The 72,089-nt window shown below is 42.5% G+C and overlaps 3 protein-coding genes across 5 annotated transcripts in view; 1 reads left to right on the top strand and 2 right to left on the bottom strand.

Annotated features, from left to right (window-relative positions):
• Window positions 1–1,886, bottom strand: part of rab11fip2 (RAB11 family interacting protein 2 (class I)) — a 12,853-nt gene extending 10,967 nt beyond the window's left edge. Inside the window, exons 1-2 of the mRNA XM_084470892.1 lie at window positions 1,740–1,886; window positions 772–1,370 (exon numbers count right to left, since the gene is read on the bottom strand). Coding sequence (XP_084327018.1) covers window positions 772–1,124 — 353 coding nt within the window. The 5' untranslated portion in view covers window positions 1,125–1,370; window positions 1,740–1,886. The remainder of the gene's footprint in view (window positions 1–771; window positions 1,371–1,739) is intronic.
• A 19,568-nt stretch (window positions 1,887–21,454) lies between these two features.
• fam204a (family with sequence similarity 204 member A) lies at window positions 21,455–53,228 on the bottom strand. 2 transcript variants are annotated; one of them, XM_084470997.1, is made up of 8 exons: window positions 52,912–53,228; window positions 52,539–52,626; window positions 52,302–52,338; window positions 51,846–51,948; window positions 49,131–49,220; window positions 39,000–39,106; window positions 38,662–38,748; window positions 21,455–21,570 (listed from the first exon to the last, which is right to left on the bottom strand). In XM_084470997.1, the coding sequence occupies exons 1-7, from the start codon at window positions 53,158–53,160 to the stop codon at window positions 38,697–38,699; spliced, it is 726 nt and encodes a 241-aa protein (XP_084327123.1). In that variant the 5' UTR covers window positions 53,161–53,228; the 3' UTR covers window positions 21,455–21,570; window positions 38,662–38,696. The 2 variants fall into 2 exon arrangements, with proteins under 2 accessions (XP_084327123.1, XP_084327122.1); XM_084470996.1 differs by lacking the exon at window positions 21,455–21,570 and having other exon boundaries at window positions 37,547–38,748.
• A 17,436-nt stretch (window positions 53,229–70,664) lies between these two features.
• The window catches only part of pik3ap1 (phosphoinositide-3-kinase adaptor protein 1), a 9,572-nt gene continuing 8,147 nt past the window's right edge, over window positions 70,665–72,089 (top strand). For both annotated transcript variants that reach the window (XM_084470993.1, XM_084470992.1), the window contains exons 1-2: window positions 70,665–70,786; window positions 71,564–71,983. In XM_084470993.1, the coding sequence (XP_084327119.1) occupies window positions 70,771–70,786; window positions 71,564–71,983 (436 nt within the window). In that variant the 5' untranslated portion in view covers window positions 70,665–70,770. The remainder of the gene's footprint in view (window positions 70,787–71,563; window positions 71,984–72,089) is intronic.

Raw genomic sequence — 72,089 nt, 5'->3', positions numbered from 1 at the left:
GACAATAATTGCACATGGGTGTGCCAGGCTTAGTTGGCCAACACCCACATATTGTACTTAGTTCTGACACCACCCCGTGACATTATGTTTTTTTATGTTTTTCAAAACATTGTGCGGGGCCTGAGCAGCACTACTAACAACTAATCAGACATGTTTATCCAGCTCCACCACATTCAATTTAGCTGGCTGCTTCTCCAGAAATCATGACTGAAAACACTGAAATCCACGTCCAGATAATCTCACAACTATGTGGGGTATTTAATGGCTAAGCTTCTTGTGTGTACAGTATTAAAAAGGCAAAATCCCAACCGGAAGGAGCAAAGCTAGTGTTATTATTTTTACAGAGCAACAATGGATTCCCTAGGGAAGGGTCCCAGGCGAATACTCTGTACCACAATGGGAGATCACTGTACAACTTAAACCTCTGCTATGCTTTTCCACCAGGACCAATTTAAGTTAAAAGAGTTGTGCAGTCCATCTATCTGTTAGAGCCTAATAAACACAGGGTTAGGGGTTTGATTCCTACAGGGGCCATCCATGTTAAGTGAGAAAATAATCAACCATTCTAAAAAAATACTATTATAATGGTTTTAGTACACCCTTTTCCTTAGTCAACCTTCTGGATGTGGTGTAGTAGAAGCCAAACCTAAAACGGTATAATAGTACATAGTCTTGTATAGTTAGGAACCACAAGTGTAATATATTAAGAGAAAAAAAGCAATGGATTTTTGCAGCGCTGAATAGAAACACAGACGTTTTTCAGACACTTACTCTGTTTTCCGTCGTTGCTTGTTGTCGAAGATTTCATTGAGGTTGATGAACCTCTGGCCCAGGAACTTGTCCATCCCGACCAAGGACCGGTGCATCACGATGAAGCAGAGCTCATACACCTCCGGGTTGCCCTCTAACAGCAGACCCGGCAGTTCAAAGGAGGCTTCTTCCCTCCAGATGGGCTCAAGTGTTTTCTCTGCCACGGATGTGGAGTACTTTTCCTTTCCCAGCTGGATGATAGTGTAAGCATCATTGGTTCCATTCTTGCCTTTGGCTTGCAAACCGGTTGCTTGCAGAACAGTGGCTTGGACATGCGTTGGGAACCACTTCTGAGACTGTTCCAACAGTGACATGGTTAGCTCGTTTTTATTTGTAGTGGTGGGGCATTCAATTGGTAAGTTACATTCAATTAATCATAAATTATCTTTAGTTAGTGTTGAATGCATGAAGCATGATTTGTTATGGCTGTGGGTTGGTTGACATGATGCTGCATAGAATAGTGTTACTATGACTCGTCATCGAAAGGAAAAAAGCCAAAACAGGTCGTAAATCTGAGCCAGCCCCATTTTTACATTATGTCCAAGCCACTGACAGGTCACCTGCAAATACGAAGAAGAACGGAGAATAGAAATCATGAGCATGATCATGACGATGAGGATGATGAAGATTAGTATTGTGATTAACTGCAGTGACAGACAGTGACAGGCTTCAACTGTTACAACTGCATGTGCGATGAATCAGATATGTTCAATGATTCGTACTGTCATTACGTGAAAGGTAAGAAACCTAAGAAAGACCGATTCCTACTGGTCTGAACATTAACAGAGGGAACGCCATTGGTATTGTACAGTGCTGAGAGAGGAAGCTATACTGCTGTATTGGCTATAAGTATTGTTAGCCGTGTCCAGCTAGCAGCCAATAACTTACAATTCCTATACAGACAGGCCACTGATTATATAGTTACTTACCTAAATTTTCCCACCGTTTCCCACCGGTAAAATAAGCCGCTCATGCCTTCTGCATAAGATGGGCTGCCGGACACTAATATTTTATTATCCGATGTTTATTAGCCGAAAACAATCTTATAAATCTTACGGATTCTGGTCATTGGATCCACTCGGCCAGGGGATGGCTTTACTTCCTGATGTGACGTCATTTCCTCTCGCAGCGTGGAATGTCTGTCAAACACACCCGCGAACAAAGCGACACCTACAACACAGGTTTTGGCCAAACTAAAATATTACTAATAATAACCAACAATAGACAAAATAAAAACGACATAAAAGACAATGCTGTAAAAGGGAGCAATTTAGCTAATTATCTTATTTATTCAACACATTCATATATCAATACAGTGATACAGAATCCATAAGCCTTGTTGTAATAGTAGTATCTGAATCAGAATTCATTACACATAGCTTATGTATAATAAAATAACTATTCAACTATTGTATTATTCCGTCCTCTTTAAAATCATCACTGCATACGTGATTTTATGTGTGTGTGTGTGTGTGTGTGTGTGTGTGTGTGTGTGTGTGTGTGTGTGTGTGTGTGTGCGTGCGTGCGTGCGTGCGTGCGTGTGTGTGTTTGCGAGGCTGCGGTGTGAGGCAGGGTGTCTGAGAAGTGGGACGGAGGGGCACTTCACCCGACGGGGGTTAATCATACAAACACCATGGCGGTGACATGGAGGTGCTGATAAAGAGCCTACTTGAATGAATAGAGAACTGCACGTCACCCCACTTGACAAGTAGATGGTAACCAAACACACCTGCCCGTGTTGGTTTTATCCCTGTGCTACAAACACTGCAGTATGTACATACCACAAGCCTTAGGTTGATGGGAGGCCATCCATCAAAGGGAGTTTACCGTTCTTATCCAGAGAACATCTCTAAATGAAATGCTAAGGCTTTGTAAAATATTGGGCTTTTAAAAAACAGGGTATCCAGAAGGCGATCCAGATTTTGGCACGTACCATTGTGAATCACATGTCAGTAATAAACACGCTCTCATGACTATGTTGTAAGGCACAGCACCTGGTATAGGCTACTCCCAGCGCTGTAAGATTTATTTTTTGCCCTATCAGTATTCACATTCCTTTTGCATAAAAAATATTTGATTAGGCCTATCGCTTGTGGTTAGCAGTCATTACACAGATCTTTGTATTGGCAACGAGTCAAACGTGTCCATACAATGTTTCCAGCAAGCAGTGATGTATCAGGGAAATGAATGACTGCAATAAAAGGAGCAGATTTATTAATTGAACCCTAGTATTTCTTGTAAATAAAAGCCAATATATTTATATTTAAGCACAAGCAGGCACACACAGATGTATATATCTTATGTATATATCTCTCTTTTTTTATATATATATATATATATATATATATATATATATATAATTTTTACATTTTCCTCATAACCTTCTCCAACATTACATGGCAGCCAGGACCACATGTTTAGCCAATGGGAGGCCTTTCCCTTTAATGGCCGCCGTGTCCTCCAGGTCTCTGGCCACGGTGGGGCAGATGGCTCTGGTTTGGGCCTCTCTCTTCAACACTATACAGGTTGTATTACATTTATTAAACACTTTGGAAAAACCTCTGGCTGCAAGATTGTCCATCTGTCGGGGACAGCATATAATATATGAAGAAAGCATTGAGCACGAGGGGGGAGGGGGGGGGCAGAGGAGGTGCGGGGGGGAGAGACGGGGGGGGGGGGGGGGGGGTAACGGTTGTGACGTCACTGCTGCTCTTAATGTGGTGCAGGTCTCCGTTCGGGACGGATGACGGATTTAAAAGGCCTTGCTTTTAGCCCGAGCGAACATTTAGATCACAGGTGAAATTTAATAAAAAAAGAAGGAGAGAGGCTCACAAATCACCCCTGCTTTACTCGCAGGAATGTTTTTTTTGTGCGCAACGCTTTGATATATAGGTGCAGATGTGCGACTGGGCGCATGATGAGCGAGGTAAAAAGAGAGGGCCGCTAAGTCTAGCAAACTTGTCAGTCGCTGTGGCTCCTGAAAGGCAATACCTTAGCCAGAAATGCATGCATATAACTCAGAAACCAATGTAAAGATCACCATCTGTATAGGCAGCAGGATGTACACTACCTTGACCCGATTGTTGACTGGATTATTTTAAAACGCTGGGACCCCGAGAGCAGCGTCACTCTTGATCTTGTTTTTTTATGTGCTTGGCCCATGAACAGGAAAATGTCACGAGTCCAGGTTTGCATGATGAATGATGATTTTTAACATTTTAGAATTTAATTATATGCTTTTTCGGAAACAGACATAAATATTAACGACTTAATGGTCTTCAAAATTACAATGGAGCATAATGATACTCTCCTGGTTGCAATGCTTGGCTCTTGTCCTTCTGGGTTGTGCTACAGGCCAGCAGCATTGAAGCAAAGGCAATTGCCCTTGCAACACGGTAATGCTAATTGAATGCAAATAAACACCAGGTTGATGCTGCTGGAATTCCAATATATATTTTTTTTTTCTTCTGCATATGGTTTGTGAGCAGAAGTTAACCTAAGAGTCTCAGGGGTCATGCAAACAGGTGTGTCCCCCCCACACCCACACCCACACCCACCCACACACACACATACACACACACACACACACACACACACACACACACACACACACACACACACACACACACACACACACACACACACACACACACACAACAGATACCCAGGCCTAGAGGAAGCACCTACATGTGTGTGCCCTGTGGACTCCTTCAGGGCCTTACAGGATGAAATAATTCATCAAGAGCGGTTGTGATGTGGGCTTCACAGCCACACTAATGACAAGAGCATGTTGGGAGGAGGAAATGGTACAACTATTGACTGTTGGAAAAAAAAAACATGTGGAAATAGCGAAGGTTTGGGCAAATTACAGCTTTTCTAGTTCGGTTTTTGTGGCGATTGTAATGGTGATCATAACATCACATTTTAAGGATGCAGGCATTTGCATTATTCGCTTACTAAAGTTTGATATGTTTTTTCAACTAATGTCTCGCCATAATGCCAATTATTTAGCATAGTAAACTACTGCATTACACAAACATTTAGTTTGAAAATATAAAATAATCCATGTACTGATTAGAGTATTTCTTTAATGCCTATATTTTAATCTATAAAAAAAACACTTCTACACATGACATATTCCTGATTAACCTGCTGAAGAGATGCATAATGTGGGCTTACGTATGAAGCATAGCTTTGTGATGTAAACTTGTGATAAACCAGACGGTAGGCGGTATCGTCATTCATCCGTCAGCATGGGCACAGACAGCTCGTCAACAGCCCGACAGGGAACAGCCACCCACACAAACCTCTGTTTATTTCTACCAAGGCAGGATCTTCTGTCAGATTCATATATAGTGTGGTCATGTGGTTTTTCAAAGTGAATACATTTTTTGGCTTGAAAACAAAGCAGCTGCTGGACAGTACTGTGCATACCAAGATGAGGCAAAAAAGCAAACATGCATCCAAAATGGGAGTCTTATTCAACACCCACCAATACAATTGTATAACATTAACCAACATGTTGCTTGGCAGTGTCTGAGTCCACAAAATAAGACGATAATTACACTGCTTGTTTTATCCATTCTAATTCTTTAAAAGAGTATTGTGTGTGTGTGTGTGTGTGTGTGTGTGTGTGTGTGTGTGTGTTTGTGCATGTGTGTGTGCGTGTGTGTGTGTGTGTGTGTGTGTGTGTGTGTGTGTGTGTGTGTGTGTGTGTACGTGTGTGTGTGTGTGTGTGTGTGTGTGTGTGTGTGTGAGAGAGAAAGAGAGCGAGAGAGCGAGATGGAGAGAGAGTGAATGCACATAGTAGTCACAGTGCAACAGCAACAGTGATAACACATAAAGGAAACATGGTCCTCAAATGACGGTGTTGAGACACGGTGTCCACAAGGTCACGCACTTTAAGATAATACTCTTTCCTCCATGGGTAATGCAGGAGAGAGAGCCATGACCTTTTTAGGTGCGGTGCTAAAGGGCATGGAAATGTGCACGTCTTCGCCATGGAATGATATGTGTCACAGATAACACCATGCATGACATGATGGGTTGTCAGGACAGATAATAGACGCCGATTTCAGTGTCAGTGCCCCTAGGGAATTTGTTTTTTTTCTGGAGAAAACCTATGTTTTGTGGATTATAATAAAGTAAAATAGAACATAGCAATCACGAAACAAGCAGCTCATGATTCTAGCTAACAAAGGTAGCTAGCTCGTAACAATATAGTACTAGCAATAAATGTTTTTCTAGCATTTTGGGCATTTTATTTTATATACTAACAGTCAAAACTGTTTATCATGGATTATAATATTATTTGAATTATTATTATTTGTATTATTATCATCATTATTACTATTATTATTATTATTATTATGATTATTCTTAATACAATTCTTCATTTAATTCTATATTTTCTTACATTGATTATTTTATAAATTATTGTATACATTTTCATATTTATTCATACATGTCTATTATCATTCCAACAATGATGATATCTATTATTAGTATATCTATCATTTTTGTTGACAGAAACATAACACCAGTCAGAACAAAGCTGACCCCATTGTTGTGGTTCTACGTCCACACTAGTTCTCTGCACCAAGCCATTGGTCATTGGTCCCATGGGCGGTTCTTTGCACGGGTCACAGAACCTGCGTCCCACTTCTCTGTCATCATCACTCGCTCTCTCCCTCTCTGGGACACATCAATGTCCCTCGTCCTAATCTCCCCGCAGTATGTCTTTGCCAAGGAGTAATGTGTCTTCCAGATGTTGTGATCATGTCAACGTTTTAGCTTTTAATGCACTTCCTCTCAGACAGTGTCCTCCTCACCCACCACTCGCCGTTGGACCAGAACAAAACTTTATTTATACTCCCAGGGATCATTTCAAGTGACTTCAAAGCCAGTAATTGTGGGTCACGTTCGAAGCGATGACATATTGATATTTTGAGGGAATCATTTTCAATTTGTTGCTGTGGTGACAAAGGTCGAGGTCTATCAGGATTCACGCAATGATATAGAGTTGTTTGTAGAGGAGTTTTGGACCAATTTTTGAGTGACATTGAGCACAAAAGGTTGCTCAGATGACATTAAGCAAAGCTGACATCTCTGATTGGTAATAGAAGCTTATGACCTTTTGAGGGATCATTTTGCTACTATTCTCCCACTCCAACCTCTGCATGCATGCAATGATGTATGTGCATGTGTATGTGTTTGTATGTGTGTGTGTGTGTGTGTGTGTGTGTGTGTGTGTGTGTGTGTGTGTGTGTGTGTGTGTGTGTGTGTGAGAGACCCTGAAACCTTGGATTTCCCAGTGACACCAAACACATGTGGACACATCTCAGGTAAAGGCTTAAATTAAATTAGTCTGGGCAGGCGAGGTGCCATAGAGACTGATTGAGTCAATAAAAAAATACAATTCACAAGCTACACTACTGATTGTCAGAAGTGTAGCACATACACACACCCAAACACACACACAAACACACAAAATCATACATTCACAAGGGCAAAAATAAGTGTTCAGAAATCAACCAAACAAAGCAAAGGAAAAACTGGAAGTGGAAAACTGTTTCTTTGTAGACAGCCATGTTCCAAAAGAAAGTTAATCTTTTACGTGCTGGTAAGATTCTACTACTTCTACTATGAGTATTAATATGATTACAAAAATGCCTCAATATATTCTAATGGCATACCTGACAAGTAATACTTTCAATTGAAATTCACCATACTGCTACAGGAGTCATAGCTCTGCACGGTTTCCCATTTCCTTGTAAATAGTTCTCCATTTTCAATTACGGAGACATTTTAATATTATTCTAATGCTTTCAAAATCTTGCATGAAAACATGGCCTTTGCCAGGAAATCGTCTATTTTCCTTCAGAAAGGCCAATTTGATGCTCATCGTGTGCCCTGGTGTACCTAAGAGCTGTTTAAGGAACATCAATGAGAAATGGGATTAAATATTCCTGTATTTTGCTAATCATTTATGAAATGCATAATTATATCTCCCGCTTGTAGAATGGATTAGGAATCACACTCTCTTCTGCTCCCTCTACTTCTCTCTCTCTCGCTCTCTCTCTTTCGCTCACTCTCTCTCTCAACCCCATCCCTCTCTTCTACTCTCTCGCTCTCCCCCTCTCTCCCTCTCAGTCACCCCTCCATCACACCCATCTCTCTTTCACTCTCTCTTTCATTCTCTCTCTCTCTCTATCTCTTTCTCGCTCCCTCTCTTTTAATATATAAATATATACGATAGGTCCCACCACCCTGTAGAAGTAATATTATACATATGTATTTTGGAGTATTATACGTATGTGTGGAGTTAGCGCCAAGCTGCACTATGGCTCATATTCTCACGGTGCATGAATGTCTAATCCATGAAATGCGAGTGGTGGCATGATTAGCACTGAAACCACAGAAAATAGGTTGGCTTTGAACTCTGAATGTGATTCGAAGACGAAACTATGAATAATTGACAGAGAAAAGGGGCTTCGTACATTTAGAACTCTAAAACACTGTTTATGACTAATTTTGTTAAGTGAAAATAAACAAATTCAAATTTGTTGCTGGGATAATTTGTTTTTTAAATGTCTTTGAGGCTCTGCTGGGATTCTGTTGTGTTGTGGGGTCTCCTCCAGTTCTCTGTTGAGGTGCACGTGTTGATTAAACAGACTTCACAAACCACACTCAACACAAGAGACTACCTCTAAAAGACCTATACATTGTTTTATTTCTGTATGAAAAAAAAAGAGTAAATCGTGTAACATTTGGTTTCAGTTCAAACATTAAAGGTTGCGTATTTTTGCATTTGATGTCTAGTGTATGGTGAAATGTAGCTCTCCTCCCATGTTTCCAGCAACATCTTTGTACAGACTCACGCAATTCATGCATGACAATAATGTTATTTCTCAACACTGTAAAAACTGGACTCAAACCATGAGATTCCTATTTGTCAGAAGAGAAGAGGCTAATATAGGTTTGAATACACAGGGGACCACAGGAAGGTTTCTCTTCAGAAAGAGAATGATCATTCACATGGTGGGGGGGGGGGGGGGGGGGGGGGGGTGTGAGCACAGTCGTTTCATATAAAGGCCTTAAACAGCCTCTTTGCCATTAGTGAAAAATCTGATCTGTCAGCAATTAGACAGAGACGGCCTGAGCGGGTCTTGCCACCGGACAATAGGCGTAGGAGAAGAGAGAGGCTGGGCAATTATTAGAACTGATTGAGTACCGTTATTTATCTAAACAGCAGGTTAGTTGGCCAATCGCTCCCTTTGTCACTTGCTGGACATGTGAAAGGGGCACCACTTGGCCCAAACAGTGTTTGGTTCGCCGCGAGCAAGGAGTATTATACGCAGGGGTAAGAGCTGAAGTGGGGCCGCTTTTCAGCACAGGGGTCGAATAATCCCACAGTTTGATCTCATGCTCTGGCAATGCCTCCTCCTTCTGCGAGCTTAAAGAGCTGAGCCGGATCCTTTACATTTAGGAGTATTTATTAGATGTTTCTGTGTGTGTGTGTGTGTGTGTGTGTGTGTGTGTGTGTGTGTGTGTGTGTGTGTGTGTGTGTGTGTGTGTGTGTGTGTGTGGAGGGCACACTATTGTAAAACTTGTAGTACCTATCAAAGACGTTCTCTGCTAGAAAGGGGAGAAGGGCTTAGAGGAGTGTAAGGGAGAGGGAGTTGTGAGAAGGGCTGTGCTATAAGGCCTTGGTATCACATAGAGAATCTCAACAGGTCTGTGAAGTAAAATATTAAATTAAAAGTTTAAGAAGTGCCCTTGTTAAATAAAATAAATACTTTTTTTAGATTGATATTCTCTGAATGGATGAAATTATGACTTTGAAAATGATTGCCTAAAAGTGATTTATTATAATGACATTGTCTTATTCTGGGAAATGGCTATTTTAAATTAAATAGAAATCACAATTAAATGTATGGAGATTACCAATACAATTAATGAAATGTAGCCTATGGCAATGTTTATACGTTTTTTTTTTTTTTTTAAATGGTAATAGCCTTACAACGTTTTGTGCAGCAATAACAAAGAGATCCACTGTTCCAGGTTGTACTAGTGGTATGAGGTAATGCAAATACATTTGGTATCAAGTATACAACAAAGGAAAAAGATCTAATTTGCTTTTTGTGTTTTCCTTTAATGAAACACATACATATTGGAATTAATTGGACCAAACTATAAATGAGAGTATGTAATTGGCAGATGATGTGAGTCATCTTCTGCATTTTTTTTTCATTTTTAGTTATGACATACATACTATGCGTAGAGATACTATGTGTAGAGTATCTAAATTATGTTTCTGACAGAAAATAAGGGCAAAGAAATGTAAAGTAAAATAGCAGATAATTATTATGCTGACATAAGCAAATTTCTTCAAACTTGTGGCAAAATGCATGATGTACTCAGCCTGGTATTTCCGTTTCATCAGATCAATTAAAATTAAAAATTATACTTTTAATTGTGGCCCTTAGTTTAAGCCAATCAAAAAAAAAAGTTGGAGTTGTCATTTTCTATAAAGAAATATGAACCACGCTTTTAGATTGAAATACAAATGTGCATCAGATGTCTTGAATTTGTGTTGACTCTTTTAATAAGTAATAAGGGGCATGAATAAGGCTGATTATTCAGTGTCCATATCCATGGCTTTTTCAAAATGCCTGGTTCACTGGGACTGGGCCTTAGAGAGAAAATAAACTGTCTTCATGTATACCAACACCTTCCACAGTGAGTATGCAGAGAATTGTGAAGTAGTATCTAGAATATCTCCCTATTTATGGAGCGCAGGTGCGAAACTAAAGACTCTCTGAATCACTGAAGGTACAGCATACAGTGGAACGTAAGGATGGATATTTCTGAATTCATTGTGTTTCCATTTTCTTGTGGGTTATCAATCGCACAGAGTAGGAATATCCATTGGTTGTACTAAACTGGAGAGACACATCTTTCACACATACTAACGTGTAAAAAGACATTGACGTCCAACAGATTTGTATGTGTGTGTGCGTGGTCATGCGCGCAGGCTTGTGTGTATGTGTGTGTGTGTGCGCGTGTGTGTATGTGTGTGTGTACCTGCGTACATGCGTGTTTGTATGTGTGTGTGTGTGTGTGTGTGTGTGGGGGGGGGTGCGTGTGTGCATGTCTGTGTGCATGCACACACACATACATACATGTTTTAGTTTGCTACATCATTTAATCTTTCCACCTTGATTTTTTTTGCAAGAAAAAGAAAAAGATTGAATTGGAAGTCTGCAAACCAAATCAGTGTGTAAGCATAACACATGAGGAAAATTGTTTGGTTCTCCTCAATATGCTTTTACAGCTTAAACACATTTAATGAGACCCTTTGATTGACAGGAGTTCACTCTCCCACAATGTCTTCTTTTTGCTCTCGCATTCCTTGTCAGCAGCTGTGCGCCGTTTTCAATGAGACCAAGGTGGAAACCTGCACGGCCGACACACACACACACACACACACACACACACACACACACACACACACACACACACACACACAGGATCACAAACACACACACACACACACACACACACACACACACACACACACACACACACACTATCGCCTTCCAAACAAGTGAGACTTCTCTTCTGCTCCATGCTAGCTCAATGTGCCTCTCATGAGTTCTAACCAGGCGTCATTAGCCGGGCCCATTTAATTGTGTGTACAGTAAAACACGGTAATTAAGTCAACAACACCCTCACCCCGCGCCCAGCCGCAGTACACACCGTTCTATGTTTGTGAAGCATAAACCATAGGATCATGTTTTACAGAACGCATTCAGCTCATTCAATCCCATTCTATTGCTCTTCTAACCGGCGTTGTCGGCCCACACTGGACCGAGCCGTACATCAGTGAGGCATCAGGCGTATAAATATACTGCTTTAGAAAGCAGGGCTTGTGTTTCGTCCGCCCTCCCCACACGCATGTGCTACGTGACCGGCCTGAGAGAATCTGCAAAATCAGAGGCACAGTGGTGGTCTGTGCAGGTGGCACGGCTGTTGGGCCCCGCGGGGGTCTTTTCACTCCCCCCTCTCCCCTCCTCCCCCACCTCCCCCTCCCTCCCCTTCTCCACAGGTGCTTATTAGCACATAGGAGCAGCCACATGTTCTCGGGCGGCCATAGCCTGAGGGTGCAAAATCAGTCTTCGCCCGTAATTTTAACAACCTGACGGGGCCCACTCAGTCCGCGCTAACAGAGACACACACACATGGCGGAGCATTTACAAAGCCCAGCACACACACCGTTTGTTTCCCCCCCCCCCCCCCCCTCCCCCGGCACCCACCCTCCCCTCTGTTTATTTGTGTTGATAGTAAGTTTTTCGTCGTTACTTCTGGATTTGGACCTTTCTAGTGGAGCGTCTCATCTTTAAATTTGACCAGATGATGGAATTTAAGTTTTTATTTTATTTTTATATTTTTTTATTTATTTAAGGGTTTATTCAGCGGCTGGAGCGTCCACTCGCATCCACCAGCGATCAAACTGAGCTGGACGTGAGCGCTGGTTGAAATGTGTTGCACCTGGCCGGCCGGCGTGACAGGAACCCATTGTCATCTTAACAGACCCCCCCCCCCCCCTCACACCATGAGACATGTGAATGGTTCCGCTGTGTGTGTGTGTGTGCACACGTGTGTGCGTTTGTGTGTGTTTGAAGTGGGCATATGGCCACGTTGCATTTGCATTTAATGCCCTTCAGATTACTTGTTTTAAGTCGTGCTAAACACCTCACTCGGTTGGGGCTAATTTGATGAGGTCATGGTGTGACCCTGTGACCCCCCACCCCCCCCCCTCTCATCGTGTCCTCTAAGTGAGACCAGCTGAGTCACAGAACAGGGCGAGAGGGAAAGGGAGAAGCATAAGAGAGAGAGAGAGGGAGAGTGAGGGAGTGAGAGAGAGAGTGAGACAGCGAGGGCTGCTGTGCAGACATGGTGGACGGAGTCCCAGGGTGATCCGTGAGCTTGGCATACGCTGACCCGTGTGCGGCTGTTTGTTGTTTGCTGCTGTGCTCTCTCTCTCTCTCTCTCTCTCCCTCTCTCTCTCTCTCTCTCTCTCTCTCTCTCTCTCTCTCTGCCCCGTCACAGTGCTGAGGAGCCCTGGCTGCTGTGAGAGAGGCATCTCGTCAAAGCACACTCAACAGACCTGGAAAGAATAACAAATGGCCCCCGTTCCTTATCGCGCGCTTTCCACTTTAAAGATGTTTGCCGGAGAAAATTGGGCCAATATACATTCAACCCAAAGAAAAAGTGTGCATGTGTGTGTGCGTGTGAGTGTGTGTGTGTGTGTGTGTGTGTGTGTGTGTGTGTGTGTGTGTGTGTGTGTGTGTGTGTGTGTGTGTGTGTGTGTGTATGTGTGTGTGTGTGTGCGTGCGTGCGTGTGTGTGTGTGTGTGTGACTGTGACCCCCAGCACCTCTATTAAAGTGTTTATTTTTCTTTGTATAACTATACTTTCTTCTGTTTAAAAACTCTTCACAGGGGTTTTGTTGTCGTTGTTCCATTAAGCTGCTCTTTAAAATGATCGTCTGAATTGGTTGGACGGACGTACATTCCTCCGGTGAATTTAATCAATTCTAAATGCAGGGGATAATATTGTTACATTCAACGATAGTTGCTATTCTATGAAGACACAGAAAACACACAGACAGAAATATACATACAAACACGACACATGCACACAGAAATATACGAATACACACAAAACCCACAAATATAATTCAAATACAGAACACACACACAGAAATATGCATACACAAAACACCCACAAATAGAATGCAGTGTGCAGAATGCATAGTGTGCAGAATGCATAGTACATACACACATACACACACCCCCAATCACACGCATACTCACACACAATAACACGCACACACACACACACACCCCCAATCACACACATACTCACACACAATAACACACACACACACACACACATACACACACACACACACACACACACACACACACACACACACAGACACATACACACACACACACACACACACACACACACACACACACACACACACGCACATACACAGGCAACCCTTCTGTGGAGATGAAAGGCCACACAACGGCATAGTAAAAGGCCTCTTATGGAATGTTAGTGAGGGCTGTTGAAGTGCAGATCCACAGCCGCGACCGGGCCTCCATTCTCCCGCAGCAGACTCAAGTGCTGTCCGGGCCCAGGAGAATAGGGGTCCGTATGGTCTGAGGGGCTACATTTATACAGCCTGCAAGGCCACCGCCGAGAAGGCGCCTCAAGAGAGGCTCTTTCGTGTCAAAGGGGGAAAGCCATTGGACTTGAGAACGGCCCCGGCCTTTTGATCAGTTCACAAGTTACAGTTTTGGCCACACAAAAAAAAAAGCAAAACGGAACCCCCCCCCCCCCCCCCCCATGGCCCCACCTTTTCCTCATACAAAAAAAAAAGAAACAAAATCTTCAAACGCTTTGTGGAAACGCGCTTCCCTCTGATGCGTACCTAAAGCGCCAGCGCTGCTAGCATGGGAAGGTTCACAGTCGAGGACTTTGCTGGAAAGTGCTCTCAGGAGACTGAAAGACGGGGCTCCCAGGTGTAGATGTTGGTCTGTAAGGGTCTTTCTCTGCGCCCGCGAGCCACTGCCTTTGTGCGTTCGCTGGAGGCCACGTTGACTCCCAATTAACGGATTAGGATAAAGATTATCGGAAACATTTTCAAAACACATAACATGGAGCCGTTTTCCCACAGCGGTGCAGCCGGCCTTGGGTTTTTTGTTGTCTTTCGTTGGGGGGTGGAGAGTGTCTCAAACCTTTGTTGAGCCATTGTTACACAGAAGATGGTTTGAAGATTGTTTTTACCCCACGTGTTTGGTTTTTCACTTACGTCAGATCCGGATCCGGTCCTACTTTGTTAAAGCAGAACTTTTGAGGGGGGTGGGCGCGGTTCAGAGTGGGCCGGAAACCAAAGACAGAAGGGGCGGAGTTACGCCTTGTTTCCTGTTTCGTTATGGCGCTATTTTACAGGAGAGAATCTGATTTGTGTAAATGGACAAAGCTTTAAGAAGGGGATTCTATTTGTACAGTTGTCAGTCTACACGGTGTTGACTTGAAACCTTTACAGCCACTTTTTTACTGGTAAAGCCAATTATGCACTTACAGATAGACAATCCAGCAACACGATTGATCGAGACAAATACAAAGTGAAAGAAGTGAAACAGCTCTTAAACCTGGATTTGACCTTGTTCGCCATCAGGCTTTAGGTTAGGAATAGATAACTATTCTAATTTCAGACAGGATAAAATACGTTTGTGTGACTAGGTTTTGGCTAACACTATTAACACATCAAGTTTTAGCTGTGGGAATGTCACGCAGGACTCGGAATGGCGGTCCGTTGTGTGTGAGCGTGACCCTGTGTGCGTGTCAGACGCGCGTCTGTGTGTGTGTGTGTGTGCGCATACGCACGTGTCTGTGTGCAACGCTTGCGTGTGGGCGAGTGTGTCCGCCCACGCACACTCGTGATTTGGCACTCTTCAAACCTCCCATTTTGCTCCAATTAAAAGTTCATGTTGCTGAAATATTGGCAAGAATGTGAGCAGAAAACTCTGGTCAAGGTCACGTTTCAATGACGAAGGCCCACAATGGTGATGCTAATCCCTCCCCCTCCACCGCAACCTGACCCCAGTGCCGCCGCCGCCGCCGCCGCCTCGCGTAGGGCGGACTGGCGCGTGAGAGAGGGGGAGGGAGGGAGGGAGGGAGGGAGGGAGAGGACGCCAGGCCCAGCGAGGCGCTCCCCTATCCAGTCCTGCTCCTCACAGCCCTCAGCCCCCCCGGATTATCTGACAATTAGCGCCAATTGTGGTGGATGGTATTACTGTAATGTTCAGTAGTTGTTAATACCGTTTAATTTTCCTTCTCTTCTCGCCTTTTTTCCCGGGTTTTTTTATAAGGGGGAGAAAAAGGGGGGAAGGGGGTAGGGGTGTTATCAAGATTCAGCGGCTCTCCGTTGCCTCTTCTCGGTTAAAATAAAAGAGTTGAACCGGGGGGGGGGGGGGGAGCGTGGGGGGCGGGGGGTAATTTGGCTTCAGCCAGTGTGTGTGTGTGTGTGTGTGTGTGTGTGAAAGGGTGAGTAAGCGAGGAAGGGAGAGAAAGAAAGAGGAGAAAAGAAGGGGAGAAAATCATTTTATGGGGGGGGGGGGGGGGCACTGTGAAGGACTCGTTAGAACAGGCCACGAGCCTCGGCGTCCCGCCGCAGCACATTAGCGGAGGAGTCAGCTTTGTGCCGGGGGTTCGGCCCCGTCCCAGCATTGTGCCCCCCGACGGTAGAAGGGTTTGGTGAGTTCTGGATTAGGACAGCTCCATTACATTAGCCTAATAACGGCATAAAGCCGCCTCATCCACAGCAACTGATCCGCGGCATTAGCGCTCGTGGCTTGTTATTATGCGGCGTTCCGGCGTTCTGATCTGGAGACAGTGATTTGCTATAATAAGCAATTGATGGAAATGCACAGCTGCTCGTCTTGCTGCGGCTGCGGCTGCCGCTGCAGTGCGTGGTGGGGTGCCTGGTCTTTGTCTAGGCCCAGGACCTCACACCTTCTACGATTGCACGGTTGGCGGTGCCGAAGCGTGCCATTCGATGGAGTTCCAAGAAACATTACAGGTTGTTCTGTTCTTCTTCCCCCCCCGGCTTGGGTTGGCTCTGCAATAAACAAATGTAACGAGCCACCTCTCATTCAGAAGGTAATGATTATGTTTAGCCGGCTATGTGGGGAATTCCACGAGCGTTTATTTCTTTTAAAACCTCTTTTTTTTATTTTACTTTGAAATGTGTTTTCTAATTCAGAGATAATGATAATAATGACTATATGCTCCCCCATGAAACCGGCTTGCATGTTTTCTAAACCATCAGTTTCCACCATTTTTCTGTTTATCTCCTGCAGTTGTCAGTGCATGTCTAAAGGTAGAATTCTACCTCGATAGCGCGGTGAGGTTTTTGTAAATTGACTCATTTACAACATGTCTGCTGTATAAGTTGTTTTTTTGCCAGAAGAAGAGGAAGAATAAGTAGAGGAAGAAGAGGAAGAAGAGGAAGAAGAAGAAGAAGAAGAAGGAGAAACAGAAGAAGTAGAGACAGAAGGAGAAGAAGAAGGAGAAAGAGAAGAAGTAGAGACAGAAGGAGAAGAAGAAGGAGAAAGAGAAGGAGGAATGAAGGAGAGAGAGCAGAACAGAGTGGGCTTGAGAAAGGGGGAGAGAGAGAGGCAGCGTGAGAGATCAAACTATGTTAGGGCAATAAAGGAATTTTATTAAAATGCTAAGTTTTGTCATTTCAGATCAAAGTGAATTGATGGAGAATGGCCTCCATTAAAATGTTTGAACACATTTTTAACTCTGCATTAAAATGTGGCAGTGGCATGAACCGATTACATATAAAGCCCGGCTTCTTTGATGTTAACTGTCCCAAGCAATTAGGCCTGAGGACACCACTGCAACGCCATGGTTTTATGGATGAATTCAGGTTGCTGTTCCAGCAACAAACCAATATCTTCCCCTCCCCCCCATAGTAATAATATGTATAATAATTTTGATAATATATATAAGAAAATGTATAATAGTTATTATTATTAACTCATTCAGAACCAAAACAAAACAAAAATTACAAACATACTTACAAAGAAATTCATGAAAATAAATGTTACTTAATGCTCCCTAACCTATACTTATCGTGTCCACCTCGGCTCCTTAGACTCCTCACACACATCAAGGTAGACCTTGAGAGGGCAGCAAGTGGCCAGTTGTGTCCCCAGGTTGGCAGGTCTGCTGCATGGGAGGAAGGCAGAGGCCGGGCCAGAGGCCGGGCCAGAGGCCGGCGGTCATTAGCGCTACGGCTTCCCTTTATAGTGTTAATGCGGAGCAGCAATCCTTTGCCACAGCTGCCGCGTACAACGTCTCTGTGTTTTCACTAGCTTGGGAGTGAAAACAATCCCCTCGCTGTTCCCTCCGGTCCACCGGGCTGACCTTGCCCTTGGGCCACCGGCACCACCACTGCCTTGCACTTCCCCCAGCTGTTGTCGCTCTGGAGCTGGGGGAAAAAGCCGGCCCGCTCCCCTGGCTTTTCAGGGCCTTCTTTTTTCTCTCTTCTCAAAACGCTCTGGGCGCTTTCCTGCAGGTGTGGCAAAGTTTCTTCTAGAACACACTCCCACCCACACCGCCTCCCTACACCCACCGCCCTCGACGGTTGCTGGCCCTCCACCCGGGCCCGGCTCCACCACCACCACCCCCAGTGCTGGAGGTTTGATTCGGGGCCTCTGGATGCCTGTTAGATCCCTAATCCTGAACACTTAAGCCCTTCCTGCAGGGTTCAACTGCAGGTCCTGATAGTTTGACCGCTCCTAATAGGGAGAGCGCTGGGGGCGCCAGGTTGATCTGGCTCTTTGGTATTTTTCTTCCCAGCTTTTCCTTCACTTCGTTGTTTTACCCTCCATCCCTTGCTTGCACTTTCCTCGCTGCGTTGCACTGAGCCGTGCTGTTACGGGCATGTATGCCACATTTTGATGCGCAACATCTTTAATTTCTATAGGATTCCTAAGAGATAACACTCGAGAATAGATGGTCATTTTATCCTCAAAATATGGACGTTTTCTGAATGTTAGATTGTTGAAGTATTCATTCTTTTGTGCATTTGTGAATATGGCGGATTCGGATCGGGTTGTCCGTATTCAGAATACAGTCCCGACGTTTTTCCAGAACAAAGAAACGCCAGTGTACGTTTGTTCACACGCTATTGGTGTAACCAGCGGTGACCAGGGGCTCCACCTGTTTCGAGGTGCATGAGAAATGGACTTTTCCTGAAAAGTCTCTGACCTTTGACCCCTGCCGAGCAGGAAGGAGGCTGCCGGCAGGCATATGCCCTCCTGTGTGGCCGACTGCCTTTTAACCTCATAATTGTTACAAGGCAGCTTCTGGCTGTGCAGAACTTGGGTTCAGGAAATCACTCTTAAACAATCAAATAAACGCACATGCAGGGACTTTGTTTTTCCTCTTTTTCTCCCCTGAGTCGGGGGTAGCTTTGATGGAGACATCATCGCAGGTTAACCGGCTGTGTTTGGCACCTCTTATAACGGAAAACATAGAGAACGCACACTTGCTATGCAAAAATAAATACCAAATAATCGCTTATTTACACTGCACGACAAACACAAAACAAAGTGCCTAAAACTAACTTTGCTTCTCATGTAAAACAAAGAGCTTAACTTCATTCATAACGACGGCTCTTCGTTGAAATGAAACAGGACAACATCTTTCGGATTGTTCCTACAAAAAAAAGAAAAGCAATTAAATAAAAATATCAATCTTGGTACAGATTTCTCCGACGCCCCCCCACACCCCCGCCCCCGATGCGCTGCTGGATCCACGCGGGCCTCCCCCGACGTACAGGGAGATACAGGACCCTCTCTGACTTTATCACGCAGCCACAAGGCCCATCAGCTTTCTCTGTGCTTGGCTGCACTTTGGTTTATTTCTCCTTCCCTCCCATCCAGACACATTTACGCTTTTTTTCCATGAGTGTGTGCGTCTGTGTGTGTGTGTGTGTGTGTGTGTGTGTGTGTGTGTGTGTGTGTGTGTGTGTGTTGCCTGGCGCCCACCTCCAGAGTCAGGCTTAGAGTGTCTTCCCGGCAGCCCCGCGTTGATAGGGAGTCTGGCGGGTGATTGGCTCTCAGGATCAGAGCGGTGTGCAGACCAGCGTCCGGCCGGCCGCTCCCGGACACCCGCATCCAGTCGGAGCAGAGGTCAGCGGTGGAAGCCCCGGGATTATCATTGTGTGTTGTGTGTGTGTGTGTGTGTGTGTGCGTGTGTGTATTGTGTACGTGTGAATGTGTGTGTGTGAATGTGTGCGTGGGTGCGTGCATGTACTGTGAGTGTCTGTACGTATGTGTGTTCGTGTATATGTGCGTTTGTGTGTGTGTGTGTTCGTGTGTATGTGCGTTTGTGCGTGTGCAAGAGTGCGTTTGTGTGTCTGTATGTGTGCGTGTGTGTGTGTCTGGATGCGTGTGTTTGGGCATGCGTGTGTGTATTTTTTGTATACGTGGGAGCGTGGGTGCCTGCGTTTGCCGTGCATATGTGTCAGTGTGTGTGCCTGTGTGTGTTGAAGATATTCTTTGTTCTCCACCTCCGCTCATTTTGTTTTTGATTGCTCCATCTGCCCCACTCCCACACCCCAACCTGCCCCACATGCCCCACCACCTGCCCCACACGCACCCCCGACCTCAGGTGGTGGTGCTCCTCAAGGGGCGCCTCGGAGGAGGAGGAGCACGAGGAGGAGGAAGAGGAGGAGGAGGGGGAGAAACAGGAGGGGGAGGAGGAGGAGGAGAAGGAGGAGGAGGAGGTCTAGGAGGAGAAGGAGAAGGAGAAGAGGGAAGAGGAAGAAAAAGAGGAGGTTGAGCGTTTGTTAATGTAATGAAACAAACAGACCTCGCAACAATGCAACCTAGTCTTTGTGTGTGTGTGTGTGTGTGTGTGTGTGTGTGTGTGTGTGTGTAGGCATGTGTGTTTCTGCGTGTGTGTGTGTGTGTGTGTGTGTGTGTGTGTGTGTAGGCATGTGTGTTTCTGCGTGTGTGTGTGTGTGTGTGTGTGTGTGTGTTTGTATATGTGCTTTGGGTGAGTGTGTGTCTGCGTGTGTGTGCGTGTGTGTGCGTATGTATGTATGTGTGTGGGTGTGTGGGTGGGTGCATTAGAGGGAGTTCTAAAGAGACTACAAGGTCAGTGGATGTGGGAACTGCCGCTGTGTGTCCGGGGTCAGATGGAAACAGCGGGCCAATCAAAGAGCCCTCGTGAGTGACATGACCGCTGAGGTCACATCTATTTATTACAGTAAGTGTCGAGTAGCGTGTGTGTGTGTGTGTGTGTGTGTGTGTGTGTGTGTGTGTGTGTGTGTGTGTGTGTGTGTGTGTGCGTGCGTGTGTGCGTGTTTGCATGTGTGTGTGTGTGTGTGTGTCTGTGTGTGTGTCTGTGTGTGTGTGTGTGTGTGTGTGTGTGTGTGTGTGTGCATTTTGGATATCATCCTGAAGTCAGAATGGAGAGAGAGAGAGAGAGAGAGAGAGGGAGAGAGAGAGAGGGAGAGAATGCTGAGAAGAATGATGTGTGTGTGTGCGTTTGTACAATTTTTAAACATAATTTATGGAGAAAAAAACGTCTGAAGAGTATTGATTGTAGAGTATCTGTAACATAATATAATATAATACATTTATGCTAACACATGATCATTCTTTAATTCAACATTATTTACACTATTTATGCTGCTATTTCCGCTATTGTTGAAAATAAATGTAAAAATATGAATGTGCAGTTTCATAAAAACATTATTGTCCTTTCTTTCATATATATAGAACTGTGACTCAATATTTCTGAATATTTAACATTGTCCATTCAAGAGACATATTCTCTGCCATAAACGTAACATAACAATGACAACAATTTAAATAATCATATATTAAAATAACAATATTTAACATAAATAACAACTAACAACTAACTTGATTTCTATGGCGCTAGTTAGGATGTGACATGGATTCTGGTTGTATTATGAGGCCAACCCAGAAATACAACATGAAGGCAACACAACCAACAACCTTTGAACCAAAATGTGTCATTTTATGAATTTATTGTTGAAGATTAAGCAGAGGATCGCTGTCTTCTGGCAGGAGCAGAGAAGGATACAGGACATACATAGACCTGGCCAGAACACACCACACATGAACGCCTGAGAGAGAGAGAGGGAGTGAGAGAGAGAGGGAGAGAGAGAGAAAGATAAATAGAAAGAGAGAGAGAGAGAGAGAGAGAGAGAGAGAGAGAGAGAGAGAGAGAGAGAGAGAGGGGGAGAGAGAGAGAGGGAGAGAGAGAGACAGTGGTTGGAACCGCGCTCCTCTGCCTCCCAGACGATGCAGAAAAAGCAGGTTTGTGTGGGAGCAGGAGAGGAGCATTAAGTGGCGTGTTATTTACACATCATAAGCCAGTCTATTACATTGACACCCAGAGCAGCCAGTTCACCGGCACTCTGGGAGCAGCCAGGGTCCTGGCGACGGTGTTTGCTCTCCGCACCGGCATGCTGATGGAGCGACTTTCTGATGTGACATTCCAACAGGGGCCGTAAGACCGACTGAGATCTTTCCCTCTGAAATAGTCCGAAAGCATTCATTACTCGGGGAGAAATGAGACAAAAGGTCACGGCGGAGACAGGACAGGGGTTAGGCACAGCGGGGAAGCTGAGGAGGTGGGCTTTACAATCCAATCGGGGATTAAGTTATCCCTTATATCTCTTACTTACAATAAATCCACACGTCCCCATCAAAAAAGATCTTGTTTAAACTGGGACGAGCATGAAGCAAATGTTTGACTTTATTTAAAATTCATTGTTCAGTATCGCCTCGCAGACCGGGGTGAGATTGGAGATTGCAAAGGTCACCAGGCAGCTTTTTTCCCATTATTATTATTATTATTATTATTATTATTATTTGGATCTGGGAAATGTGCTGAAATGCCATCTACTTGTTTTCCTCTGAACAGTTTTGCCATTTAGAAATGGCATCAAAATATTTGACATCCCATAATGGAATCGCATCCTGAGTAATTCCTGTAACTACTGTTGACATAGGTGCCCCAAGTAAAATAAATGTATTTTGTCTATTGATGTGAATGAACTCTCCCTGAACCAAAGCGGCATTAATGTCCATGGTGGATAATACATTTGCTCATATTAGAGTTAATTATTAAAAAGAAGCAGAATCCATTCATTCGAATCTGAATGGACTTTTGTTCAATGTCTCACAATTTACTTAACCTAAGGACGTTTTCTGTTTAGGACGTCTGAGAGTAACATTATGAAGACTTTACAGAAACATTTTGATACTATAATGATAATAATTGTAAAAACGGTCTCATTAAAGGAAACATAAACAAAAAGGACGCATCTAGACAACTTTTGTGTTATTAAAAGGTATGAAATGTTCATTTGACTTTCTTTTTAAATAAGCAACACACATACAAATTGAAAAAAAAACAACCCACTGTAGACACACAGCCCTGTACACACAGACACACAGACACACACACACACACACACACACACACACACACACACACACACACACACACACACACACAAACACACACTCCTTTACACACACACACACACACACACACACACACACACACACACACAAACATACACAAACACACACATGCGCACTGTCACACACTCTCACACACACACACACACACACACACACACACACACACACACACACACACACACATACACCACTGCTTACAACTCATGCACACATTCACTAACTCACAAAGGACAGTAAAAGCATGCGTGAATAGAGAGATGCTACATAGATCAGTGCTCAGGGCATGAAAGGCCTATTTATATTTATCTGAAATGTCCAAGCTCTATTTTATTGACTTGAAATGCAGCTAATAAAGCTTATTTAAAACAATTGTACACATAATCCAAGATTGGTAAAATCTATAAAATAGAGACAACTTTTAATAGTATATATTTATGCTTGTTGTTCTACATCTATGTATTTTATACTACGTTGCAAATTAAAGATGTAGGCCTTCAATGGACATGACTACAATCTCATTGGGGGGGGGGGGGGTATTGGAGTAAAGGTTAGTTTTACGTTATACGGTGAGCACCTTAAGAAGTAGAAAACAGTTTGATAAAAAAAAGCGGGATATCGTTACTTTGGTTTTACACTTATTTTGAAAGTATGTGCTTTAAACTATATATTTTGCACATTTAGGTCAAGTTTTTTTAAACCTTCAAATCACTTACCACACTGCATGAGCAATTAAATGTAGCCTACAATGTTGTACTTTGTAGTGTTGCATAGCAAGATAATACAACAAACTGATACAAATAATACACACTAGAATATTCCTAAATTGTCTGTCAAAAAATTTTCACTGTCAATTAGCAAAATTATATTTCACAATTTAGTGTAAGTTATCATATGTAAGAAAAGTAAGCCACAGCATAACAATAATATGATTGTTGGTTAATTTAACATATATATGTATATTATATAATTAGGTAAAACGCCACTAATGTTTAAAACAAATATTACAAGATGTTTACGTAACTCTACAGTTATTTCTGTGCTAAAAAAACATGATTTGTCTTCAGTTACTTTCACTTAATGCCTTTCTACTCCATCTAAAAGTCAGGTAGGCTAAAGTAAGCACAATCTTTTATGGCTATGTTCAATGTTAAGAGAAAACATTTTCTGGATGTCAAAGTTGAACACTGGGAAATATGTGATTTAAGTAACTGTAACGGCTAAATGAGCAAGTGTTAGTGGTGGTATGTTCACCTTAATCTGTTAAGTAAAGTAAACTGTTGCATGCAGTTATGTCAACTTAAAGGCACATCTATTCATTAACAGCATGTGCAAGTCGAGTGGAGCCTGATCAGAAAAAGGGAACAACACTACAGTACAAATTGAGAAATGTTTTCGATAATCATTTTCTGAGAAAGATTATCAGGCCTATAAGGCTTACTTGAGTACAACTTTGCAATGTTCAGTTTAAGTTTATTCATGACCTATAGGCCTTAAGGATAAACTGTGAACGTGTTCTAATAATCAAATTGTTGCGACAGCAACTAAACATTTTACTCGATTAATTATTTTCTTTGCAACAGTATTAAATAAAATGTATCATTATATTTTCCCTTGGGTGAAATTCTTCAGTTAATTAGATGAACAGGATTGACACCTTAACATAGCAACAACATAATAAACAAAGTCATGTAAACAAACTCAACCAAATCAACACAAACAAGACTATGTTAAAACTATACCCATGCTTTAAGTGACAGCCATTCTGTAAATTAATTAAAGATTAAACAAAAAATAAAAGTGGCTTAATACAAAACATAAAGAAAACAGGTCTACATGATTTTCAAACAAAACGGCCAAATCTATACCTTGAACGCCTATGGACAACTCAGCACTCAGAGCTGTATTTGTCTGCTGCATCCCTTTAGTCCGCACGACAGACTGTCTCTATCTCTCTACCGGCTCCCACAGAGTCCCAGCGGTGAGTGGCTCTGTGCGGTTATCATACCCCATCTAGTGGCCGCTCTCGGTTAAGGAGCGAGTAGGGACGACAGCTACGTTCAGCGGCAGCAACAGACCATGCCGCTCTTTGGGAAGACTGAAGATGTTACAGCTGCTGCTAGCTCCGTTTGTGGATACAGAGGAAGACAGGAGACTCACTGACGCACGCTTTATGTTTTATGGACCGATAGACAGAGCACAAGGGGGACTAATGATTAAAAACAAAAATATACTAAATCATAGACTTGTGACCTACAGGTTTGCTTAAAACGGTCACACAGTTCACAGTATAGACTGTGGATATTGTTATATATTCAAGGGAAATGGTGTGATTATACTGTCAATGAGTTACCGAAATACCAAATGGTGTCAACCAGACCTCCATATATACAATTCACAACAGTATGTTGTGAATTTGATAGAAGAAGTAAAAAAAAAGGAATAAAGGTCACGCGGTGTTGAGACTGCAGCCCTCTCTGTGGTTCATGTTACACAAATATGGGTCTCTGAGTACGTGTGAAAGCACTGCCCCCTAGATCCACCCCTCCGCCTCACAACACCATCATCCAATTGAAAACTGATCTTCTGCAAACTCCCATTGTGTGCTGCCGCTCTCTGAGAAATAAATGCGCCAAATTGATCTTGAGTCTCTGAAGTGGGGCCCAGCGCGGCCGCCCGTTACAGATGGGACCATTTTATTCGCTTCTGGTGGCAATTTACAGACATGCATAAACCCACCGGAGGAGCCGTCCCGTCCAGCCAGCCCAGAGAACCTGCGGGGCCCGGACAGCTCCACCTGCCACCCTAACCTTCTGCCTGCACCACCTTCAAACCCCCCCCCTCCTCCTTCTCTCCCTTCCCCTGTGTCTCTCTCTCCATCCCCACGGTGACAGTGTAAAACAAGGTGTGTTAACGGTTCATCTGAGTACAGCGAGGCGTGACATGTGGAGAGACCTCGGTCGGGGCGTCTCAGAGGGTGTTGTGACGCCTGCTGTCAGCACCTCACGTCTCCACCTTTCTTTCTTTATTTCTTTCTTTTTTTCTTTCTTTTCTCTTCCTTCACCCTCCCCCCCCACCCCTCATCTCCAGCTTTTTAAATCTTTGTTAGATTCTTTGACGTAATCGTCATCATGTTGGACGAGCTATTGGATATTTAGTTGGTTGTGGCATTGGCATGTCCTCTCCTATCATGTGGAACTTGAATGTGACCCGCATGGCTAACACATGAATTTATTCAATCACTCATAAAGCATCAAAGCCTTCACGTTCACTCATCCCATAGTGTACACAGTTGTGGAAGCGCTAGGTTTCCAATGGCTAAATCCTCAGCTCTTTACTCTGAAATTGTTTGTATGATTTTTAATGAGCTTCAAATCACCATTTCACTGGTGTGTCCAGTGGGTGATGTAATCCATGCAACCATTGCTCTCTATTCACCAGACCATCTTTATCGGACTCAAAGCAGTTGTGTCAATAAACAGAAGAGAAGCATCCCTTACTCTGGGAATTCACCAGCAGGGAACAGGGAACCCCAACTCAGGCCTTTTATCACGTTAAATCCACACAATGTCGTGTGCAGGTCCGCACCAAGAGGAAAAAAAGACTTACACAGACCTACACGGCTTTTAATAGGCTTCAAATCAAGTGCTAATTAAAACTGCATTAACCTTAATGAATCCGAAAAATTGAGGACCATCCCCCGCCACCCTTCTCTCCCCCCCCCCCTCCCCCACCCCAATTTATTGCCTGCTGTGTTGACACAAGGGCCGGTTTTCAATAATACATGACGCAACCCTTCGGTCTTCCCTAATGCGAACCTCCTGTGAGTTCCTCCATGCGAGTGCATGTGTGCATCAATCGCCGTGTTTTGGCCTTTGTCGTCATTACGGGGCCTTGTTAGAGGTTCCACTCGGCAACATTAAGGCGTCTTTAGAGTAGGCCAGAAGGAGTGCCAATCAGCGTCACAGGTGTTCATAATGGTCCGTCTAATTGCTTCATTACTTCTTTAGGGAGGCCTGAGCCAACCACCGAGCAAAACGCTCCCCCCGTCACATCTGTATGTTTTGGGATGGGAAGCCCTCTTCAGCTCAGATGAGTGCAAAGCTCTGTGCTCGCTCGCTCTCTCTCTCTCTCCCTCTCTCGCTCTCTCCCTCTCCAGAGTTTTAACATGTATCTGCTTGTTGCGTTGATTTCCCCGGAGTCTGTCATTTATTTGCATGCTGATTTAGACTCAAACGCCTTTAATAGGAATCCCCCGGACGATTCGGACTCGTCAGAGCGCAGAGCTCAGGAGAAGGGGAGGCGGCAGTAGGAAAAGGGGGTTTCCGATAAGTTTAAATATATATATATATATATATTTGAAATACAAATAGGAACTGATAATGTATAAGAACTAATTTAGTGTTTGTGAATGAACAACTTTAGAGGGCTAAGCAGAACACAAGGAGTCCTCCTGGCCCCAGATTCAGTCCCCTCATGGTCCCCCAAGGGGCCCTTGCGGTTCCCAGCTGAGACTTCAGTCCTAATGAATCAGGGCACTCAGCAGTGATGTACAGAACCTTATGGGACGGAAATATGTCACCGTTTATGTTTTCTTTTTTCTTATCTGAGGTGTCTGCAAATCTGTCAACTCATTCAAGAACCACCCCCCACCCCCCCTCCACCACCCCCCCCACCCACCCCCCACACGCGCACACACACACACACACACACACACACACCCTGTGCGTCACTGTCTTGCATGCACACGTTCCAGAGCGTACCAAAGTGTACTTTAATCTTTAGAAAGACATCAGCTCCATCAGCTCCGTCTGCTCCTAATGGGCAACATTAAGGTTGGGATTCTGTGTGAGGAAATGGGAGATGGATTACACTGAGGTCAGGAACGTTTATGAGACATTTAACATCCTCCCTTTCCTCACACACACACACACACACACGCACACACATGCACGCACACACACACACGCACACACACATGCGCATACACACACACACACACACACACACACACACACACACACACACACACACACACACACACACACACACACACACACACACACACACAAACACACACACCTCCCCAACCTCTGGCAGCAGACGAGCAGATGACAACCTACCTACAACGATGTGCAGGAGGACCCCAACTCCCGCCTCAACCCTCCCAGCCGGCTGCCCCCTGCCCACCCAGAAGAGACGTCCATGTATCCATGTTCACTCAAGCCTGGGCCTGCATGCGCCAATTAACTGCACACCATATGGTTTTCAACTGTGACTTTTGGCAGATGTTTGTCAACCTCCAACAATAACGACTGCCCCCCGCCTCCCCCCCCCCCCCCCCCCCCCCACAAACACACACGTACACACACACATACTCCAACCTAACCCTCCACCTCATTGAGCTGATGTTGATGTCTGAATTAAAATGCTAAGAGTCGGTTGGTGTTTTTTAATGTATTATAATCAGTCTTTGTCAGGAGCGCTGGTATTTCCCCTAAGGGAGGGTAAACAGGAAGTACGTGGCAATTGTTTATTTGTGGAATAAAATAAGGATTGCCACATTTTTGCATGGACACACTGCAGTGCTGAACTTAACCGTAACTAATATAACAAAGAGAATACCTTTCTTTAGCTCGTAACTGTCCAATAAGCTGATCACTGGATTGAAATGGAAGACCATGTCGTTAGGTAGATTTGCGTGCTGGGAAGGGTCTATATATATATATATATATATATATATATATATATATATATGAATATACATCTCCACTAATCTTTGACAATGGAATTTCCTGTCAAAAGGAACAGAATTAATTCAATTATATGAAGCATTTGGATCGAGAAAACCTGCCTCTTGCCAGATGTTGATGGGCATGCCTGAGCCTGAGTCACCATGACAACGGAGCTAACAGTGGGTGTCTGCAGTCAGGCATGCCGCCGTCCCCCGTGACTCCACCGGTGTCACATGTAATGTCAACAATCTAAACACAACATGCTATACTTGATTTGTGTCATAGCTCAGACACTTAAGACACCGGCATTAGGAGGCATTTATTACAACAACAGATTACACCAAATTGGTGGTTCTGATGGCGCCATTACACACCTCCGAAGACCATTGTATAATAAACACCGTAATGAATGTTATTTACCGGTATTATCCATAAACATTCAATATACTTATTCATTCAGGATGGTCCTTTCCATTGAGATTAATTGACTACATTTGCTGTGAGACAATTCATTATAGAATACATTCAGTGTTATATGAGTCTTGAGTCTGAATAAAGCTGCCTTAAAAGTTTGGGGCTTTTTTAAAGTGAGGAAAAGTGCGAGTGTTATTTACTGTCGTGTGTGTGCTTCATAGACCTGGCAGCAGGACAATAGCAGCACAGAGTGATTTATTTTCTTCAAGTAATTAAATGCCTACTTGATTATTTTTTCGGGAGAAAATGTGTGAATGTGGGAAACAAATTAAAAGAACACTCCATGTCTAAACCTAACCTTGTGATTGGTGGAACCATTCCCTGCCAACGGAAGCCAAACCTTTATAATCTAGCAACATAGAGGAGTCAACGTGCATTCTATTTTGGTTTTGCAGACGAATATTAATTTCAATTTATGTAACCCCACTTACTCCCACAGTTTAATTAATGATGCTTGTTATCAGCGATGTTTAAGAGGTAATGGACAATGCTGAATTTTAAGTGTTTACAGCTGAGAGAAAAAAAAATCCTGCTTTACCCCCTTTGTAATGTACTGCCAGCAAACAGGAGATTAGCCGTGTTTGTCACTCTTCTGCAGCTGTGTTATAATGCACAACAAGGAGGGGACGTGGGGGGAGAAAAAAAGCATTAGGCACACAACTTTGAAATGGTGACTTGAAATAGCTACCATGGTCAGAGGAACTGGCACCCGCTGCCTCACCTAATCCACACCCTAATTCCATAAGATCTAATTAGAGGAAAGCTCTGTGCTAGGCTCACCACCAAAAAAAAGAGCCGGGAAAAATACAAAATAATACAAGCGACGAGACAGGGAGTGTGCCGGGGAATAAAAGAGGGGTGAATATTAAGGAGAGAGAGAGAGAGCTAAAAATGTGCTCCTAATTGGAGGATAGAACGTTGTTTAATCGAGGTACAAAAGAGTTGGCTGGAAGTCTACAAGTAGGTGATTATACCTGAACTAGAATAACAATCTAAAGTACTTTTGAAAAAAGACAACGGACACATCGTTTCATTTAATTTAAAAACACCTCATTGAGACTTTCGCAGTTAGTTAAATAATGAATGTTTTTTTAAATTTATTTATTATCTAAATCATTATAATAGAGATGAAGACGCACGTGCACACGTGCACACGTGCACACGCACACACACACACACACACACACACACACACACACATACACACTCACACACCACAGCACACCACAAAATAGAATAGATGAAGAAATTGAGTAATGCAATTCTTCCCATTCTATTCTCAAGCTGTACTCGGTTACACCAACTGCTAACAATACACCTTTCATCTGGATGAGATGGAGACAATTAAAGCAACCAGGGCCGCTGAGCTTCAAAGTATCCGTTTCAGGTCGTAGTATTGTACTGGCAACCGCTGCAGGTGTTTGGTTAGAAAGACTGACGCAAGCCCAGAAATGCCTGACCCATTTGCAATGCGAGCAAAGGGAATTCCTGCAGAGCATTTCATCGCAGATACGCGGCGGCCGGGGTGAAAGGCTAAACGAACTACGTCTCCAACATGGCTCCCAGTCATCCAGCTGAAATGGAAAAACCACCAGTTCTCCCGCTTCCCCTAGACTATCTCAATATGTGTGTATGGCTTCGTCTCCAGTCCGACCCATCCACGCATAGTGAGGATCCTTTAATTGTATTTAACTCAGTTTTATCTCTCAATTCTCAAGGTCAGTGTACGTGGTTTGTTCGCAGCGGTTGTCGAACATCGAGGGGCGCGTTGACTGAAACGCGGCTCCTTTATTTCCCGCATTAGAAGGCGGGGAGTTGTGGTAAATTCCCGGGTGATGCATTTCCGTGCATGTAGACATAGAAGACATTGATCCAGGAGTCTGATAGACACTGCTTACCAAGGTCAAGGATGCTCCCCAGTGTAATTACAAGACTAGCGAACACAAAGGGCATTGTTATTGAACAAGTATAATGCTGCACATTACCACCACCACCACCACCACCACCACTGCTTCCTCTATCAGCTCTCGCTAGCTTGGCGACACATAGGGCAGGCATCAATTTAGCCTACTTATCTAAAGTCTCTAATTACTTGGTTTATTTGATAAACAGAACAAGGAGAATCCTTAAATGATTCTGAAAGATCCAAAGGGGATTAATTTCCTCTTCCTCCTTGGAAGAAGAGAGAGAAGAAAATCCAGCTGGTAGAATCCCTGATTTCACTGTTTAATCATGCATTAATTAGGAGCAATAGGGGCACCAGTCACACTTGGCATTTGGAGAGATTGCAGCAGAGGAAACAGGGGCCTGCATTAGTCTCTCCAGAGGTAGTGGCGAGTGCATCGGCTAAGACAAAGACAACACAATCACGCTAAAGCAGCAGGACATGCGAGTTCAGGGAGCCCGGATCTGGGCTTGTAAACATGGCGCACAAAGCAGATATTTTCATTTTCACTGAAACTTAACTCTTATTGGTTATTGGTGCTCCTCCCAGCTTGTTCCCTGAGATGTGGTGTTACACTGGTAAATGAAAATATATATCTTTTTTGTAGACCCAGTATCTCTCAGAGATTCCCAATGTCACAGTGGAATGACATAGCCGAGTGTGAAATGTTTATTTTGTATGTTTTAATGTTATGCTTTATTAAACGTGGCGAGAATAAATGATGCAAAACACAAGATAAATATGACATTTAACAATGCACGTATACACTGCTAACCCTCCCCTTCCACAGTCAAATCCTACAGTCCTACCTTCTAGGAAAAACATAGCTCTTAACAAGCTGCTATACATTGTAATCAAACACACACAGACATACACACACACACAGATACACAGTGTAGAGCACAAAATACAACAAAAAAAGTGTGTTTTTTAAAAGGACTATGCTCTATGCACTCTATGCTTTTCCCGATTCCACCCCAGCCTGAATAAAGAGCTACCTTCTCTGGCAATCTTGGCCTTGTTTGTTTAAGGTAATTACTACTTGTCCTCCCATCCTGGTAGCCCAGATGATGCATGGAAATTACCATTCCCTCCACTTCAATCAAAGCTGGAGACCGGGGGAAAAAAAAACGAGAAAGAAAGGGATGAGGGAGGGGGGGATGGAGAGAGAGGAGAGCCGTATGGAGGAAAAGGGGAGAGAGGGGAGGGGGATACGGTGGTGAAGGGGGGGTAGGGTGGCGGGGGTCCATGGTTAAAGAGAACTCGGAGAGACACGTAGAGGAGTCCCTGCCTTGCATGACAAGAAAGGGCACTGTCTCTGATTAATTAGCCAGAGTTTGTAATCAGTTTAATAAGGCTGAAGTTGATGGAGAGCGGCCCCCTTTGGCAGGGCCCCGCTCGGCTTACGGCTCTCTGTTCGGGGGCCCTCACTTCCCCCCACAAAGTAAACACGGCGGTGTCTATTTACATAAACAGTAGTTTATTTTTTTCCTTTTTTTGTTGTTGTGGGGGGCCTATTTGGTTGCCCGCCTCTCCAGCGCTGCAGGAATGCCTTTACGCCGCTGCTTAAATCACAATAGGAGAGGGAATTGCGGACAAATCCATGAATTTTTCAACATATGAGAACTAATTAAATTGAGGCCGTTTGAAATGAATCTAGTGCGCGGCACTCACTGCTCCCTCCACCACAAAGGGGATATAATTTGACGATTGAATTGCGGCTTGATAGCATTCAGCCCTCCGCCGTGGTGGTACAGAGCAGCTACACACAGATGGCTGGGCTCCCCCTTTTCATTCATTCTTTCTTAATGGCAAATCTCATTAGGTCAGTTGGACGTATGTAACAGGGCTCCGGCGGAGAGAAAGGTAGCCATCTGGGAGAGAGGGAGCACTGTTGATGGGACGATGGCCGACCTTCTGGGTTGAAGCTCCTGTTGGGTTCAATTGAATGACCACTGGATTCTATTTATTGTCGCTGCACATTTGAATAGTAATAGCTAATTGTTTTGATAATAGGCCCAATATCTCACCCACACCCCCATACCCACCCCTCAAAAGATAAAATAGTTGGCTTGTTACGTAAAACATATGTTTTTAATAAACCATATGAATCTTTTTAAATCTATAATGTTTAAAAATGAAAATTGTAATGTTGCACTGTTTCATTGGGTGTGTAGACTGCTATTGATGTATTGGTGTGTGTGTGTGTGTGTGTGTGTGTGTGTGTGTGTGTGTGTGTGAGGATTTCCTTTTGTTTAACCCAAGCTCTAAAAGACCTGCTCCCTGCCTGGTCCACCTGGCTCCAGATTATATACCTTAAGCACTACGCTTCTATTTGACCTCTTCAATCCTCAAGGGCATCCAATAAAGATCCCCAGACCCATGCTAGGGTTAAGCTAACGGGAGAGTTGGTGTTTGCAGACGTTTTCCCGTTAAACAATCGGCTCACCTTAGCAACACCTACCGGTTATAACTTTTACCGCATGAATGCAACAGCGTTCATTTGTGAACGGTTGGTCCTTGATAAAGGTTGCTTACTATCTCATGGGTTTTCAAGGGTTTTTTGCGCGCCGCGCATGCTACCAGCAATAGCGTCAGCCCAATTTGACCAATGGAATGGGGAGGAGGGGGGGGGGGCGGGTGGGGGGGGGGAGACCCCAGCGAGGGCATTAGCAGGGTTGATGCTGTTTCAGGTCCAGAGCACAACACTAATGTCATCTTAGAAACAAAGTTGCTCCAACCACGCCACACCACTTCCCCAACCCTTCCTGGCCCTGATAAGAGCGTGGCGAGTTAACCATCATGGCTGAGGCTTGTCACAACACAAAGGCCGTCAGGACGCAGATAGAGCCCAGAAATAATTTAAGTAGTGTTAAGCGTCCTATTGTCATTCTAATGATAAATTACACTTGGCAGTGGTTTTTAGAGTGACTTTTAATTTTTTTCACAAAGCACGTCCATTGTTTGTGTCGAGACAAGGTTTTCAGAACTCTGAGTTTAGGGAATTACTTTGGAGAGTTCGGAGCTCCTTGGGGTTTGGAGACAAATTGGTTCCATGCTCATCAGGCCTGCCCTATTGCGCTGGGACGAGCCTCCAACATGACAAATTACCTCTTAGAACAACACAAGCCGGCTGCGAGGCTACCAAGAAGAAAGTGCACACGATTGAAACATCTGCGTTACATTTTCACAACTCGCATCGCTAGCGATAGCTCTGTATTATTACATACATAGTAGTATATTTCACATATCATCAGCGTGTGGATATGTATGATAACCTCAGCGGTATGATACGTTTTGAAAGAGTCTTATATGCATAACTATTGTGTTATTGTGTGCTGGACAACATTAGGTCTGGTCATAAGCTTGGTTTAATTTCCTCCTTGGACCTAGCTATTGGGGACAGCTTTTTTTAAATAGGATATAATATTATAAGAATAATATTCTTTATAGCAGTTTGTATAAGTAGGTCTTCATTATGAATGTATGTACTATTGACCTCCTCTATTCACTTTAAACTTACTACTGACAAAACCATTTTTTATGGGTCAGTCTTGGCAGCAATAAATGGTTATTTGGTTTCTAACTGAATGTACTTGTGGCATGTCCATTCTAACACATCATATTGTTTTTATTTTTTCCATTAAATAATACGTGCAAGGGTTTATTTATTTTTTCTTTTACCATTTTTAGTTTTCGATTCAACCGATAACTACTTTGAATACCTTCCCATATAACCCATAGATCTATATCTCCTTTACATCGGTGCTCCAGCCTGCCATTTAGATTTATTCTATTGCTTTCCAGGTAGAGCTCAGTACCGCTTAAGATGTCATTACCTCCGCCGGTATTGTTAAATAGTTCCATAAAGGAAAAATGAAATATTCATTACGTTGGTTAATATTTCATGCAGATAAAATGCAATATGCAGTTTGCATAGCAGAGACTTAGGCATAGTGATTGCACCCTCAGCATATTTGTCCTTTAGAAGTGTTCCATTATCCTTGATGACAGCAAAAAATTAATTGAAAGTTAATTTCTCATATAAGTTATACTACATGATAAAGTTGATGCTTCCAAAGCACTTTTTTATTTAGTGGGCAATTTCGTTGGCATACAGTTAGTGTAACACAGAAGATTGTTTTTATATTAATGAGAAATTGCACTTAAACATCTTCCATCAAATGAGTTCTTGTAGTCTGAATGACCTCATTCTAATTTTGAACCAAGTTGAAGTTGAGTTCATGACACAGAGTTCATAGAGACTACATCGACCGGGCAGAGGAACGCAGTGTCAACCATCCTGTTGTGGAGGACAATTTCCAAGCGTCAACACATCCGTGTTGACGCTTTAATCGTATACACAACAAAAGGTTCCGCGTAAGTCACACTAAGTGGTGTGTGAACTTTAGAGAACAAAATGCCGTCGCCGTACAAAAATATTGCCCACCACTCTAGCGCAGTGTAAACGGTGCTCGCCCAAGCACTGTCAAACTAATCCTCTCTGACCAGAGGTTAATTTGCCTTCAGATGAATCCATTTTGGTCCAATTATCAACTGTGACACCCGTAATCACTTAAAGACTGTCACGTGGAATAAACGCTGCCGCGTCTTTTGTGTTATAACTCTGTGCATCTTGACTAACACGACCCATTAAACAACCCTGTGGCCTTTTCCAGTGGTGGTGATTACACTAATTAAAACTGCAAAACACCTGTGAGGGCCACTGACACACCAGAATTAAACAGGTCATTAAATCAGCAGAGAAAAATATGTCAACATCCACAGCGCCTCTCTCTCTCTCTCTCTCTCTCTCTCTCTCTCTCTCTCTCTCTCTCTCTCTCTCTCTCTCTCTCTCTCTCTCTCTCTCTCTCTCTCTCTCTCTCTCTCTCTCTCTCTCTCTCTCTCTCTCTCTCTCTCTCTCTCTCTCTCTCTCTCTCTCTCTCTCTCATATCACATTAATAATGACAACAAATGCAGAACCGTATCCACATCTACGTATGCATTATCTAACCGACCCAGGTAGAACATTTGTTGTTCATTAAAAAGGACAACCAACGTGAAGCGACTCTCCTCGTTTACATTACGGGATACATTCTGGCATACTGTTATCCTTTTATCTTCACCCTCTTTGTTTAAGAAAGCGCACTGGCATTTGGCTTAATCCTGCTCAAGATGGCGATAACAGTAGGCGATAACAACAAGGATGTCTTGGCTATCAACAACATATGTTCCTCCACATCCATGCGTCCTCACACGGCTCGCCTTTCAACAAGCTAATAGGATTGTTGTTGTTATTCACACTGCATGGAAAAACACCCTCCTTGTTTTGGTCCTGAGGATGAATCAACATCTGCCCTATAGGAATCTCACTCTGTGCATTTCAGAGCAAACCCAACCCCCGGGTCAGGAGGGTTAAGATTGGCCTGCAGTATGCAAGTCTTTCAACCGCAGCTCCTTCACACGAGCACAAGAAAGTGGATTTTCCAGCTTAAAAACAGCATCATCTCTGCTTAAGGCATTATCCTGTGTTCAAAGAGATTAATAAAGTGAGATGCTATTGATACCACGACACCGCATGGCTCGTGGCTCGGCGGTGGTCATGTTCGATGTTTAACTTGTGTTCCCGACGCCCGACGGCTTGTAAGTGTGGTATTTGTTGTGCACATATTTGTAGATGCTTATGGCATTATGTGTTGTTGTAAGTCCTCAGATTCCACGACAGTACTCGGATTAGAGGTCAGATGTGTCTTTTTTTTTCTTGCTCGACATTACTCTATCGAGGGAGTTTACTTGGCAAGCTTTCAAAAAAGTATAAAGAAATCTCGTAGGATTTTTGTTCAGCTGGAATTGAGAAAGTGGCCTTCATGCTATAAATGGCACAGACTTATTATTGAAAACATGCCATTGATGTTATGAGTTATCAAGAGAACAGCAAACAAACACACACAAACTGCAAATCGGGTGAAAACTACTTTTCTTTTGTTGTTTTAATGAAATATTTCAGCATCTACGATAGTTCCCAACTTCTAAAGCAAGGCATATTTTTCATTGCAGGCATCAAAGTGCAGAAATCCCATGTTGTACTTTGATGTGCTTAATACAGTTTTAACTCTCCTCTCATTACAGAAATAATTAATAGTTTAATTAGCACCAATTCTCGACAACTAACAGCTTCTCAGACACAGGGTCCAGGGGAAGTGATTATCCAGAAAACTTTAATATTTTAGGCCAATGTATAATAAAACTTTATACTGGTGTGCCAACATTCATCTGAGGTGTTTAGTATTACAAATGTAACACTAGTATTTCTGCTGACCTAATGCAAAGATAATTGATAATACAGATTCAGCACACACACACACACACACACACACACACACACACACACACACACACACACACACACACACACACACACACAACACACACACACACACACACACACACACGGCAAGTAAGTGTCCAAATATGTGCAATGCAAACAACTTAGTTGGATTCATTTTAATTCTCATTACCTTGAAGCAAAGCAATCATTTTCCATGGCTGAGTGAAATGACATTGCTTTGAATAAAAGTAATTATCATTCTTGCATTTTTGGCGCACCGTTTGCAATTATGTTAACATTTCCTGGAATCTGAATGAGGAAAACACACACACACACACACACACACACACACACACACACACACACACACACACACACACACACACACACACACACACACACACACACACACACACACACACACATATTTCACAAGTATAGGGGGAGCGGCTAATGCCTCGTACAAAAATAATAAATAATAAAAAAACCTGATCAAAGTGCATCACGGCACACAAATCAAGCGTCTGCATGACGCGGAGACTGGTGGCGTGTGTGATGAGTGGCTTGCGTAGGCTCGGATAAACTCATGTTTGGACTAAGAAACAATGGCTTCCCTCGCAACATGGGCGACGGCCAAAAGCAAAGCCTCTGATTCATGTCTGGTGTGTTTCCACCCCCCCTCCACCATTCACTCAAGTTTCAGTTTACGACCGCTCACAACAGTTTAGAGCGGCCAAATTTCATTTTGTGCTCACAAATCCTCTCGCACATTATTCTGTACATTGCATTAGGGCCCTAATCTTGCCTTTCTCTTCCTCCGTATAAAGGAGAAGCGCCTTCATGATTAACCCACTTTACAGCAATAAATAAACGCATCATGCCGTAATGTACACCAGATTTAATTCAAGGCGGGAAAAAAGGGAAAAGCCGGAATACTTGAATCACAAGAAACGTAATGAAATAAAAATCTCATACACACACACACACACACACACACACACACACACACACACACGGTGCTGTCACCAAAGGGGGCCCTGAGGAGTTAATTTAAATGCTCAGTACATTTTCTTCCCCCCAACTTTGGATGGACATTTTTGCCGCTAATCGGGCAACTTTCACCCCTTGACGGTTTGCCCGAGTCCATTGGCAAAATCAAAACCAGGGTGACAAAGACGCCTCATCTGCTAGCCATTATACCGAAATGTAAAACATATTCTAGTGGCGGCGCCGTCTGGGGTACCGTAGGATCTGGGCTCGTGGTCAGCTTGGGGTTGGTTACATGTAACCCATGTTGCTTTTGGTTTCCCATCTTTTCTTGGCCTCGAACCTGAAACATAAACAGAGACAAAAGAGTGCCAACGTGAGAATGGTGTCATCGGATGCTATTTTGACCATTCAAAACACGAGAGGGGTCAAGGTTCAAAGGGTGTCGGCGGAAACGATTGACTATTGGTCGCATCTCAAAAGGAAATAAAATACGCACCTATGCATGCATGTGTAACCTGCTGAAATCCCCAATGTGCGACTGAGATAAAGGGAATAGAGAACAGGCAGCGAAGACAAAAAGGGACACCGTACCCCCAGGCTACCGCCTTCCGTTTCTGGGCCGCGCGCGAAGCCTCCTCTTCCTGCTTGTGTTGCACGTAGTCTCGACAATCGGCGGCTTGTGTGATTTTCACGGCCAACTGTGGGGAGAAAAGAGACGGAAGCGAGGTCCATTAGAGGATGTAAACGCCCGGGTTTGTTGTGATTGGCGCTCCAATCCCCGTGCTCTACCTGGTCGCCCACGCTGACTGGAGCGGCTTTTAGAGAGAACGCGCCGGTAGAGGCGGGCAGATTTGAGGTGGGTAAACACAAACACAAGTCCAAGAAAAGTCCCCTTACACAGGATTATTATGGAGTACAATGTGCATACCGTGTTATGGAAATAAACACTAATTTGTATACGGGTAGTTACTCGCATCACACCACTCACTGACCTACATACAACACTTTTGCGCGGTTTAGCGAGCACCATTCATCCCACACGGAGCAAACATGTAAAACAATGATGTCACTTTCTGTAAGAAAAAGCATTTGTTTCAATGTGTTGAGAGATATATCAAACTGTAGAAAAATATACAATTTGTAATAAACTGTGATTTTGTTGCAATACTTTCACTGCTCATCAAAAAGCCATCTCTCAAAGCCTGGCCGCATAAGCATCTATGGAAAACGTTTGAATCAGAAAATGTTTCTGCAATAGGACAGCATTGTTGTCTCTATTGTTCCTCATGGATATTTTCCTCCCTTAAATCTTTTTATTTTCATATGTTCCGTTTCTCCTGGCGTCCTTTCTTCGTTCTTGTTAATGTGTACATTAAACAAACACACAAATAATGAACTGTTTAGCAATGGGTCTTGTCTCCTTAGAAACACTGCAATGAATGAAATTAAGTGTTCAAGAGAGGGGCTCCATTTGGGATAATGCAGTGCCTGACATCCAAAGCAGAGAGAATGACCGTGACTGCAAAGAGGCAAACATTCAAATCCCAGAGAAGAGATGTGTGTGTGTGTGTGTGTGTGTGTGTGTGTGTGTGTGTGTGTGTGTGTGTGTGTGTGTGTGTGTGTGTATTGTGGAGCAGAATAATCCCAATAACCCCAGTCACACAGACGCACAGGAAACAAAGGGAAAAACCCTGCCTCTTCTGCCACTCCTGAGATAGGTTTATAATTCAACCAAATGCACAGTTTGATAAACAACTTGGAAGCGATTCACCAAACCGGCTGGTAATTCCTCTGTACAATCAGGGGGAAGGGAGGTCTTAAGGTAATGAAGAACTGGGCCACCATTGCAGCCCCTTGGAAGAAGAGTTTTTTTTTTTTTTTTTTAGACCTGCTAGGAAAAAAAAATGTTTCAATTATAATTAAGTGGGATAAACTTTATTAGAAAGACTGAAACTAAAATATCTGCTAATGCATGCTGGGATTAAGCAGGTCAGAGCGAGCAGGCAGGAAAAATTTAACTCTAAAGGCTTTTTATCACTATATTTCAGGAACCAAGGGTGTAAAATGTTCTAATTTGGGATACATTAAAAGCCATAAAGGTCTTTCAAAAAGATTAATAGTACTTTGCTTGGATTTAAGATAAGGACCTGGCTGGCTGTGACTGCTGGGCTGCGGCTGGGCCCTAGAGGCATTCAGCTATACAGTCACTTCGAAGATTTGTGAAAGCGTTTGCATAACCTGAATACTCAGACAGTTTTCTAATTCCTTACCGTTTTACAGGTTTTCACAGCCCATAAATCATGTTTTTCCAGTAAAACGCCGGAGAACCGGAAAGTTACAAATCCGGTAATTTGGTCGGGCGGTAGATTTGTGAGGCGCGATAAACAACACACACACACACACACACACACACACACACACACACACACACACACACCGAGACCGGGGCCCTCTCTCTCTGGTCCCTGGGATCAAGTGGTGGGCGTTTAACGTGCTCCGTCTACACGGCTGTGATGCAGGCTGGGATCACACGGCTGAGCTCCGGTAAACGGTTAGCAGAGCTCAGGGTGACTGCCGTGCTGCCGCTGTATGAGAGGCACACGAGAGCAGCATGAAGTTGGTTGGTCGCAATGCCTAACTCCATAAGTATTAAATCAAAAGGGTCGCCGCATGGTGCTAAATGGGCCATTTATTTCAGATTTACAGGGAGTAGTTGTGTGTTTTTTTTTTTTTTATTGCCAGGATTAGCCGGCTCTCTTGCCGGGGGAGTGTTTGAAATCCAAAAAAGGTATTGAACACACGCCTTACCAAACATTCCAACATTTAAATTAAAAACCCCCACAAAAGAACGGTTCCTATTTTAAAATTCAGCACAGAGCTGTTACTCTATTAAAGCAATAAAGCTCTTTGTTTTTTTTTCACATTTATTATCAGTTAGCCTACAATCCCTGATTGTCTTTACGGCGGGGGGCTCAACATTAATGTCAACCAAGTTACCTAGGAGACGGAACAGATCAAAGAGACAAAAAGCCCTCAAATGTCTGATTAATCAAGCCTGCAAACAGCTTATTCCTTTTAGCCCGCATGCAAGTATGAAAATGAGATTCCGAGAGCAGTACATTGTGCAGATTTGTTCATTCTTATCTGAACAAAGCCAGCGGCAGCTTATTTCATGGATCACTGGCACTGTCAGCTCCGGCGCGCCAAGCAGGTGACGGCTCCTCTTTCTCTGGCGAGAGCAAAATTAGCAAAAAGTCGCCGCAAATTAGCCTCTCATATTTTCAGTAATATGACATTATTTTTCATTTACTTTTTTTGATCCACTTTTCAGGATTGAACCCCGCCGCCCGCCCTCCCCCCCTTGAATGTATCTTAGTGCTAAACCCTTTCACATCAGGACTCGGTGCAAAAGGAGGAAAAAATGTACAGTGAAGAATAAAATGATAAAAGCCGTAGGGGAGTAACAGAAGCCATAAAGCCTCTGCACTCTTTGTTTATAGCACCCAAAGAAACAGCTCACCTCCATTCACTCTTTATTTATACTTTTAAGTGGCCTTCCCAGCTTACTTTGTTTTTCGGTTTGTCCAAGTCTAAACCCGTTGAACACAAGTTGTTGTTTTTTTATTTTCCTCCGGGGGTAATACCGTAACCTTTGAAGGATTTGACCTTTTGAGGGAAAAACAAACGCCTGGTACACAAAGCTGGCACGGAGTCAGCTGCAGCGCCGGCTTAGCACCACTAGGAGAGTTAAGTCAACAGAACTGCTCAACTGTTGGCCCCAGGTTTACTTATTAAACATCCACAGGGTTCACATCTTCACCCCACAGAAACGGGACCTTGGTCCAGTGCAGAAATTGTGAGCAACTCTACCGTGAAACAACCGAAAGCCGGAGTTAATCTCAGAAACAACAAACCAGCAAAATATTGCAGTAGAACGGACTCGTAAACAAGTCCAACGTCCGAAAAATACTGGGGTTAATACCACCGCATCGATGTGAAATGCTCTAAAAACTCCCAGCAGAACTGCATTTTTTAACTGCGGCCATTGTAAGACAATGTATTCCCACTACCGCCGACCAACACAAACCCCAACCTTTCTCGAAACGCAATGAAAATATGTTTCCACGAGGATATAGTGTTAAAAAGGCTTCCATTATCAATGTTAAATAAATGACGGCTTTAGAGGAAGAAATGGCCTTAAACCCATTCATAAATTTCCTATCCAGGGAAGCCTCTTCCAATTAAAATGTGTGAGAGGTGGATTAGCAGGCGCTATATAGCTTCGCCGTGCTAAACCACCTCCCCGAGCTGCTCTGCTGCATTTGACGTGTAAACGATTAATGACCAGCCTAATTCCCTTATCATGCGACCTTAATGCCTAAATAATGTGGCCTTAGTCAACTTTGGAAAGCAGGGCTGTATAACAATGGAATGAATATCAGATTAGGCAGCTCACACGCTATTTCAGGGGCGACTTCGACGATTTGAGGTGTGGAGAGAGGAAAGAGAGGTGGGGGGGGGGGGGGGGGGAGGCTGCTGTTTTTTAAAAATAAACCGAAGAAGAAAAGGAAAGACACAGGAAGGGAAGTTTAATGACTTGAGCTAAAACAAAGCATGGTGACCTGGAAGACCATCTTTCACAGCAACAGAATGGACTGCAACATGCTAAGGGCAGGAGTGACGATGTGTCGTATCAATATCTACGTATAGCCCCATTCTCTCCTGTCCCCAGAAAGGATACCACTACTCCATTGTCATCATTTACTAAAGGTATTGACTCAAGAGTGGCCACAATCGCCATCTCAATGACACATCTCCCACCATATGACGGTTTCAATGCAGGAGTCTAAGACACCAGATTACCTTCTGATCCACATTCAAAAGGTAAACCCAGATAAAGTCACTCGCCGGCTCTCCCCGACGAGGAGCAACAGTTCAAAATGAGCAGGGTGTGCAGTACACCCCTCGCAGTAGAACACATACAGAGCAATCACCCTCTCTCAATAGATTATCAGTCTGCCATGGGGCCAGGCCAGCGTAAGAGGTTTATGTAATCTCGGTACCACTTTGACAAACAGCATTATGTGGCATGCAAAAGAAAACAAAAAAGAGCCACTCCAGGGAAGGCACAGGAGGGCAGAGTAATCTGATGCGAGATACACGGAGCATGTCATCTTTAGGGACCGGGGAAGAAGAAGAGAAAGGGAAATGGGAAAGTTCACTGGGCGTTGTGCACACGCCATTATCTTGCCTCTACTGAATTGGGTGGGCTTATTAGCAAGCTTTGAACTCACACTTACAATAATGTGTCATCAACAGTTTTATAAGCTAATTAGAAAAAAAACATTAATTAATGAGTGACTGGCAATAAAATGGCAATCATGAAAAAAAAAAAGGAAACTGAGGGTGCTAAGCTTCCACTACCACCAATTAAGGCTTAATTACAAACAAATTATATATGTGTTTTGCTGTGGGCCCTAATTTAAAAAAAATGTCTTTAATTAAAACAGAAAACATGCTAATTAATTAAACAGCACACAAATCTACACTGAAAAGTATGCTTTGTCTATCGAGTAATTAATGAAATACAATAAGCCAAATGAGATTCCCAGGCAATTGATAAAAGCTTAGTACCCATTTCAAAATTAATGGGTGAAAATTTTTAATGCGAGTCATCCAGAGATACAATAAAAAGTTCATTCGGGGAGATAAATTGCGTGCGACAAAAAAAAAGAAAAAATGAACAAAAGCCGAGAGTTTTCCCCTCAACTAGTCGGTGGCGCCCTGGGGTCTGGCAGGGTGGGGAGCCAGCCTCGTACCGGGAGGCTGGGGCGGGGGAGAAGACAGATCTGATAAGATGTGTACTCCCAACACAAAAGCATTTGTTCCCTTCTCTCCGCGGCAAACATGGGGCATGACAGGAAAAAGGTGGCGAGCGCATAAAGGCAAGTTGAATAAGATAAATAACATGAAACACTCTTAGTTCAGCCCTTTGTGTCGGCTAACCCGCCGTGTCTCAGAGCACAAAGGCTGGCAGAGCCACCTTTTGTTTCAGCGTATTGGAGCAGGTTTTGCTAAAAAGGGGGACGTATTTCAAGGACAGCCGTGGCGGCCTCGCCAGCTGGGTGGTGCGTCGGGGTGTGAGACACAAGCTAATGAGGTCGAGGGTGGCGGGACAACACTCTAGAACCACTGCAAGTGAGACGGTTCAGGTGTACAGGAGACGTACTACTACAGGCTGAACACGTGAAACGTGAGGTTACAGGGGAACTGGAAATTGAAATGATTGAAGCGTTAATGTGTGTCATGTAGCTGTTCACAGGCCAAATACCTATGGTAGTATTTAACTCATTTCGTACAAACTTCTAAAAGTAATATTTCTTACAACAGCAAGAAATATAAAGATAGCAAAGATCCAGAAGCACCTTTTGTTTCTTTACGGCTGTCAATTACTCGAATATTGCGGAAGGCATTCAAACACAAGCAATCAACGTGACATCTCGGAGAAACCAAAGGAGAAGGTGAGCGGGGTTGTGGAGACAACGCAGCACGGGTCAAAGCACCTGTACGATAGTCCTCCTCATCATTAGTCCTGCTTGGTGCCTATAGAGCAATGATGGACATCTGCTGTTGCACTTGAGGAAAGCATCTCGCTCTCGTTTTACAGCATTAACTCATTATTTTCAATATCTGAAGCCACCATAAGAATCTGCAAACGTTGCAAAGTGATAAAAAATAAACCCTGGTCTTCGTTGATTAACCAAGCTGTAACATGATATTTTGATATAACTGCACATCAGGCACATTGTTATATGGTGAGGGTCTTACCAAATCTGGGCAATCTTTTTCGTTGTTTTGTAATACTGCAATCAAGTAAGTGAATCATACTTAGCAGCCAAATAAAACATTGACTCCATCTGTCCTAATACACAAAACTGAGATGTTGGCGAAACGTGGAGCGAAGGAGAGACAATGTTGTGTACTTGATGACTTGACGCTGCACTGGGTGGGCCTGCTTGTCACACATCCTGTATTACTCCCAACATATCTCGGAGCAACAGTCGTCTCCTGCATTTTCCAAGCCAATATGCCACAAATGAAGTTGGAAACAAAAGCCGTCGCAATTCTCCCGTAGCATTATTTCTACTTCACAACCGGAGTCAGAGGACGGCTAGGAGCGACACAGACGTCGACTTGTACTTTCATATTCCTTTTGGCTCTAGGAGAAGTCATGAAATGAACACGACATACCCCCCATTGTGCCAGACTAAAGTGGTTCTGTTTTGAAGTGGTAATGCAGCTCTAATGGCGGTGACGCTGGCTAGGGGGAAACCGTAGGCGGTAACAGCTGTGACAGCCCTTTGTTTTGAATTACGCCGTCTTCATTTTTTACTTTGTGTACAGTCAGTTCAGCTCTTTGAATTTGGTGAAATTATTTGAGTTGCTCTATTTTATGAAGGAAAATTAAAAGACGGTGGGGGCATACTAATTTCCAGGATGAAAAAAAAAAAGGGAAATTGAATATTTGGATACATGAAAGTAGGGCAGGTATGGTAGGTGTAACTCGGTGTAACACGGTGTGACATTGTAGTTATAGTTGAGTAGGCAACATTGTTTTAAAAGTTGTTTTTTGGTTAAATAATTTTCCATTCATTACATCATTAGTTCATGTATGTCCAATGTGTCGTTATATTAATGTAGAGTAGCAGGAATAGGCATGGTTAATCCTAAAATGTACTTCATGTTTAACCCACATTGACCATTTTTATTGAAAATATGAATCAATCATTTTTTTCTTTTAGAATGTTTTCACTACATCTTAACATATAACAAGTTCAAAAAACTCTTAATGTTCCTTACAGCAACGAGATGGATTTGAGCTTGGAAGTATCCATGACATTGGCTTTGTTTGTGTGATTCAGAGCTTTCACCGGGCTCTTCTCCAGTAACTGGAAATCCTCCTCTTTTAAGTGAGCTGCTAGAAGTGAGTGGATCCTGACAATGATGCAAAATGAATCACACATATAGCAGCCATTTCACGTTACACTAATTACAGAAATTAATTAGTCCAAGTGCACCTTAGAGAAGTGTCAAATATTGTCCAATTATCAAAGGATGGAGACCCAATGTCCCTCATAAGTGGACTTCCACCAATTAATTTACCGCAATTAATACACACACCTAAGGGGCCAAAGGCGCTACCCGATTTTTTTTGGTCATTGTATCTTTTCAGAAGCGACAAAAACGACATTGCTGCACAGTGTGCAATCCAAAAGCCTGTTTTTCTCTCAGTGAGGAACAGGACTGTGTGACTAAAAAAGGATTTCAGGAATAAATTAAGTAATCTCGGGCCTCTGAAATGGAAGGAACAAACAAAGGTAATGAACAGGATGCATCCATGTATTGCCTAGATACCGGGAAAACACATGAAAAGGAAAATGGAACATGAATAAAACTGTTAAAACAAAGAAGTAACACCTAGAGAAATATTTCACTGTAATAAGCAGCAAATCTCAAAGAGACGAGCTGGATTCAACCAGCGTGTATCATGACTTAAGATGGATGAAAAAACAAATGCTGTATCACAAAATTCAAACACAAGACTTCAAAAAAGTGTTTTATCGCAGTCTTTTAAGGTTTTGATTGAAAGTAGAAAGTAGAGCGGAAACTGGTCCGAATCAACCTTAAAAACATTATTTAACAAAGGCCCATTTTCGTTATTATCACAACAGCGAACAACAAGCTAATTTTAATTTCCTCCAGTTCCTTTGAATCCGGGAGTTAAATATATTACATTGAGAATCAATGCTAGACACCAAACAACTATCCAGCATGTACCATGGTCTTCCTCCCAAACAATTCCTTAAGGGACGCCCCGCCCACTTCTGTCCCTTCATAGCTGTCCTCATGCTTTCACATGTTCTGCTCACAAAACCTGCGACTATTGTGGCTCTAAGAAATTAATAAATAAAACCCCAACCGCAATCATGTCTCAGTGTTATGACCGTAAACAAATTAAGCATTGAAGACGCCTTCCGCTGCAAATTACTCATTCAATTAGAACCTTGAAATTGATTCTGGCCACATTTGGGATTATTGATCCTCTAAACAGCTCTCTTCAATGCATTGAGAAGTCGGACGCGTTAGCAGTGTAAACAAACCGCCTGGTTTCCTGCTAACTGTCTCAGTGCAAGTCTAATTCAAGATTAACTATAACACCGCTGCATATAATAATCCAATATGGACTGCATCGAGACAACGCCTCCTATTCTGTTTGTCAAAATATTATTTCAACACTACACTCCACCATGTAAACCCTCTATTCCTCTTTTGAGTCCGTTTGTGATTCTCCTCCATGTATTCAAAGTTCACAAACCTTTCACAGACTTTCAACCAGACCGTCTCCAGACCAATGCAGTGCTCTCATGAAGTAAAGTTAGCGTATTGCCGCTAAACAATGAGCGCCGCGTGCCAGAGCGCTGTCACGGCCGTCATGTTTTTGGCGGGAGGCAGCGCAGGTGACGGAGAGACAGACACAACCCTGGCTAAATCTACGTCAATCCACTGGCACCGGTAAGAGGCTTTCAGTAAACTCCGGCACAGGTGCCTTCATCCACAGCCGTGCGCACACAAGTTATTCCATTACTTTCTTTTAAGTTCCCAAATGGGCCCACTTTGTCAGCAGCCGGACTGGCGCTTTGGGTGGAGTTTGGGACTGTGTCCACGCAGCTCATCGTGGTCTGGGATACATTGTGAAATTGTACCGCCCAATTGGTGTATTTTTTATATTTTCCTGTATCACATATTTTCTCTTTTATGTTATGTAAATTTGGATAATTAAGATACATGAGTGGGCTGAGTGAGTAAACAACAAATGGTTTGGAAACAGGACACACATTCCTTGCTAATAATTCTAGTATGGTTTCCTAGTGTCTAGCTATATTCTACAAAAAACTTCAATCAGCAGATGCCGGGGTACGGATAAATTTAGGTTATGAGAATGGAGAAGGGCACGTTGAACAAAGTTTTGACCGTCTTGTAGTGTAATTGGTTGTTTGCTTAGACAATCTTTATTCTTAACAGCAGGTCAAATATGAACGTTGTATATTTGTGAGTAGGTAGCCTGTCAGTGTATGCGACATACTTAAAATAAAACAAAGAAGGCCAACTTTGAGACAGAACGCATAGGGAGGCACCTAGAGCGGTACAGGCACGAACAGCACCACTACACGCTATATGTCTTTTTAGCCACAATTATACGAGTGCGGGCTACATTTTATGCTAAATTAGTTTCAAACCACTTGATCCTTGATGCCTGCCAATGTGGTTAGTTACAAAACTTCAGGCACCGCATTTAGGGGCCATGTACACTTCAAAGGTACGAAACTCCTACCTGGAGAACGATTTAACAGTCGGCTTGAAAGCAAGGCACCCTTCATTAAAAAGCAGAGCCCAGCGTCTTTCAGACACCCTCGTACTTCAAAACTAAGAGGTGGGCTTTCCATTAATGCAATGGAAAAGGGCTGCAGGACACCACGCTGGGTGTCTGTGTGTGTATGTGTGTGTGTGTGTGTGTGTTTTTTGTTCCTCTGCGTGTTTGCTGGGAGAAAATGGCCACGGATCCATTAGCCTGATTTGTCACAGCAGGAGGTGGGGGGGGCGGGGGGGGGGGGGGGGGGGAGAGAACCCCCCTCGAAAGATCTCTTATCGGCCGAGACGTACCTCTCGAGTGGCGAGTCTGTCGCTCATCTCCTCCGCTCCTCCGATGTCCCCTTCAGCGATGGCAAGCTCCATGCTCTTTTCCAGGCCGGACTGTGGAGCGAGGGAGAGAGGGAGAGAGGGAGAAAGGGAGAGAGAGAGAGAGAGAGAGAGAGAGAGAGAGAGAGAGAGAGAGAGAGAGAGAGAGAGAGAGAGAGAGAGAGAGAGAGAGAGAGAGAGAGGGGAAGGGGGGCGGTGGTTTCATTTTTTTTTTTTAAATAGGGGTAGGAAGAAAAAAATCAAAGAGTAACTTCAAAAGTCCCCAGGGGCCTTATTTTTTAATATGATTGCCATTATGACAAATATGTAGATTTTGCTGCACAAATGAAAACCTTTTTGATTGGATATTAGTGGCCAAATCTTAGAAAATGCTACAGGAGATTACCAAACATAAATGTGACGCTTTAATTACACATTTCCATTACTGGCCTCGACAGGGAGGAAGGGGAAGGGAAGGTGGTGGTGGGGTGGGGGGGGGGCAGTGATGCCCTCTGGTTAGTGATGGCACCGAAGTTCTGCCACCATGAGACCATCTGAAGAAGAAGTAAAGTCCAAATGTCCTCAATTCCAAAATAGTATCATGGCCAAAAAAAAAAAGCAGAATGCCGTTATTAATGCATTAATGCTACTCCACTGTATCATGTCTTCTTCAATCACTACATGCTAGAAGTGGGATACTTAGCTGGCTTTTTTCTGTTTGATGTGCTTTCCTTATAAACTAATTAAGTAACAAGATCGAACTGTTGCAAAATGTACAATGCAATTATTTAACTATTAGTATTTTTTGCATGTTGAGGGAGGCAGTAGCTCAGGGGAGCAGGTCGTCTGAAAACTGGACATGGTTGCTGGTTCTGTCCTTGGTTTCTTCTGGCTAAAGTGTCAAGCTGGTTTAGAGCAAGACATTGAAGAACTAACTGGTCCACACTAGTAGGTTGTTTCCTTTCATGGTGTGTGTGTGTGTGTGTGTGTGTGTGTGTGTGAGTGCATGTGTCTGTTTGTGCGTGCGTGTGCGTGTGTGTATTGGTCAATGAGAGGCATAATACACACGTCAAGTATCTGAGGTGGATAAAAATGCACTCTACTATGAATGCATTTCATTACAACCATTACATTGGGGGGGGGGGGGAAACATGCCGCTTCCCATTAACTGATGATGAGTCCTGTTTCATTTCCCTTTTTTCATTTATTTATCTTTTCAACTCTACTCAAATAAAGCCAAAGCTGCAGAAAAGGAGAAAGTATTAATTAAATGGTCCACACTTCGAAAGCTGAGCTCAAAATAATACTTTGAATAACCATCAAAAGGATTGCCAATTAAATATTCCCCCTTCATTGGGTCAACTATATAGTTCATCAAATATGTTAATATTTGTGCTTCCTTGGCACTTTGTCTGCCTTTTCCTACAAATGTGCAATTATCTCGTAAATTGCCATTTCTCAAGTTTTTCACATTTTTTAATTAAATAATTGTAGTGGTCGACTTTCTTTTGAACAGGATGGACCAGATTTAGGTATAATAATAATAATAATAATAATAAATTGAAAGGTAATGTTTTTCTTTTAGCACTTGTTCGATGACTAACCTCCAGGTTACATCTCTCCAAAAAAGAGCTGAGGGAAGTTCTATACTTTCATCTCCATCCCTAAAGGACAAGAGTAGGGCTTGTTATAGGGCTTGTTATAGTCATATAGGGCATGTTATAGTTGTATAGGACTTGTTATAGGGCTTGTTATAGTCATATAGGGCTTGTTATAGGGCTTGTTATAGTCATATAGGGCTTGTTATAGGGCTTGTTATAGTTGTATAGGGCTTGTTATAGGGCTTGTTATAGTCATATAGGGCTAATTATAGGGCTTGTTATAGGGCATGTTATAGTCTATAGGGCTTGTTATAGTCATTTAAGGATAGTTATAGGGCTTCCAATAGTCGTATAGGGCTTGTTATAGAGCTTGTTATAGTCGTATAGGGCTTGTGATAGTCGTATAGGTCTTATGATAGTCGTATATGGTTTGTTATAGTTGTTTAGAGATTGTTATAGGGCATGTAATAGTCATATAGGGCTTGTTATAGGGCTTGCAATAGTCGTATAGGGCTTGTTATAGTCGTTTAGGGATTGTTATAGGGCTTGTTATAATTGTATGGGCTTATTATAGGGCTTGTTATAGTCGTGAAGGGCTTGTTATAGTCATATAGGGCTTGTTATAGGACTTGTTATAGTCTTATAGGGCTTGTGATAGGGCTTGTGATAGTCATATAGGGCTTGTTATAGGGCTTGTTAAAGTCGTATAGGGATTGTTATAGGGATTGTTATAGGGCTTGTTATAATCGTATAGGGCAAGCATAGGAGCATTGGAAGTTGGTTAGTTAGCAAGTTAGTTATTGTGTTGGTAATAACGTTTTTTTGGTCATTGTTTAGTAATTAATTGTGAGATAATTCATTCATTATAGGGAGACGTTGTTGTGTTTGAAACTGCCAGAGCTTTTCTCGTGCAAGATGTGGCGAAACAAACTTTTATTTGGTGAATTGATGTTGATTTAGGATTCCTTATGCTTTCTAACAGTCTGTATGTCACATCAAAATAAACCATGAAGGGATATGTTGACATGGGAACACTAGAGATTGCTTAGAGAATAACTGCCATTTTGTAGATGGTATTGAAACTTGGACAACAAATTACCTGAAGTGCAGCTGTGCTAGACGCAGGCGGCTGAAATCTATCGTTCACACCAAAGTACTGCTGAAGCCCATCCCACTGCTTCTCAAAGCCCTCTCGATCCTCCCTGGGAAAGGAGAGAGAGGGGAAAAGTCTAGTGTTAGCCTTATGGTTTCTTACATTTCATATATATACAGTATGTATATAGGTTTGATCCAGTGTAGCCTAATGTTTCTTACATTACATCGATATTTAACAGCAATAGAAAACAAAACAAACTTTCAGTTGCTAACTATTCATTATCTATTGTTGAGCAGATAAAGGTTATTTCATCAAAAAGATTAAAATAAATGCTGGGTTGATAGTGGATGACCACTCAAGATGGTATGAGAAGTTACTTTTACTACTACTATTGGTTACTAGTATTATTGGCACTAGTTTCATTATTTAAATGATAATAACTATTAACATTTTTGTTACCCCTCTTTTGTTGAATCGACGTTGCCTGTTCCTGTTCCTGTTAACACAATTACAATTATGTTAATGAGGTTGTATTGAAAATGGGTAACAAAAACATTTGTTAGGCTAAAGTGTCCTCATTCTGAGTTATGGATCCAATGTTTTACTTTTCTCGTTTGTGTTTATCATGTAGATGAAGTTAAAGCATTAAGAAAGCATCTGTAAATGCAACACAGAGTAGCAGTCATCATCAGGGACCTTTCTTGTGTTTTCTTTTGCGTCTTCTTCTGGGCACCTTCTGACACGTTTGGAGTTCCTCTTTCTTCTTCTGTAGCTCTTTGAATTTCTATTTGTACAGATGCAGGCACAATATACATATTCTGATCATGAACATAAACAACAAACATTTGTAACTTGAGATCAGTACAATGACCACCAATAATTGCTGCTGTTCAAATGTTAGTGTACAACGTAGGATTACGCAAACCCTGATTACAACCCTACAACACACTCCACGTTTATTGTTATAACAATATCTAACAACCCGTGAATACAGCAGAATGTGCAAGATGCTTTGCTTGTGCGCAGCTAGGGGGTAATAGTTTATTACACTGCATGGCAAACAACATACTTGCCACATTTCCTTGGAAATCCCAGGTAGAATGTCTGTCGGGGGTTCTCTGTTCAGCTGTGGATCAGCACGAGTTTGAGGTGAGTCTACTTCAACCGCTGTCAGACTAGTCTCTCCTGCTATGCCCCTCACATTTTCAGTAGAACTATAAGGTTTATTCCCTTGCTCCTCCTCACACTGTCCATCCTCCTCGGCATCTGAGCTGAGATCGGATTCAGTGAAACCTTTTGGCAGAAGTCCGCTATACATCCCGTCTATTTGCTATCAAAACATTGAGAATTGTCACTTTATGAAAATAAAAACTGCGCTACGAGAAAGCGAACATATCAGGACCAGCAGGGAATCGTAATTTCCGGGTAAACAATATGACGCGTTAACACAAGACAGCCCATTGGCTGAGGACAGAACACGCAGCGACAAGTACAATAGCCAATCATATATTTTTGCAATTAAATAGCAAATTCGACGTGTTTAATTGACCGTCCAACCATTATGGTTATTCGCAATTATATACTTTCTGTATAGTGTGTGGTCTGGTTGAAGACACAGAAGTCTTTTGCAGAGAACCACCGTCGAAAAGTTATTGTAGTAGAGGGTAAGGAGGTTTAGAGCCTTTTTCGGTGTTAATTATAGACCTCTAAAGACTAGACTACTGACAGGTCCAGGAATTCCAAATGTTAACATTTGTGCCATGTTCTTGGGAAGATAAGCGTTATTTTATAGCCAATGGTTCACAATTTATTCAAAATGCTTTGGGCGTTATATTATTATTAGAATGATTAGCATGCAAATCTTGTATAGCCTCAAGGGTTGGACAAGGGATATCTAGCCTTAAATTGCTCTTTCACACGTGCACACATATTAGCCTTTCTTTAGGTTGCATCTTATTGCAAGGCCAGCAATCTACATAAATTGAAACCTTTATTTTGTGCCCTGTGAATCCAGGAGTGTTCGGCTAACAAATGGTCAAATGGACGCCTATGTCCATGATGAATGTACAGACCAGTATTGTTTTGATTAGTTTAAGTAGACAATTAGATGTATTAATTAATCTATAAAACATAATCAAACAAGGAACTTCCTTCATTATTTCAGCTTAACCAATACAAATTGCACTGCACAGGTTTAAAACAAGTAGACCCTATAGAGACCATGAATTCACTTTAACCTACATAAGGATTTTTACTCTTTTTCCACTTTGCAGATTTAATGCATATTAAACATGCAATAAGGCTTACGCTATATTGAATGTCATCTGCAACATGTAATATCTCTATCGTATCCTCTAAAATATGCAGCCATTAAAGGATATCACTCTGTCAGCATTATCACAACTTTAATTACATGTGTGACAAGTTGATGAGCATGGAAGTGGCTGAAGGTAAATGAGACTGACAGGGCGCTGGTAATACCACACATTTGACATTACAGGTCTGCATCATTTCCCGATTGATTACTATACCTTGTGTTCTATTTCACACTTGACTTAATGTCTCTTGGCCTCTAACTCCTCTCTTTGTCTCCTGTTCTCTTTCCTCCCCCTCCATCTTCGTCTCTCTCATACTACTCTCTTTCTCTCTCTGCCTCTCTCTCACTCTCTCTCTCTCCCTCTGTCTCTCACACTTTTAATTCTTGTCACTCTCTGGCTCAGTCTCTGTTGCTCTATCCCCTTTTTCATTTTTTTCTATATATATACTCACACACACACACCCTCTCTCTCTCTCTCTCTCTCTCTCTCGCTCTCTCTCTCTCTCTCTCTCTCTCTCTCTCTCTCTCTCTCTCTCTCTCTCTCTCTCTCTCTCTATCCCTCTCTCTCTCTTCTCTGGCATGTGCTCCAGTTCATTATTTCCATCATTTCTTGGTAATTTATAGTTGGCTGTTTAAAACTTAGAGCCTCTTATTAAGTTTTGGCCATGGCGGATAAGAGGGAAGGCTGGAAGAGCACAGCGATAAACTAATCATCCTAAAACCCTAATTATTAGTATCTTACTGTGGCAGACTGTTTTTGAGAGCCAGGCAAATTGAGCCTCAAATGAGGAAAGGCATATCTGTGGAAGTGGTAATAATTTTCAAGTCATCTCGATCTGGCTTGGTATGGCAGAATTCATTAGCGCAGATTAGCAGTATGTGTACAAAGTAAATGAGATATCTAATAGCAAACGTGGAGGTCCAGAGACTGTTAATTTCCTCCACCCCATGTGAAGGATGGTGTTAAGAGGTGATTCTATATATATTTATATATTCTGACATTCTCTCTTAAGTATAGATTTGACTCTGCGCTTCCCAAACACTCAGCCAGACTGAACTGATCCATGCCGCCCGCCACCCGCCCGCCCCAGCCCTGTGACAGATGCTATTTTAAACTGCAGAAAGGTGACGAAGATGAACTTAAAACATCAGATTTTGTTGTGTTACACTGATGCAGAGGAACGCTGTTGTTTTGCCAAAGCACAAAGAAAGCTAATTATGTGTGTAAGTAGAAGGTTGTGGGGGGGGGGGGGGGGTGTAAAAAAAAAAAGATTACCAGCAATAATTTGCTGATATAATTACACCAAAATTGGGTACACACAATCGTAAAATACATGTATTGCTTGACCTGGGTTAGCCAGTGAAATAAATCCTCCTTCTATAGCCTTTGTTAATTTGTTTTTATCATCTCCAAGTGGTGTTTGTGCAGGCAGTTCAATTTGCATGTGTAATTCCACTGTGCAAATTGACAACAAGTTGATAATTCCAGGGAATAGGCTGGTTGTGGCTCCCTGCTATCTTCCCGTGCCTATTCATTTTGAGGAAGCGCTGAGGCATGAAACTCATACATCAACTATTTCCTGACAACGCTGAGGCTTATTGTCCCCTAAAATGTCATTACAGCCATTATTTATGAAGCTAATTCATTTATTAAACCATATTTACTCTGACAAAATGTGTCACATTCTATCCGTATCCCCCTGCCTCGCTCTGAACAATGCCTTTCAATGAGTCGCGTATGGAGGGAGGAAAATACAGGCTACGACGCTTTAGATGTTTGCTTTAACCATACGGTACGGTGGTACGGACAGGTAGACAATATTGTGTATACGTACGACATTGACTGTTGGCCTCTATTATATTCACTAGGAGAAGGGGAAGGGTAAAGTGGAAAAACTCCATGTCAACCATGTTGTATATCATGTCTTCAATGAAACCCCTTTAAACTCCAAAAAAACATGACTCCTTAAGCCAACACTTTGGAAACCCCACTTTGGAAACCACACTGTCAAAGTACGAGTGAGGAAGCTACTTTTTAACCGCGTAGCCGGTGAGCTATCAGATGCTAAACGGTTGTGTAGCCCTCTGGCCTGCTGTAGCGGCCTCATGGATCTATCAGCGTGTTCCAGCACACTTCCTGACGGGCCGGATCATTCCCCATTGTGTGACATGCAGTAACACATCACGCATGTTAATGTTACACCCGCTCTCTGGGTTATTCCTCCACATCATTCATATTGAATCCTCTTTATTTCTGTACTTTGTCCAAACTCACCTGTCACACACACACACACACACACACACACACACACACACACACGCACACACACACACAGAAACAGAAAAAAACACTGGCCACAGCAGCCTTAATGACGAGCTTTGTTTGAACTGGTTAACAATATTCATTTGGAGGCTGTGACGTTTTAATTAATTTGAGGTGTTAACTGCCACAAGGGCAAGCGGTTTGCGTGTGAGACGGCGAGCAGGGATGGGGTGTGGTAAAGATAAGAATGAAGCACTTAGGCCCACTGTGAAAAGCCTGTAAAACGGGAGGCATCAATGGCTAGGAGGGAGCCAATAGTCACCATGGGTTGGATTTCTGGATGCCAACAACACTAATATATGTCTTCAGTATTTCTGTCAAGATCTCTCCTTCACCCAAAGTATTTAAATCATTGATACACCGCGTGGCTTTTGCTGAATATGTGCATTTTATTGGAAAGCGGCAGGATGCTGAGAGGGAGAATTTGAAAGGCTGCACATTGCAGGGGAACCGGAGCACGGGAGGGAGTGGGTCGGGCGGGGGCGAGGGAGGGCTTGTGGTTGGAATTAGGTAACTTTGAAGCAGTCCATTGAACAGCAATAAGCTTTAAAGGCTTAGCGAGCATAAACACATTAAACTGATGAGATTCATCAGCACTCTTGTGTCAAATCCGTTGTGCCTACAGGCTGAGGCGAACAATGGTACGTTTCAGACTGACGTTTCACTCCAGCACTGAGACAAACCAGCGCTCTGTTTTGTGGGCTGATACAAAGATACACAAAGTTCCACCTCTACCCAGCTCTGCTAACCAACCTGGTTCAGCAGCCTCCATGCAGAGTACACCTATCTAATGTCAACAGCCAGTTGCATTTTCACAACCATTTGCAGCACTTGGAAACCCCTGTAAGGTAGAAATAGTGTGTCATGACCACATGAGCTCAGTTATCACCAGTTAAAACAGAGCCCTGTCTTGATTTCCGTCCTCCCCATCACTGTCTGTGTCCCATCACTGGGAGTGTCATTGAAGGAAGAACTAGGCTAAACACTCGGAACAGCAGACGTTTTCGAGTAAGTTCACCCTATTTGATGTTTAATTGGGCTAATCTCTGAGCTGCACAGCTGGTGCTCTATGACCTGATAAAAATAATAATACATTTAGATGGAAATATTTCTTCTATGGAGGAGGGGCGGTATGGGGGTGGGGGGGGGGGGGGGGGTGAGGGGGGGGGAGAGGGACTTTAAACTTTATTTCACCATTTATCTGTTGTCTCATTCCTTTCTAAATCAGCCACAGTAGCCTCTTTCCCTTTTGGCTAGCATAACTGCAGGCCACCAGATTGGCATGAAATGAGCTCTATTTGAATCTTTACATGCTCCAATCAGATGAGCTGAGATTTAATCACGGCTGGCCTGCTCTACTGGAGTCAGAGCCCTCAGATGAGGCCGACTACATATTCATAGGTTGGCTTGCACGGTTGATTACCACAGCATAGATGGAAGGTATGTCCCTTCTACTCTTCATTCTTATTTCAATTTTAACTGTGTGGAAATCGAGTTTGAATAGTTCAGATGAATCCCCCCACTTACCCACTGTGTCTGGAAATAAGGTATATACATATATATATATATATATATATATATATATATATATACCTGCAGGTGTTCAGGAATTATATGTTCATATTTTGATGCTGTGTATTCATTTGAATAGTTTCTGATGCGGCCATGTATAAAATTGCACAATGTGTTCTTTTCCGGCTGGGTAGTGTATCATTAACACCGTACACAATGCTAAATGTTGCAGATAATTTTTGTGCATGGCCTTGCAGTCATTCATTAACGTCCCTGACATAGAACAATTCCTTGGGAAATAAAGAAGAATATTGCCTGATGAATTAATTTGGCTGATAACATCTTGCATATGAAGCTTAAATGCCATTTCAAATTACATGCATGCACTGAGGAACTTTCAACTTCAATTTGCATAAGGGGAGCACAAAAAATCATCTGTATCTTAATTTGCAGAGTCTTCCTCATCTGATGCAACATAAATTGTATAAGAAATCCCACATCACATGGTCGATAAAGGAATACAACATTAACCACCAGACAATTCTACATTTACCAAGAGTTATTTGGATTGTAAAATGCAGGAACCATTTTACTTAGTTTATTCAGTCTTTCCAGACAGTGAGCTGAACAGTTGATTTGTTTGAAATAGAAGTGCCCCCCTCTGATCTCAATGATAATGCAATCTCACTTTTTATACTCTGCTGACGAGTACAGCTAGTATTACACTAAATATGAATCGACAATTTATATGAACAAAAGAGGAAGCCATTTGTTTGTTTGTGTTGTGGTTTCCCTGTAACGTTTCCTCTAACAGGGCTAGCCTCCACTGTTTCTCAACACAACACGCGGTTTTAAGAACTGCACATTATAAGGCTCATATATCTAATGTTCTCCACCGTGCTGCGGACTCATTGCTGGTTGACGACGTGTTTCTTTGTTTGTCTGTGAGAGCGTCTGTGGATAATATACCTGTTTTGCTCCTTTCTTCATCCCTCTCTGAATAGATCACCTTGCTAATTTGAATCATCTGCAACCCCTTGGTTCACGGCTAAGCTCTACATCACAACATCACGTGGCGCCACATAGGATGAGAGACTCCTGATTGTGAAAATCTCCTTCTCCTGCTCCTTCTTCTTCTTCAGAGAGAAAGAAGAGGAGGTGGGGTGTGTGTGTGTATGTGTGTGTGTGTGTGTGTGTGTGTGTGTGTGTGTGTGTGTGTGTGTGTGAGGGATAGGAAGGAATGCATAGCCTTCCTCATTACACTGCTGTCATTTACTCTTCATACCCCGTACTCTTTAGTGGCATTAAGACGGGATGTAAATTTGACAGTTAACGCTGTTAGAAAATGGCTAGTTCAAGAAGGGCAGGAATTAGAGATGGGCATTAGGCGCTGATAAGCCCCTCGCCTCTGCCGCTGCGGCTGCTTAACATTCATGGGAAAGCCATCATCAAACACCGTTATCACAGCGCTGTTGACGGCTGAGGAACATCATCACTATGATAATTTCTTCTTTTTTTTTTATAGCTGTGAGCCAAAAAAGCACCCCTTTTATTTCAGCGGGTTTGTTAATGAGATAGGCGGCTTGTTGGTATGGGCAAATGCAAACTTGCCACCTCTCCAGAGTTTGTTTGAGCCCCCCCCACCACCGCCACCACTACTACTACTACTACCACCATTAACAGTACCTTGCTATACCCCCCTTCGTCCCCATGCAGCCACCTCCACCTCGGCACGCACACACACAGGCACGCACTGCACTGTTTAATGTTGTGATGGCGGCAGGTGATGACGGGGGTGGGGATGATAAGGGGGTGGTGGGCGGTGCTGATGGGGTGTTTTTATGTACTCCTTTCAAAGTGCTCTGTGTGCATTGCTGAAGGAGAGCCTTAATGTGTACCTTTGCAGATCACTCACTCAAAGGTAGGAAAACATGGCTATTTCAACACACGCCCTCTCTCTCACCCCGCCTCGTGGCTGGCACCTGTCAATCAGCGGGGATGTGTTTACTGATCTGAGTAGGAGGGCTGTATTGATGGCACTTCAATAGAGCAAATGCTCCCGTTCAGCATCCTCCGCCTGGTTCATTATGAGGGAGGAAAGGTTCATTTAAACAGTCAGCCCTTTGGATCTCTGCGACGAAGGCGCTGTTACACATTTTAAATATGTGGATGTGTACAAGTTTACCAGTCTAAATGTGCATTGATTGTCCAGGTATGTATAACTGCCAAGACTGAAAGCTATACTTTCGTCTGACAACGTGTATTGTCATTGTCATTCTTATTTTATTATTAGTAGTATTAAAACTATAGAAACATATAGGGTTATAGGCTACTATACTATGCAAACATAGCATGACAAAACCCTCAAGGTGAACTAATGGCAATGCGTCTAAGCTTTGTTGAAAGATAGCCGCTAAAATAAAAATAGTCCATAACAGTCATACCATACATAGTAGGTCAACAATTCTACCCTCTCCTTCTCTCCAAAAAATGAAAAATCAAGGATGAATTATTATTTGTATGATTTTCCGTATATATTCATCATTCTGTTTTTTTGCTGTTTTTCTTACCGACATAAGACAAGCCTATGTGTGGTAATAAAGATCTGCCTCCCTTCTGTCAACCTTTCTTTCTTTCTATCTATCTTTCTTTCTTTTGTTCATTCCTTTCTTTCTTTCTTTCTTTAAACAACCAAGAAGATGGCTTGAAGCTCTGGTACCCGGAAACGCTATTCCCCTACAAATGCACAATTAAAGTCACATATTAGACAAAAGTATGTACTTATTGTGTTTGGTTCAAAGAACATTTGTTTAGCAGCTATAATATGTCAAGAGGAAACAAAAATTATGACAATATCAATTACTGGTATATTGTTTTTTTCTTCAGTTGTGTGGTTTATTATTTAATTACTTGAGGTGCCCTGAAAAATTCAGCATAATTATTGGATATGAAGCTTTAAAACTGCATTGGATGAATACCCTATTTGGCACTGTCAAAATTTGTTAGCTGTACCAAGGCTATTGATGCATAATTTATGGATTTCTAATTAGAAGGTTTAATTAAACCAATAGTGTTTTTTTAAGTATTCTTTTTAGGTGTACAGTTTCAGCAGAACCAAATCACTCATTCATTATAATAACTGACGCCACATGAAAGAAATGAAGTCGGGGAAAACAAAGAGTATTGAAGCTAACGAAGTGCATTACACACTTATTAACTCCATTCCCGCTTCCCCTCACGGACCTGTCCGAAAAACACATTTAAATTGTCATTGTACTCCAAGGTAGAATATGTGGACTCTTTTCTCGTGTTAACTTTGAAGTAAGCTGGGGAGAAAACGTATAGGTAGAGTGGGAGGCATCAAATAATCAGTAACTTCAAAACGCATGCTAACCACTTAGCACTCCCAGAGCTAATGTCCTGGAGACATTCAGGATGGAAATTATTCAAACTCATTTAGAGGCGGCAAATTGGTCTAAGTTCAATCAGAAAACAGGCTGACACCGAACAAGAAGTGCAGCCTAATTATACTTGTTTGTCAAATGAAAATTTCATTTGGGCCGAAATGAAACCTTCGAGCAACTTCTTTTAAGGTGAGCTCCTAGTTGTATTATCAGCTAAATGCAGTAAAATCCATAATCATGTGATGATAATGAAAATGGAGCCAATGTTAACATTCAGGCTTCCACTGCCCCGGGCAAATGGTGATAAAAATTAAGTACCATAGTCCTCTGCCAGCCGGGCTGACACCCGGGCTGGTCTTTAGCCTCTTAGATGCGTTTTTGCATTTTAAAAACTTTATCAAAGCACTGTTGCAATGTGGAAAATGTCAACGTGAAATGCACTGAAGGCAAATTGGAATTTCATTAATAGTGAAATTATTGCTTTTGACTGATGTATTACTATGCTTGTTAGGAGCTGGAGAGTGGAACGCCCGACTGTCTGCTCTGGCTGTTTGCTGAAAGTTACCAATCAGCTAACTGCAAGGAAGTGGAATTCATAAGTAAGTGGGGAATATCTGTTTATAAACATTTATAGATTCTGCACAGGCACTATCTTTCTCATTTGAAATCAAAGCAATAGAGGATATATACAACCTTGTAGTATGACAGATGTACATAAAAGCTATTTTGTGTACGATTACGCTATAAAACATTATAAGCACCTGAGTGTTATATCATCCCCTGATTAAATGAGATGGTGCTTTTCATCTGAATAGCAGTTTTTTAAATATCAAGAATATCTATTGATTGTAATTTTAGCTAATCAAAACTAGTTAGCCTACCTGCTAACAAAAACAACAACAACAACAAGATCAACAATCAGGCTTTAGACACAGGACTTCAGACCTGTGGATATCAATATGGTATCGGTTTATTTGAACCTGCACTCATTCATGAGCCTAGTAGTTTATTGATTTACCATGTAATCCTCTAAGTGTCAGTGCTGTAACCGATTCAGTTGAGAATTGTTGTGACACCAGGAGATTTAGGAGGGCTATTCCTGTGGGGGCGTGGGGTAATTCACTGACTGCAAGTAGACTAAAATGGTTAATTCAATTAAGTTTTCTTGCAGTATATAGTATAAGTTAATGTTGAACATTACCTGTACCAGCCTACTGCTTCACAGGAAAACAATCATATTTTTACAAGCTTTTAATGTAATTGGTTATCAAATGTCGAAATGTGTGTCAAATCGTTTTCATTTGCAGATGTACAAGGACATTTCTTTTAATCATTAAGAATTTGGATACCATGAGCCTAGGTGGTCTTTTGCTTCTGTAGTCTTTTTTGGTGCATACTTTCAACGTGTACAATTTGTATCAAAATATATTCAAACAAATGAGTCTGAGATACAACATGGAGTAGACAAGCAGGTCTGCTGGATGGGAATTACTGTGTTTTAATTGGATTTAAGAATGGTAGTGAGTTTGTTGAAGTGATATTTTGCTGCGCAATTACAGAATGTTGTAAATAATTATTAATCAGAGTTTAATAATTATTCACCTAATGGTGAATTCACAGGTTCAGCCTCAATTAAAAAGCCCTCTTCTGTATTGTGACTGAACCATTTGGATTTTCCAATTAGGACCCAAAGAGCTGCACATAGGTAGAATCAGCTAGCAAGAATACCACATGACCAGGTTTTATTGTCTGGACTTTGACTAATGGTGTGAATGTATTCAACAACATGTAGGTGTTTGCCTTGTCCTGCAGGTTGCAAGAAAAAAAAGAAAAGAAAAATCCAATTAAAGTCACCTTAATGTGTAAAGGTCAACCCCCATCTGTCAAAAGCAACACCAGTAACTATTACCTGTTTTGAGATTTGTAGTTTCGAACCAATTTAATTATATGCAACCGTACACATTTAATTGCACATTAACTCCCTCACTTCCAGTTGGGTATTATTTTCTGCCAGTGTGCTACCCATGGATAAATAGGTACTACATGGATAACAAGTACTACTTCCTACTAGTACAAGAAGGCTAACAACTCATTGGTCGTCCACTCTTATTTTATTTTGATGGTTTCATTTGTGTTCTGAGAAACCAATTACCAAATTAAACGGTATTAACAGTCAATATTTTACCACGGAAAGTCCTCATCACAAGCAGCTTTATTCTTTTAGTGACACTTTAAATCCTAATGAGCTCACTTTTTTTAAGCAGTCTCTTTGTTAACTACAGAGTAGAAAAGTCTGCCTTATTTTGGAAAGAAAGAAATCCTAGTTAATTATTAAGATCATCAGAGTTAAAACTTCACATTTTTGGGTCATTTTCCTTGGTTTTATTAAAGCAGTAAGGCTCTCAAGGAAACGCTTATGAGGATTTTAAAACTGTTAAGAGGCTCTTAAACTTGACGTGAGCATGACCTAGGATTTTAATGAAAATGAAAGGAAAACAAAGACTGATTGTCAGCTTTTGCTTATTTTTGTTATAGGATTGCCATTAAGCTGTTGAATGCAAATATGACCACATTACTTTGTCTGGCCATAGTTTTCGGGTGCTCAATAACGACAAACTGGTTTGAATTGGTGCTTTTTCCATCATGTCTACTAAACATGCAAACTGTATCTATCCCTCTTGTGGCATATACAGGAAGGTAGGCCTACCGTTTGTAACTTATAATACCATTATGATATTATGTGCTTCAGGTGGGCTCTTGGCAGATACAACAAACTATTAAATATAAATCCTCTAAATGAATGTTTCAGCCTCAACTTCTAGATATAAGCATAGTAACCATACACAGTCAGTTAAATTCTGTAGTTCTATAGATCGATACACTTGACTTTGATATACATTTCTTAAAGTAATTCAGAGTGAAACGGCCCCACAATCCATCACTTGTCTAGTTAAAATCAAGATGCATTTAGACATTAAAGACAAGTTAGATATCTTCCACATGGTATACCAGCATTTGGCTTTGTATAATTTAAAGGACTTTCAAATCACACAATGTTGTCACACTTCTCATCTAGTTTAATGACACTATTAATTGGATTTGTAATGATGTTTTAAGCAAACTTATTTCAACACACATCTCCCAGGAAATGGCCTCTGTGATAACAATGAGCGGCGCATGCTTGGCATATTGTTAGCTGCAGCTGAGGAACATTTGCAGTGAAGCTCTGACCTCTGGTGGTTATATTCAGAAGTGCATCTAAAAAAGTTGTTCGACCGTTTTGGCAGGTGTGCTATCCGCAAGCAAGCTTTGCAGTGATTTGTAAAATTTGACAAAGGGTTCTGATAGTCACATAAATAATGTTTGATTGTATTAGTATCTTTAAAACACAAGCCTTCAAAGCTGTATTACTCTATGAGGTATGTAGGCAGTGGCTACTAACTAAAGCATGACAGCAAGGCACATAAAGGAAAATTAAGGAAACATTAGCTTCTCAAGAAAGACCCCGAAAACAAAGTTGACAACAAAGCTAAACATAATTTTGCAAATATATTAAATAAGTAAATAGTTCATCATTAATTAGTTAATAATTATTTAACTGTAATCAATTATTATAAATGTTAAAAATAGACAGAAGTATTGTTTCAAATAAGTTGCAAAAACAGCAACAATTATTATTTTTCACTATTAAACCACCATGTATGTTACCTAATCTACAATGACAAACCTGGAAAATCTTTTAAAATCTTTTTTGTTTAATTTACAGACGATTTCTAATAATAATATTTCTTAATTTATAATAACAACTACTTCTACTTAAAAAAACAAAATAATCCTTATTATCATCATCATCGTAACCTAATAGAAAAAAATAAGTTTCATTAAAAAGTATGCAGTTTTCCACCGAGGGCACATGCTGTTGCAAAATGAGCATATCTGCAGCGAGAAGTTAAGTGGAACTTTCCAAACTAGCGCCAGTGCAGATTTATCTGACGGATCTATCCCTCACTCCAATGAATCCTAATGGATCAGGAATCTCTCACATTTACCCATGAATGAGGGTATAGTGAGCAAACTTTCTCTCCAGAATGAAACTATTATCTCCAAATAGACATGCACAGGGCGCAAGTTTAATAAATAAAGATAGGGTTATCTGTTGGCCGGTGTGATTGCTGCAGCCAAAGCTGCATCCAAAATGAGTGTCTTATCGTGTTGAAGGGTTTTCAGCTCAGCAGAGACAGTAGAAGAAAGCTAAAAATCATCTTTAAATACTAGTTAAAGATTGTGGTTCGATATGTTGTTCCAAAACAGTTTTGATCAATGAAGCATGCATTCAGATATTGCCTATTTAGATACATAGGATTAGGCCTAATTGAACTGCCCCTTTATGAACAAGGTATTGACTTGTTTAAACTGTACATGACTGTGTGTTCATATACAGTGTTTATGCTTAATGTAGCCTTCTTTTCACACACTATACGTATATAAAACGATTATTTGTAGAAATTATAAAATATCTAAACCATATTAGATGTCATACCTCCAACACAATTATTAAATAATCTCAATGGTAACTAGGCCTTCATCTTTTGAATGCTTTTCATTGAAAGCTCATCTTCTTCCTTTCAGCTAATATCAACATCGTTCCATTATTTAAAAAAAATGAATAAAAAATAGCTGCAATCCATTACAAAGCATTTGTGGAATCAACACCTGGATATATCATCATCGGCCAAATAGCTGAAATCGCATCCTTAAGAGGCAGATTAATCTGTGTGCCACTTGCTACTGAGTACGTAAACACCTCAGCCTCTTTGCCTGAAAGCCTCTGAATTGAAACCTTCTTTGCTCCCGAACCACAAAGCCAATCAGATGGTCGCCTCCACAGAGGAAAATGTCAGCCGTATTTTCCTCTTTGCTAGTCGACACGATGCTTGTTTAATAGTAATTGGAATCTTATCCCGCTGTTTGCTCATCATTTCCCTCGCCTAGTTATTCCACACCTAAACTCCATTTAAGTTTTTTAATAACATTTTAGAATAGTTCCCATTCAGGTAAACAGAATCTGATTACCTTGATGGATTGAAAATGTATGTCTGATGGTGGTTTATTTGATTTATTTATTCAAGGGGCTTCAAATGGAACCACTTAAACTGAGGCAAACACCAGCACAGGAATATGATAATAGTTTAGGGAACAAGGCCGTTTTGATCTATATTGTCGGCTGGCGCAATACACTACTCCTATGGTGGGGGACAGTAAATGGAAAGGCTGTTGGATGTAGGCAAGATTATTTGTGGTGATTCTAAAAGAAAAATAAATTCACAGGAAAAAAATGTAAATTGCCATATCATATGAAGTGTTGATTTAAGACTGTTCAAATGTTGCTCTCTTGACATCCAGGTAATGTCTAGCAGGGCACCGTCTCAAAGAGTGTTCCCTGGGGCTCGATTTGACCGAGGATATTGGTGGGGAAAAATACAACAATACCCGTGCGCCCTGCCCCAGACACTGAAGAGCAGGAGTCCAGAACTATTCTGTGATAGTTTTAGATTTCCCTCCCTCCATAAGCCTCTCATTGTGTTGGGGGAGCCGCTTTGCACAAGGGCCGGCCAGCTGCTTACAAAATGAGGTTATAGTGTTTCCCTATCAACTGTAAATTTCAATAATTTGTCAGCAGGGCCTCTCACTGTCAGTTTTTATCATATTATCAATGACCACTCAATTTTCCTCCGCACTCGGCCCCGAATGCCGACCCCCAGGCCTATTACAGCCCTGTAATGAAGTGCAATGGAGTGGTAATTGGTGCACATTATACCAGATCAGGTAACATTAGACTTATTTTCTTATCACAATGAGCCCTGCCGGTGACTCCCAATGAGAAACCAAACACAGTTCCTTTTCTTATGCAGGCTATCATCCAAATAACATTTCAGCCAGGGAGCCCTTGCAGTTTACCATTTCATGGTTGCTCTCTGTTTCCACCAAGATCTTTGCTTTGTATTTTCTCGATTTCCTCCTCGCGGTGAAAAAAAGTCCCCAAAATGTCCTCGGCGGAGATATGAGGGGAAGGTTTCCTGGGCTGGGGAAAGTACAGTAAGGTAGCCGGGTAACGTGAGAGCGCTCGCTGTAACCTGAGAGGTACAGTACCCTGCTGTTTTCTTCTGACTCCCTCTTGTGTGGAGCTGTTATTACCACCAGAGAGCAGGGAGTGGAGACCTGCCTTCAGCTTTGCCTCCACAGACTAGGTGCTGCCAGGCCAGCTGGGACCCACACATTTTCATGGGACTTGAGATGAGGAAAGACATATTTCAAGCTGAGATAAAAGAAGCAGACACCACACCTTTATTAAATTTTACATGAATTGTGGAAATCAAGTCAGTATGGATATTCACTCCTCCAAATAATGACATTTACTTTAGTGTCAACTGCTTGAAAGTTTCATCTTATAGTATACATTTATAAATATGCTATATAAAAATATATTATTTATTAATTTATTTATATTGGGTACAAAAGTGCCTCTGTGAAACTTGGGTTGACGGTAATTAAACAAAACATTCAGGGCATGTGAACATACTTGCAATACTTGCAAAATGAAGGTTAGTTATAACGAAGTTATCTCACGTTGACTGTGTGAGACTCAAAGAAGAAAGGACCTAATTCGACGTGTTAGGTGATGATGCAGGAGCGGTCAGCTCTGGGCTCTCCTCTCTCTGTGTAACCCCGTGGCTCAGAGGTCTTTATCGTGGCTGGGCTGGGCTGGGTGGGGGGTCGGGGACGGGGGGGCTGTGGCTTCTTTTGTGGCCAGAGAGAAACCTGAAGAGCGCACCGCACAAAGTGTCCCACTCCATCATGCTCTCCGGTGAACTCTGGTTGCTCCGCTGAGCGAGGGCCCGGCCAGATCCCAGCCTCGCTCCCCTGAACCACCGCACACTCGCCGCCCGCCGGGGTCAAGCCGTGGGCTGCACACACACAAATGCATGCAAAGACAAGCAGGCGTGCACACACAGAAACACGCATGCACACACACACACGCAGGCACATACGCAGGCACACACACTTATGCACATGCACAAGCAGGCACATGCACATTCACACACACACACACACACACACACACACACACACACACACACACACACACACACTCGCAAGCACATGACGCACAAGCACACACTCATGAAAAAAAACACACAATCCCAGACACATGCACATGCACACACACACACATACATGCATGCAGAACAAATGCAAACACACACGCGTGCACATGCACACAGGCACACACACACACACACACACACCCACACACACAGGCGGACTACAAGGCAGGATATTGGATAACAAGGTTAAAATTTAGGAGCAAACTATTCTCTTATTAAACTCAGACTGTGGGGATTTGACTTGAGCCACCTAATAGATAGTGGTTTCAAGGGAGCCCAAACAAAAGGTAACCGCCCGGTCATGCTTATAGTAGCTAATGGTGGACTTAGAAGAAATTAGGGGATTCTTTTTTTGGCAGGAAATTGTGCTTAAAGACGGGTCATGGATCACTCGGCGCTTCACAGGCCGTTTCAGAAGTCGGAAAGTGAACTTTAGTTGTTACCATAACAGGGCCCACGGTGGACCGAGGATAAAGCAGGCCGAAGGGGGAAAAATGAAACACTTATTTGACTGTAAGTGATTTTAGTAGAAATATAATAATTCAAAATCTGTGGACTTCCCGTGATATTGGAACCATGAAATATCTGAATCCAAAGACTGGCCCACAGGGAACTAATAGGGCAATGTCCCAACATCAGCTGAATATGTGGTTATAGATAATTCACATGTGTTGGAAGCTCTACTGCAGAATTGTGACTCCAATCCTCAACAAGAAACAGGTCTTAAATAGCTCCCTCTACCTCCCTGATAACAGTTTTTTTTTTTAATCTAATTTAACTCTATATTTAAAAGAATATTTGTCATCAGAGGGCCATTTTCCGTTCTTCGTGTGACCAGCAAGAGGTCATTGGAACATGAGTTTTAATGTTATGACTTTATAGTGGCACCATTTGATACAAACGGAGCAGTCAGGGTCCTGTCAGTCGATAGCGTTAGCTTTGAATATTGGTGGTGTTTCGGTTATAAATACAAACCTATGAACTGACTTCAGTAATTATGAAACGCCACTTAAGGTTATTTTGTTAATCCTGAACCAACAACCTGGAAACAACATTTTATTTGAGATTGTGAATCAAAATATTTTTTTACAAGGTGTGTATACATTAAAATGCTAAATGTTTCACTGTTCACATTACTTTGAGCTGGGAGGTAGTCCAAGCAGACAAATTATTCAAATTCTGCCAAATGAATAGTTCAGAATAAACGGTTAAATACACATAATGGACAGTTTTTGTCTCAGTTTACCGTACTAATTGCCTTGACTGGACTGGAGAATCCCTGTTACCCTACTTGGCATTTGGCCAAGTAAAATGGGGCAATTTTAAGCATTTGTGACCGCCCACACATAGTATGGCCTTGCTGAACCACACAGTCCTTGAGCAAGGCACGCTCTGTTCATCGGCGTGCTTATTCTTCAACTGAGGAAAAATTTAGCGGTCGCCCATTTTTCATTTGATTGGATGCTGCCCTCTAGTGGTAGGGTATGTAAAGTGTCCATTGCTATAGGTAACAGGTGTAAGAGGTCACATGTGGTAACACAATTATAACTAAATTACACTTGATAACTGTCCACGATTGTGTTGTGAGTAAACAGTCTAAATAATAAGTAAATAGTAAATAGATTTGTTATTCCTAGACCAGACAAATGTGTGGTTTGTGTTTACATGCCTGCAAGTAACAACTTATTTTCTTAATTAACTTTTGCATTTTTTGCAAGGAAATTAAAGAGAACATGCATTTTACATGCGCAAAACGTGAAAATATTTTTATTTTATGTGTTAGTGTGTGTGTGTGTGTGTGTGTGTGTGTGTGTGTGTGTGTGTGTGTGTGTGTGTGTGTGTGTGTGTGTGTGTGTGCGTGTAAGTTTGTGTGTGTGTGTGTGTGTGTGTGTGTGTGTGTGTGTGTGTGTGTGTGTGAGAGAGGTCAGAGAATGGATGACCCAGCATGCTTCAGGTGTAATACAAACACTGTGCTTGAGGACAGCCTTGTGGGCTGTACTTTCACAGCTTTTCAGGAAGTGGTGTGCAGTAGACTATACTCTTGATGAGGAAACTAACTGGTGCTATTTATATGACAGCTCTCATTGGCGAAAACGTTGTCAACCGAAGCGCATCGGCGGGTGCTAGTCCACCAGAGACAGAGTTACTGCTTCAGATGACCAGCTTCTCACGGGGACCTTAGACACGAAGGCCAGACTGCTCAGCCATGGAGGAAACCCCAGGTTTGGAATTTCGAGAATGACATCTTTATTCAAATGATTTACTTTTAAGTACAATTTCACGATGCTAAAACCGTGACACATGTAACCTTTCAGCAAACTATGTCACGGAACACAAGCCAACGTAATAGGATTTTGGGTTTCAACGTTTTGAGTGTGAAATGTGTGTCATTCGGTCTGGGGAATAATGGTGATAACTGTTTGATCAGCTGTGGAAGCGTAACACAGCTTAACTGAAAGAGGAAGTGTGCGTGGCCTTCCTGTATGGTTCAATAACCTGAAACTACCACAAGACCATAGTCCGAAACGCTATGAACGGCCCATTGACTGGATCTGGTTCCTTTCCCAGTATGGAGTAAGAGGGGGTGAATCCGACCTGATTAAACATTGTAATGAGTCAAACAAAATTACCCAGAGTAGTGTTGACACAGTGTGAAGTTTGCCCAGTATTTCGTGTTTTTTTTTGGTCTTTTCTGGCGGTGGGGACGGAGGGAGGGTGTGCTTGCCGTGCCACAGAGAGCGGCCATTCATTCTGCCACCACACTCATCTTGACATTCCATAGCTCTGGCAGGCCTGACGGTGTGACTGTGGAACAGCTCCGGCACAAACATCAGCACTTGCTTCCCTGTGGGAAACAATGCATAATGACATCACTGGTGGTCATGGGGTGATGTGTCACTAGTGTAAACGTCATTGGTGTCATGTTCTGGACTGTGCACCCGCTTTGGTTCATGTTAAATATTCGTCACTACTGTTAATAACTTCCTCTGTTCCTGCAGACTACCCCTCTGCTGGCTGCGAGCTGTTGATTCTACACACGCCAGAGGCACAGGAATGGGCCGAATACTTACAGGCCATCCTCAGGTCCTTGGGGGCGCTCCACGAGATCTCCATCCTGTCGCACGCCGTCTCGTGGGAGGACCAGCCGCACGGCTACGACTTTGAGCGTCTCCGACGGGGCAAGTGCGTGGTCCTGGTGATGACCGCCGCTCTGCTGGACCTCCTGAGTGACGACCACTTTCATGGGGCCCTGCAGGGGCTCCTGCAGCCTCCCCGCAGGGTGGTGGTGCTGCTGTGCGGCGTGGCCGAGGAGCTGGTACCCGACGGGAGCTTTGAACACTGGGCCAGCTGGAGCAAGCTGTACGCCGACGACGAGCCCGTCGTCTACATCTCTACCATCCTGGCGGCCATGGAGGACGGTAGGCACACACTAGTACCCAGTGTGTGCGTAATGTGTGTGTAGTGTGAGAGAAGTGTGTGTGTGTGTGTGTGTGTGTGTGTGTGTGTGTGTGTGTGTGTGTGTGT

This window comes from Micromesistius poutassou (assembly GCF_964030765.1).
Source record: "Micromesistius poutassou genome assembly, chromosome: 7".
NCBI lineage: Eukaryota > Metazoa > Chordata > Actinopteri > Gadiformes > Gadidae > Micromesistius > Micromesistius poutassou.
This window is presented reverse-complemented; position numbering and strand designations above follow the sequence as displayed.

Bases quoted from the DNA above. Each gene is read 5' to 3' on its own strand.
- fam204a (XM_084470997.1), bottom strand. From the start codon at position 53,160: ATGTATAGCGGACTTCTGCCAAAAGGTTTCACTGAATCCGATCTCAGC. The intron at 52,627-52,911 runs GTATGTTGTTTG...CTGTACAAATAG, and splicing joins TTTCCAAGGAAATGTGGCAA to AAATTCAAAGAGCTACAGAA. The intron at 52,339-52,538 runs GTCCCTGATGAT...TTGTGTTAACAG, and splicing joins CAAAAGAAAACACAAGAAAG to GAACAGGAACAGGCAACGTC.